The 68,947-nt window shown below is 43.8% G+C and overlaps 2 protein-coding genes across 2 annotated transcripts in view; both read left to right on the top strand.

The window, feature by feature from the left end:
• Positions 1-21,239: 21,239 nt before the first annotated feature.
• On the top strand, positions 21,240-53,186 carry ABHD17C (abhydrolase domain containing 17C, depalmitoylase). The gene is made up of 3 exons (XM_053988771.1): positions 21,240-22,490; positions 46,119-46,298; positions 49,404-53,186. Exons 1-3 carry the CDS (start codon positions 21,958-21,960, stop codon positions 49,621-49,623), a joined length of 933 nt encoding a protein of 310 aa, XP_053844746.1. The 5' UTR covers positions 21,240-21,957; the 3' UTR covers positions 49,624-53,186.
• Positions 53,187-60,912: 7,726 nt separating this feature from the next.
• LOC128813515 (cell surface hyaluronidase-like) overlaps positions 60,913-68,947 on the top strand; it is a 17,953-nt gene continuing 9,918 nt past the window's right edge. Inside the window, 10 exon segments of the mRNA XM_053988710.1 lie at positions 60,913-61,640; positions 61,642-61,971; positions 62,284-62,451; positions 62,771-62,861; positions 62,864-62,960; positions 63,292-63,434; positions 63,436-63,462; positions 64,308-64,339; positions 64,341-64,500; positions 68,744-68,813. Coding sequence (XP_053844685.1) covers positions 60,913-61,640; positions 61,642-61,971; positions 62,284-62,451; positions 62,771-62,861; positions 62,864-62,960; positions 63,292-63,434; positions 63,436-63,462; positions 64,308-64,339; positions 64,341-64,500; positions 68,744-68,813 — 1,846 coding nt within the window.

Raw genomic sequence — 68,947 nt, 5'->3', positions numbered from 1 at the left:
ATATCCAGAAGCCCTGAGAAAGTGCTCTGTACCACATCACCTGTCAGATGTTCTGCTGCTGAGCTGTTCTCACACCCATCCTTCTTTAAAGAGCAGACTAGTTCTCTTCTAAAATGACTCAAGTTGTTGACAAAAGTATCCTGAGGTTGCTGGCAAAAGCCCAGACAGAGTCTGTCAGCATAGCCAGTCCCTGAATTCTGCAAGCAACTTTTTATTACAGGCCCTGAGACACCAAGAAAGGAGAGACCATCTTGATGTAGCACAATAGCTCCTGCATGGTTTGGAACGTTGTTCTGCTGGAGAATCTCCAATATCCCATCAAATAAAACCTTTTTTAACAGCAGTCAAACACAAACACAGCAGTTACCAGACGTGACCAGTGGGGAGAAGTAAACAAGGAGGATCTTTAATGTGTAAGATCACAATTTAGCTAGCAGCTAAAATATTTTCCTATAGGATTAATTCCATGATCATCACCCAGAACTATGGATTGGTGTGCATGCAGTTTGTAGAACAGATGTGAAGGCTACACTGTAACCTTGATGCTGTGGCAAAAGTATCCTGGATTGAAGGAATCTAAGAAGGAAGGCTGGAAGTTCAGTGGTGTCACAGTGTAGGCCCTAGTTCAATATCATTGAACTATCAATTATATCAATTTAGGTTTTATTTGATTTTTAACCACCTGAGCTAGAACTAGAGCCAGTACTATTCCATGGTACTTAAAATCCTATTGTTGTGCAAACTCCTGTTCAGATGTAATATTTGATAGGCTCATCAGCTTTTTGGAGATTGATGGTTTTTAGCCATTAATATTCCTGAGCTAAAAGTTAGCACTGCTGTTTGTTGACTTTTTCACTTCACTAAGGATCTGCAAAGCTCTGGGGATCTCTCCAAGAAGGTTGTGCTCATTGCTGGGAAGAGCACTGCTCATGGATGAGTGCTCATGGATGATCTCAGTTTGGATCAGGACAGCCTGCACAGGACCATGTCAGGTGCATCATTTCTGATTCAGGGACTGCCTAAGCCAAACCCACCAGAGGTGAAGATGCAGAAGCATCTCCAACCAATCCCTCCAGAGTCTTTATTTGTGTGTTTCTGGCCCTGGGTGCCACGTCAGGGCTCTGATCCTCTCCCACCCCAGGACTAATACGTGCATCTTCAGCATCACACTCTGATGAGGAGGTGTCATTTTGGGATGCTGACATGCTCTGGGGTTAGATGGCTCTGTGCACCAAACCAAACCACTGGTGACCTAAAATTACAACGTGGGAGTTCCTGACTGCTAGGCCCGTGCTCATTCCAGTAGACCACACTGCCTCCTGAGAAAATATGTTTTAATGGTATCTGGCCAGCTGTGTAAACATGTCAAGAGACAACCATGTAAAACTGAACTGCTCCCATTAGGCAAGTTATAGTCTATTTTATTTGTAAGCACAAATCCTTAATCCCTCCTCTAGGATGATATTTTCACAAACAAAAAGTAAGGAAGTGAAAAACAAAAGCATTACAAAAAATGTTGATGTCTGGGGCTATGGGTGACATGACCAAGTTCATTTTCCCTGGAACAGTGAGCCTCTTCCTCTCTACCAGACTCTGCTTTCCAGCCTGGTTCCTGATTTGAGAGCTGGTTTTGGGGACAGATGGGTTGGTGTCCATACAGCAGGTAGGAAGGGCACCTCTTTTCACCTTACGAGATTTCCTCAGCTGATGGCCACTCACCCCTGCTTAAGAATATATTGCTGTAAGAATCAAAGCTATCAGTTAATGAGTCTGAGCACCCTCAATGCTGAGTGTTGTTTTCTCATTCTGCCTGTATTATGACAAGACAAAACTTTGCCTGGTGTAGGACACGGCCAGACACCCAACAAATGATCTTTATTCTTTTATTGAAATGCCTCTTTTCTGTCTGTGCATTGCAGGGTGCAGAAGAACAAGGGATGTATTTACCACTAATGTGACCCATCCGCCCAAATGCAGTTGTAGCAGCATCCAATACAATGAATTTTTGCTGGGTTTTGTTAGAAAAAACAGGATGGGTTGCCACTCACTACCACTCTGAGGATAAAAAGGGTAAAAAGGTTTGGGTAAGTAAAGTGCCTCAGAACCTGAATGAGCTGATTCCTCTGACAAAATGTTTCAGTTTGTAGTGGGACTCACATCTTAAGAGGAATGCCACTGCTGTACTCACTCCCTTATTCACTGTTAAGGGCCCTTCTCTTGGCTGTGTAGGTGGCACCAGCATCCCAGGACTCAAATCACTTCCCTTTGCTCCAGCATGTGGGCACAGCTGCGCCAAAAAAATAGTGACATTTCTCACTTCAGACAGTTTGGTTCTGGTTCTTGTGTTAATGCAGTTGCTAAGTGACAGCATTTCCCTGATCCCACGGCTCCACACTCTGCTCTACAGCACGGGAATGCTTTCGCTGCAGGAGCAGGCTCTGGCTCTCAGCTTTGCTCTTCACATATGTATCACGTTGTTTCTGCAGTGTTTATCAGTAGTACTTTCTCTGTTCCTCTCCAGCAGTTACATGCAGAGCCAAGTTCCCCAGGGAGGTGGACTCATGCAGGGCTGGAGATCCAACGCTGCTCCTCTGCTGCTGACTGCACGGTGACAACAGGAAAGAGAAACATTCATCTGCTGTGTCACCTGCAGCAAACTTGTCTGACAGTCTTCAAGGTCCATGGAGGTTTTCTGGGGCTGGAGTCTGAATGACAGCAGTAAGTAATGAGCCAAGCACTGCAAAAAGTACAGCTCAGCTCAGGCTGGGGCTCTGAGCATTGATAAGGAATTATTTTATTCTTTCTTCAGTGGGACCATGTTGGAGCCTGCAATCCCCACTCATGCTATCATGTTGGGCAGTGGATAGTAGATATCAAAAGGCACTCTGTCACAGTGAAAAAAATCACAGATGATTCAGAAATTCCAGGTGTTCTAATGAAGCAGGAATGCCTGGTACAGGCAGGAAGAAAGTTTGAGTGTTCGATGTTAAAGAAAACGCCCGGGTTGGCAATGCTGAGAGCGGATATTTCTCACAGAGCAAATCATGGGTAGGGAGTTCTCATGACTTTTTCTTATCAGGGTTTCCTGCTGGGACCATTGCTTCCACGATTTCCCCCTTCTTCCTTGCCCTTCCCTTTCCCATCCCCAGCCCTCTCTGGGCTGGATTTCTCTACAGGGGATGACCCCACCCAGTGGGTGAGAAAATGCCTCTGTGGATGTGTTGAGTATGGTACCTGCCCTATGTACAGAGATTTGGAGCTGACAGCGATAGCAATGAGGTGGATTGACCTCTTACCTGTCCTCAGTGCACCAGCAGAGTGTTCTGCTCCCTGGGTGGGCAGCTCTGGGTCTCTCACACACCAGGAGTGAGGATGAGCTGTGCACGGGAGTGGAGCCCCACATGGAGCGAGTGGGCTGGGGAGTCCTGGCAGGCTCACCAGGAGATGCTTCAGCAGCCCTGTCCTGAGCAGGCAGCTGTTGGCAGCTGTGTGAGGCTGCAGGTGGGTACCTCAGACCTGACTTTCTCACACGGGGCTCCTCCACTCTCCCTGATGCTGAGGCTGGAGGAAGAGATGCCTTGTAAGCTGTCCGAGGTGATGGACTGGCTCTGAATTCTGCTGACGAGGACGGTGGTGGAGGAGTTTTGTAGAGGCCTCAGCTCAGGGCGGGATTTTAGCAGGTGTTGAGGTCTCCCTGAGGCCAGTTTCCAGCAGGCTGAAAGCAGCCTTTCAGCATTACCGGTGATGACATTGGATGAGAAAACATTTTTCTTTAAACAGTAGTTTCTTCAAAGCAAGATGTGAAAAGCAAAACATCCTTTTCAAACTAGAATTTGCTTCCTAGAGTAGAGCACCAAAACAAATGAAATCCAGGTGCCTTGGCCTATCCCAGAAATGGGAAAGGGAGGAAAAACCAACCTCAGCAGCATAAAAATCTACAGTTAAAGGAATCTGCTCCAGCACCCAGTGTGTCCCAAGCAATAGAAAAGCCCAGGAAGGACATGTGTTTGTGACATGAAAACATGGTGTGTACAACAGGGCAGTGGAGCTGCTGCTACAAATTGAAACAGCTTCCAGGGGCTGAACTTCTTCCAGGATTTGCCAGAAGGGGAGGGAGGATGCTGAAAGCTGCTTCAGGGCACTCAGGTGCACTAAGCAAAGCCCTGATGAGCCCAGAGCCTGGCCTAAAGGCCAACTGTTGCAAGAGTCAAGTGGTGTTCTGAGTCCTTCCTGGATGGGGACAGCAACTGGGAGCTGAGCTGTGACAAGCTGTGTTACACAACCATCAAACCAGTTTGGCCACCCATTGCCCCCCAGTTTCATCTTGTGGTGTCAGTGTGTAAGGCAGCACCGGGCTGGCTACACTCCCATGCTGTGTTCATCCTGTCCTTCCGCGTCATCATTTTGCAGGAAAAACATTGGGAGTTGAGTGCTTGCTGATGGAATTACATGAGCATGGCAGAAATGAGTCTGACACGCTTTCTGACAGACCAAGGTCACCATAAAAATGTGTGCACAGGCGGGAATATATATCTAAAGTAGGTGTGTGCACATATATAAATGTGTCCACATATGTTTGTGTGTATATGGACACTTGAGCTCCACTTGAGCTGGAAAATACCTAAAAGGGCTATGAATAACTGCTCTGATGGGCAAGAGAAGAAAATGCCCCCTTTCCCTGGGCTCCCACAGCCATCCTAGCTCTGCCAAAGACAATGGCAGGAAGCCAAGGGGAAAGAAAGAGATTGGGGGAGCAGAACCAGGCTGGGCGTCCTGTGTTTCACACTGGAAGTACGGAAACTCAGAGGCTTAAGTCTTTTTTCATTAACCTTTCATCTGGACCAAAAGTGCTTGTACAAGCCTTGCTCACTAGCTGTGCCCCTAGGCTTACTTACAGGACTGTGGATTTTATTCAGTCCTGCTGACTTTTCTGGGTGGAGATGAAACACTGATTTCCTTTCAGGAAAGCTCATCTCTTCCTGGGAATGGTTAAATAGTGCTGACTGCACGTATACCTCCTGGGAAGAATATGGGAGGAACAAACCCAGCCAGCTCCAGGTTTTGCAAGTGGTGCAGACAGTGGAGAATAATCTTTACTAATGAGGGACTGATAAGCACTTTGTTACATTTATTAATTAAGATGCATGTACTTGACTGATCCCAAGGTCAGGTATTTCTGCCCTGGTGTCCTTGTTCAGTCCAGATAAGGATGCCAGATCCAGGCAGTCACAGGTCTGTGTGTGTGCAGGATCTGGCTCACACTGATGCTGCCTGCAGGGATGGAAGGCAGCATTTGGTTTGGGGAGAGCCTCTGCACACCCCTGTGCACACCCCTCTGCACATCCCTCTGCACATCCCTCTGCACATCCCTCTGCCTGTCCCAGCCAACTCCTCACTGCACCGTCCTGGGCTCAGCTGCCAGGTTTTGATTAATGATTGATCCAACACCACACGGGTCATCCAGTTCCTGCTGACTCCTGATGGCACACAGTGCAGCAGACACATGTGTGTTATTAACACTGCAAGTCCAGCAGAGCAAACAGCTCTTCATCATATATGCTTTCGCCAAGATATTAAAGCACAGTTTCCACTTCCTGGCAATTAACTTCATCTTTACCATTCAAGAACAAGAAGCACTCTGTTCCAGATAGGCAGGTCTGCACTTTTTGGAAGCTTCTTATTCCAAGCTGAAAACCCCAGAAAATTACTTTGATGAAACAAATTTTCTGTCATTTAAACACAAGAAGAAAAAACATAAAAGGTGGTGCTGCTCAGCTGACTGGGCACAGGGTTGTGTTTCAGATGACCTGGTACAGCGCTTGGCTGTGCTGTGGACCTGCCTGCTGTGACCTTGAGTTAAGGTCCTTGTCTCTCTCCCAGCTCTGGTGTTTGTCTCACATTGTGGGAATTACAAAAGGTGGTGGGGTTAAGAGTGAAACCATCCATCAAATGAGGAGCTACTGGGGAGGAAAAGGAGGCCTGAAAGTTACTGCATTTCCTTCAGCTTTGCTGCTGTCCTTCCAGATACTCAGTAGCGTCCTCCAGGTTGGGGATGGGTACATTGGGCTTGGAATAGGCTGGGCAGGTTCCAAAGATCACTAGTGGTCCTGGCTGTAAAGGAAGAACCAAGCCCCTAGCTGCAGGTCTGTTGGTAGGGCAGGTCTGATATATTCACATAGGTGAGTTCAACTGCAAAGGCTTTGCAACCAGGTCTGTTTTCAATCTGGTGGCTGTGCCCAGAATAACAGGAGCAGGATGTCAGTGGGAGCCTCCAGAGCCACTGCAGTACAAATACTGATCAGTGCCTAATAGATAATGTTTCCTGTCTCCAGCTTTTAAGACAGCCTCATGGGCCAAGGCACTGGAAATCTTCCTCTTTGTTTTACTGTTTGCGGTCTCCAGTTCAGGCAGGTATAACAGGGAAGTGCCTGTTCACTGCTCCATCAGCTCTGGATGTTCTCCAGATGCCATTGGGGAGATCTGCTGGCTCCTGGGAAAGAAAATATGCTTACAAAGGCCCACTGGAGTGATTACTAGCTGTCCCACACCTTGGGAAGCCAGTGCTATCTGTGGCTCTGCCCTGATGAAACTAGGTACTGGCTGGATAACAGCCAGGGGCCTGGGCCAAATGGCCGGGCAGAGCACGGCAAGGGAGCCAGGAGGAAGGAAATGAAGTCAGCCCTGTGATCCTCAGCAGATGCATACTCACACTTTGCTACCAGCTCATTACCCCTGACCATTACCCTGATGTGCTGCCCTGATCTGCAGCTACAGCTGCTGGGGGAGCTGCCAGACTTGGCATGGACCCAGCCTGTTCCCAGAGGTCTCTTTTGGGCCAGGGCAGCCCCTTCCCAAGAGACTCATATGGAGCAGTGGTGGCTACATGAGTTACACACAATTATCCCTGCACAGCCAGCCACAGCACAGTGTGGGAGCATAGTGATCCACAGGGACTGGTGTGATCCTACCCAGGCTTGTGTGGGGCTGATGGATGGCCAAGGCTGAAAATGGGTGGATAGTGATCACAGAAAATATTTGCATTGTTCATGAGGCTGTGAAAATCATGGGGCTTAAAGGAGGATATATCCATGGAGTACAACCAGCAAGTAGTTGTTTAAGACAGCCTGCTGCTGGGACAGGCAAATCATGGCCTCAGGACAAACTGGGAAGAAGATCCTGTTCCCAGTAGTCTGCTGGCAGCAGCCCTGACTCTGTCCTGAACTCCTGCAGGACTGAGATGACTGTGGTTCCAGTGCCAGAGGAAGGAGGAGGTGAGCTTGGAAGGGCAGCTCCACAGGAGCTTCTGACAGCAGGAGATGAGGTGAAAGAGTAGGAGCCTGGCCTTTTAATGACTCAGTAGCACCAATTTGTTTGAAGAAGTAGCAGTTGGAAGGACAGGGACAGAGCAGATACAGCTGTGGGGTAGAAGGCCAAAGAAGAAACAGGCAAGACAAGGGAAGAGCACAGCTAGGAGACACATTCAGCCAAGCCAGCTGCTCATATCGTGTTTTGGGGTTTCTTAATTGATTTTTACACTAACAGACAAGCAGATTTTTTTGGATGTTTCTCTAGAACTGAGTCATTTCCTGGGGTGGGGGGGGGGGTGGGAAAAAAGTAGTGTTTTTCTCAAATTTATAACAGAGTTTTAGCGTTTGGATTAAGGATTCTTTCTTTGTTTGGTTTTTCTCTTTCTTTCACTGAAACAGTTACATTTTAAAAAGCATGAAAACAAGGTCAGTGGTTGACAACCCCTAAATTTGTGCCAGAGTTGCTCTTTGGTCAGATTGTCCATACCAGGTAGCCCAAAGCAATGTATGGGGTGGAGGGTGAGACTGGCCAAAGCGACCCAGCTCCAGACTGTCTTGTCATCGTGTTCACCCGCAGAGGTTGATGCTTTTTCCAGCTCCTGCACACGTCACTGGTATTGGTGCCTGTCTGCTCCTCAGCACAGTGACCTTTCTTCTGGTTTACACATCAAAATGGACTGTTTTGGCAGCAGTTTCCAGTTCAGTGTGAGCCACATGCACTATAGTGAACGTAGGGCAAAGCTGCCTAAAGCCGCCAGAGCTTATGCGTTGACCTGGGGAAGCCTAGTGTGAAACACTGGTGAGTCTGGATCTTTTTTGGCCAGAAAGCTGTAAATACAATGGGTTAGTTAAATCTTAAATGGACATCTGCAGTCAAGGTTATTTGATAGAGTTTAGAGCCTAATTAAAATATAAGAGGCAAAGGGGCTTGCCAGCCTCAGAGCAGGTTTATTTTTTTTTAAATAAACAGGAGTTAACCACCTTAAAGGAGAAGTCACACCATCCAAGAAGCTCCAAGCGCCAACTTTACTCTGTCCTGTCTTGCCTGTGGACTGGGGACAGGAAAACACTGGCTAAGGTGAAACGAACAGCAAAAACTTCCATTGGCATCAGTGGGTCCTGGACTCATGGCATTTTTTGTTTGTTTGGTAAGCATGTCCTATAGTAGTTGGTTTCTGGAATGCTGTGTGCATGGTCTCTCAATGGAGAAGGAGGCAAACATGCCCTTTCAGAGTTATTGCCTCTAAGTCACACAGCTGGCTGCAGAGGGACTGGTACTCTTGGTGTAATTAATCTGGAAATCAAACAGAGTTGCTGCAGTTAGCTCAGATCCAGAGAGGTTTATCTCACTGCTGGTTATCCTCCCTAAATTGTGTGCAATGAAGCTGGAACTGGAAGAAAGGTGTGCTCGTTGGATACAGCAGGAAACCACAGAAGATATGTTGAACCATGCACCAACTTGATCCAACTCTACCCTCAGTTTCTCATGTCTTTCTTTCATGGTGGCAATGCTTGCTAGGACCCTTAGCACCACATGATGTGCAGTAACACGTGGAATTACAGACGAGCCTGGAGCACTGACTCAACACATGGTCAACAGCAGACAATTGTAAAATACAGCCTGGCCCTTGAAAACAGCTTGATTTCTTATCCTCAACAGATTATATTAACCCATTCTTATCTAAACTGGTGAGGAGCAGTGATTTAACATTTTAAAACAAAAGGAAGCTAGAAAACACTGATGACTAATTTCCTCCAAACAACGTCATGTGGGTCATCTTCCTCCGTGTTGTTTGTTTTGCTGATTAGCCTTTAGGTAGATATTCATATATCAACTATTATTTTCCACTGTGAATTGTGGTTTTCTGCCCAGCAGCAAGTCCAGTTTCCAGGGTAATTGGGAAGCCAAGTCCTTTCTAACTACGCAAAAGATGAACTGTGTTTCCTGCAACTTTAATGTGTCTAATGTTAGTGGTTGAGTAATAGCCGGACACAACAGTGTCTTCTGTAAGGAAATATGCCAAAAGCTGCTGCTTAGAAGTGAATAAAACTTTTTTAACTTTTTTTTTCTTTTTTGAAAAAAAGTGTTTTGAATTATTTGAAGCTGCAAAAACAGCCCTTTTCAGTCAAAGCTTATCCTTCACAACAACAGGATGCATTGCTCTATTTAAGCAAGTAATAATATTGATTTTAGTCACTGGACATGCGTCGCTTCCTGTTGGGAGGATTGCGCAGAAAACTAATTTATTGTGTATCAGATCACTAATTCATTGTATTTGGAGAATTTATATACAGAGTTGTTTTCGAATACCATCTGTGTGTAAGAAAATATATCTTTGGAATAAGCTACTGTGATCTGTCTATTGGCTGTACAACGTAAAACAAAATGAAGGTAAGCGGTCTCTGAAGGTCTGTGTTGCTCTGTTAGCATTAGCAAAACCATGAGTATTTGGGGTCTCAATGCTTCTGATTTACAGCCAGAAAAATTCAGTCACTAACTGCTCATTCTGGTTGTACAAGACCTTTCACCTCAAAACTCCCAGTTGCTTAGAAGGCAATTACTGGGAGCAATGGCAAAATTTTGCCCAAGGACTTCTTCATTGCCCCCTGCTAATGATCTGCTGGGATTCTGCCTCTCCCAGAACATAAGCATAGCAGAGTAATTCTGATGTCTGTCATTGCTCCCTTACTTATATTAACAGTGTATTTCATGGCTAACTTCCCATCTTGCAGAGTTGGTTTCTCCACATTAAGCTGTACTAATGAACTGAGAACAAAATCTGAGCTCTCACTCTTCCAGGGGAAAAAGCCCAAACTCAGCTGAAATTAATGGAGTTGGTCTGCTTTGACCTGGCATAAGGAGGATCCTCATCTGCCTTCAGGTAAATGCCCTGGGGCTTTTCTTTCAGCCAGGCAAGGCTGCTGACACTGTCCTGGAAGCAATTAACATTTCAATCATCTTTGGGTTTCAGCAGTGCAGTTCCTGTCAGGGTGCTGAAGAAGGGACTGACAGGCAGTGCCCCCATGCTCCGACCTGAGAGGCTGTAATGAGATCCCAGCATTTCCCTGACAGTAGAGGACAGGCTGCATCTCTGCCCTGCACAGTCGGTGGGATTCTGGGGAAGGAAATGCATATCAAAGCTGGTGACAACTCTTCTGTGTGCATACATAAATCAAGGTTTTGCTGTGCTTTTAAAGAATTATTTTTTAATCTATCTGTATGTCAGTAGAGGATTTTCAATCAGAAAACTATCAACATCTGCAGATCCAGGCTTTCCTACATCATTTGAAGTCAGACTGAACATCTGTCAGCCCAGCCAATTGTTTTACCATTTTCCTGCTGAGCGATTTGCTTCTGGAAAGTGGAAGGGGGTGTTGAGCCCCCATCTCACCCCAAGAGCCCAGCTACCTTGTCAGTGTAAACTGGGATCCTCCTTTCAGTGCAGTGGGGTTAGAAATAAAATCCTGATCAGAATGGACCATGCTCTCCCCAGTGCCAACAGCCAAGGGGAAACTGGGTCACACTAAAGAATGCGCAGATGGGGACAAAAGAAGATCCAGGGAACCTTGTCATTGAACTTCACCTTTATCCTCTGGCCACATGAATTGTGGTCCCTGAACACTTCAGCTCAGGCTGTGTTTAGCTCCTTTATCACTTTATCCCTTTTCCATCCTGTTTGTTCCTTTGGCCAGTTCTTTCACTGTGGCTAATTGACCTGGTTTCACTGATTTCTGTGAAGACTGGCCAAGCCTCCCAAGCTGGAGAAGTGGGTCACCATCCATCATGTACACTGAGGCTTCAGCAAGAGGTTACCTCAACTCTCTCTTAATAGAGGAGCCTTTTTGATGACATGTGAAGCTGCATTTTCACCCCAATTTCACCAGACTTATGATTGGTTTCTGTAGGAGGAACACCTGGGAGGTGCTGTGAGGGAAAGGAGGGTCTGGTGCCTTAACATCTGTGCGAATCATGCTTATGTTGGTTCAGATAAATTTAACTTGGGACTCTGTTTGAGAAACTGTTTGAGAAAAATCAGATAGAAAAAAACCCAACAGACTGTAATTCCCCAATGAGAAGTTTATTGCCAAATGGATGCACTGCATCAAGCATTATAAGAAACAAATGTATCCAAGAGGGAGAAGTAATCCTTCTGTTAGAAATTACTGCAAACAAAACTGCAAATGTTGCCATCACTGTTGAAATTTGAACTGTGAGAGTGGAATTCCATACCTCAAAAAATTGCATTTTGGCCAAAGTGGGAGGCAGAAAGCTTTCTCTTAAAAAAAACCAAAAATTACAGAAGCCAGAGGATCTACCCTTTAAACACCCTTTCTTTTTAAATCAGACTACAGTTATGCTTAGACTAGTATTTACTAGGAGAAGTGTTCAATTCTAAAAGAACACAGTCCAGAAAAGCAGGAAGGTTACTTAGCGGGATGTGGACAATTTTATTCATGTCAATGGAAACTGAACTGTTTCAAGTTAAGCACCAGATTAAGTACTTAATCAGAGCTAAAATTCATCCAATTTCTGTAAGAAAAAAAAAATCCCATTTTAGTGCAACTAAAGTGCTGCATTGGATTAGTTTCCCTTTTGAAATAGAGACAGTTATTGCAATTTGTGAACACAGACACCTCCCTAGCTGAATCACCAAAATGCCTGGAAATGAACAGCATTCAGGTTGCATTATTTGCTGTAAAATGAAAGAACCTGACTTCACCCAAGTACTCCGTTATCTTAGTGTAATGCTACTCCCTGGAGTACAGTTCCAAGCGCTTTTCTTAGTATTGTGTGAATGACTCAGACAAAAGGTTTTTTTCCTCTGTTCTCCCTGAGTGACCAATGTGCAGGAAGAGGAAAATGCTGCGTTTCACGAGGGACGCTTTCCTGTATCTTACTGAACTTGTCAGACCTTCCTCCTCAGCTTTCCAGCTCTGCAGTGTTTGTCCTGACAGCCAAGAAGGGCCTTGGTCAAACTAAAAAGAGATTGTTGGACCAGCAGATACACAGTGCAATGAGCCAGTGTTGGACCACCTCATGACAGTTCCTTCCCTGCAGAAATCACTTCAGAGCCCACACGAGGCTGGTCTAGGATGAAGCTCTGTCATCAGTGCAGTCACTGAAAGCCTTGCTGATGTGAACCAGGCTGAGAGCTCTGGGAAAGAAGAGTTCATCTCTTGATAACCAGTGCACAAAGATCTGTCAGCCTGGTCACAGCTCTGGAGGGTTGCGAGGCATCATCTCTTATGGCATTTGTGGAATCCAGGCTTTATTACCTGCTGACAAACATGAGCACCAAACTCCCTTTTGATACTGGACAAAGTGAAAGCAGTGAGATATTCCTGTGTCTTGGGAGAATAAGGATAGGATGGTGCTCATCAAATTGTGACTGTCACAGAATTGTTCTAATTACACCATCAATCCATATAGGATTAATACATGAAAGCCCAGGCAGGGAAGCATATGCTTTGGGGGTTTTATCTTCAGCACAAGCTTCTAATCATTCCTCAGGAAATTACCATGTATTTTATCATTGCCTTGGTGTTAATTCTTAAAACCCAAATACTTCAACCAAAAGGAACTGACCATCTACCTTTTTTTCTTTCTTATAAATGTAGTTGTTGTTTCCTCATTAACTATTTAGCATCCTGGCAGGTTCATGCAATAAGCTGAGCTTGGCAGAACCACCAGGGTTGTAGCCCTGAAGGAAAAAGTGGTAGCTCTCCATATCTGATACGTTTTGTTTAGCAGAGATTTAAAAGCAGCAGTAACAGAACCATAATAAGATATATTTGGCAAGAAGATACAAAATAATGATTAAGCTGGTTTACATCTGTTTCCTTTTTCATTCATTTTTCCTTCTCTAATTACTTACTTAACATCAATCTGCTATCGCAGTAGCTTGGATTGTTCTCATTTTAGGTCTAGCCTCCACGTCACTGGCAGTGGATTTCATTGCTGCTGCTTCACCACTAAGTAATGAATCTCTTTGTACTTACATACCCGGACTCCTGCAGTCAAAGTGATTAGCAGTACATCTCTTTAAACACCCCTGTCAGACAAAAGTATGAAGAACAAGGAGGCTTGTTCTGTATTGCCAGCATTCACATGTGTACAGGCTGATAATCACATATAACACAGTATGAGATTTTGGAAGATGGGGGACAAATCTGTGGAAAGCTTTATATACATCAGAAAAAAATATCTTTTGAGTAAGCACATATGCCCTGAAGTACCCCATATATATCAGCAGATGTTGCATCACAGTTTCAGCAAAAAAAGAGAAAACAGTTTGTGGCAGCACAACAGTTATTTTTTCATCAGATGGTAAATAGTTTTTATGGTTTGTTTTTTATTTTCAGGTACTGTGAGTCAAAAAGAAAATAAGTGTTTGTTCTCTTTGGAGAAATGTGAGATTTGCTCCTGCCTGTCATGGTTCAAAGCTCAGGAGCAGAGGGCTGGCTCATGGGATATGGGTTGGGCTAAGGCTGGCACTTTGCCCCACAGCAGTTGCAATGTAAGGGGCTCCCAGGGAAACCTTCTCAGTCATCCTGGCTGGCCAACAGCCATAGCAGCATTTGTTCTCTATAGACAAGAAGGGGTCTGAAAATAAGAATACTAAGTGCTTCCTAAAAAGGCTGGGCTGACCTGACCAAGGCTCTGTGCTCAGTGCTGTTTGTTTGCAGCTCTGCAGGTGCCAAGTGTGTTGATTTTGTTAGAAGTGGGTAACTGCAACGTGATAAGGACAACTGCCATGGTCTGTGTGTTGGTAGGAATAATCAATTGCAAAGAAATGGAAGAAAGAGCCAACAGAGCAAGCAGGAGTTAGCTGGAAAGGTATGGGAGAGAGAACTGCAGGCTCAATGGGAACCAGCAGTGTCATGCAGCTCTTACTTAGAAAAAAAAGAAAAAAAAAAGGAAAAAAAAAGGCAAACATCATACTGAAGTAGATCAGTAAAAGTGCAGTCTACAAGCTATGAGCTCATCCTACTATTCTACTCACCATGAGTAAGGCCACAGTTGGGTACCATATCCAGCCTGCAGCATTTGAGAATAGTTGTGGGTCAGCTTGAGAGAGATTAAGAACAAGAATGACTCTGAAATTGAAGAATGAAAAAGTAGTATACTTTACTGTATGCAATAATCTGAAGCAATTACAGAATAGAGGCAATGATAAATATGTAAATAACTGCAGTAAAGAGGAAAAGAAATCATTCTTAAGGTTGATTGTGGGAATGTTGGATGTAATTGTACTGCTTTTTTAGACATTAGGGACCAAACATAGAAGACTTCTCTAGGAAATTTCCCCTAGACAATGAACATCAGGATCTGACCTTTTGAAACCGCAGTGACTAAAAGGCAATGTGGAGGAATTGAGTTTGCCCACAAAATGACTCTGAGACAGCACAGAGGACTCTCAGCTCACTGTCTCCCCTTCTTCTCAGAATTTGTCCTTGAGCTAAAAGGAAAAATATTTGGTTTTAAATAATGGTAACAGTTGTAGGCAGTTGGTGAGGACTGAAGCCAGAATGTGTCATTTCTGCTGCCTCCTACCACTCTTTTCACAGAGAGGAGCATCTCTGCTCATCTGTCTCTAACCCTGCTTCTTCCACCGGCTCCACGTGCCCAATCCACTCAGCCAGTGCTGCATGTGGAGTGTACGCTGGTTTACTGCAGCAGTTTTGGTCACTTCACCTCTTCCCTACAGGTCACTGTGACAGGATATCTGCTCAAAGTTTTCTCTATTTGCTTTCAGAACATCGGGGTGGAGAATTCCAGATGAGTGTCACAAAGTCAAAGATCACGCTTGGGACAGGCAGCAGTTCTTGATGCTTTGCTGTTGTTGCCATAGAAGGCAGAAAGTGCCACCAGCATCTAGTGACTGGTAAAGTAACCCCCAGCAGCACCACCAAAGAGGGAATACATTTCACAGGTTTTTTTCTGTTTTCTGCTTCCTCATGCACTGGTAAAAGCATGTTAACAGAACAACAGGCTTTATCCAGGATTTCTAGGGAGAATAGGGGAGTTAAGAGCTTAAAGAGAAGGAAGGGAGGAATAGGTAAGGCTTGAGAGTTGGGCTGTCTGGTTTTCAGTCTCAAATGCATGTTCCAGGTGAAAACATGTGACCTACTTTTCAAATTTACATCTCTCAGGAAGTCGAGGAATGGTCTCAGACTAATGGTGTTTTTGCTTTGTATGATTTCAGAAAACCAAATTTAAGTTATGTCAAAAAGAAAAAAAATTGATAGATCTCTGCAGATTTTAAATAATCACCATTGGCCCTTCTGTTCTTGGGATTTTTAAAAATTAAATTCTAGCTGATTATCTTGGGTTTATTCCAGCTGAAGAATATGGTTCAGGCTTGGATATGAAGATTGACATGCAGTTGGAAGAGTCCACATGCTTCAAGAAAGCATTGCTAATTTCTGACGCACAGTAGCATGCAGAAGCCAAAATATGTTTTTCTGTTTCAATTACATGACCAGTACTCATGAATGGGAGCCTGAACTCCATCTCCACTGACCTTGAAAATACCTTGGAGGTTTATGATGAAATGAAGCATATGTTTTCTGATGATTTCTGGAAAGTGGGGAAACACAAACACCAATTGGTCTAGTTTTAAATTTTTTTCAGGGAACAGTGTGATACACCATCTGAGCTCCCACATTATTGCAGGAGAATTTGGCAGTTTTTCACTTCAGTTCCTGTAACATACATGGGATTTGGCAGTTGTATGCAAATGCTCAGATCAGGATTTCATATGTGACAGCCTCAGCCCTGAATAACTGGACACGGGTAAACCATGTGAACAGCCATTCTGGCTCTTGCTGATAAATCAGATCATCTTAATAACTGAATTATTGTAGTGAATGAAATGTATGTCTATGCCTCAGTCACATTAATGACTCTGTAATGCTGTAGACATACACAAATTGACTTTTAATTGATAGCTTGATTATGGGTCTGGCCACAGTGCATCTGAGCTCTGCCTCTGTCCAGATTTTGTTGAGCAGTAACGCCTCAATGCCCAGATTCAGATCTGAATGAAGGCACCACTTATAGGTACACGTAGACGTCCTAAGGAGCCTTTGGAATGCACTTGTTACACCCACTCTAAATGCATGGGTGGGAGTGGAGTGTGGATCAGCTGCTCTCTGAAAGTCACCATGACAGCTGGAGCCCAGCTGGAGGGGCTGGGTGAGCATTCTGGATATATCAGCAAACTAAAAATTCTCACCATGACATAGGCTGGAAAAATGGTGGACAAGGACAAACATGCAAAGAGAAATACATCTCTGTGAAAGTGCTCAGTGGGAGCTAGTTTGTATTTCAACCCAAATATTAGGCGATTGCAAGGTAGGTGGATAAAGTGGGTTTGATGTGGTTTCGCACAATTAGTATTCTTTTCCCCCCCCTGCTCTCAGTTTTCTATTGTCTTTGTCTCTCATGAACTGTCTTCATATCCATGTCTTACTGTTTTTCACACTTCTTTTCCCTAAGGCTTTCACTATGCAGATTTATAACCCCTTTAATTTCCGAGGATACTGCTTACATACAGAGGGTGAAAATCAGCCTTTTCCTGCTACATTATGTGGCCACCCTCCCTGCCACTCCTGAATGACTCCAGACTGCTATTCCCTTGAGGACTAAACTAGATTGGGATTTATTAAACCCTTAGTTTCTGTTTGAATGATATATGGCCTCAGGCAGTAGGCACTAAGGTGAATGCACACTGTTTCTTTGTAAAGACACAGTAAACCACTACAGAGTGCACTGCCCCAGGCATTCCTAAACTATCTTGTCCTGTGTCAGCAAGATGCCTTAAAGAACTCTCTATAGAGCTTTCATTGCTCCATTCTCCCTCTGCTCCCACCCTGTGCATTTCAATACAGCATGGAAAAGATTTCATCCTTAATTGAAATTCCTTTCATCAGCCTAGATATAGCCTGAACAAAGATACTGACATGAAAAAGCAGTCAAGAACATATCTTTAAAATGTCAATTTGCCAGTGACAGGCATAAAGTGCAGTCACTGCAAATCAAGACTCTAAACCCTCATTGTGTATTATCACATAGCTGCCACTTCTCCCTTCCCCCACCATCCCTCCTATAAGTTTTGATGCTTGTACATCTTTGTTTTCCTTTCCACATTCTTCTCATACTGTATTCACAGCAAATCTGAGGATAGCTGAGTGTTGACTAAAACCCTGCAGACCTAGAAGAAAGCTATTTTAAACCCTGAAGAGTGTCATTTGTCTTAGACTCATATTTCTGAAGAAATTGATCATTCAAGCTCCATGAGTTTTCTATTTTAACCTTTTTTTTTTATTCATTCTGGTAAAGCAATTGATACATTTTTGTCCATATAGACCTGTAAATTTAATGCTACATGGGTTTATGTGGCAGAAAATTGCTAGTCTCGCTCAGGTGCAGAAAAAGAAATAAGTAATCCAAGTTCTTTCTGCTGGCACAATGTAGGGAAGGATACACCCAACAGAAAAAACATAAGTATGGACCATCTACCAAAGGCTGTATTTAGCTTGCTTACCCTGGGCGATTAATTTAGGCTTTATATCTTCAAGTTTTGGCTATGCAGAGACCAGAGCCTGGAGAAAAGGAGGCTCTGAAGAGACCTTATTGTTCTCTACAGCTATCTGACAGGAGGTTGTAGCTGGGTGGGAGTTGGCCTCCTCTTTCAACTAACAAGTGATAGGATGAGGAAATGGCCTCAAGTTGCACCAGGAGAGGCTCAAATTGGATATTGGAAAAACTTCTTTGCTGGGGTTGGGTTGTCAAGCACTGGGACAGACTGCCCAGGGGAGTGGTTGAGTCACCATCCTTGCAGGTATTTAGTAGATGTGTAGAGGTGGCATTAAGGGACATGTTTTAGGGATGGACTTGGCAGTCCTGGGTTAATGGTTGGACTCCGTGATCTAAAAGGTCTTTTCCAGCATAAATGACTCTGATTCTATGATTCTCTCACTAGCACCAGAGTGGTATGTCTCCAGTAAGTTCTTGATGCCACCCTCTGTTGCCTATTCATTCTTTTCCAGACACACCAGCTCCCACTACATTTGGTTCTCTTGTGTTTGGGATGGTCTTGCATTCCCAAAGCAAATTAATTTTTCTATTTAAAATACTTCCTTCAAGCACACCTTTCTCCAGAAACTGCAAAGAACTTGACAGTGACATGGCTGATGAGCACACAGCCATGCATGCTCATTAATAGTGCCTCATTATTTGCCCTGACCTGAGTTTGGTAGATTTCAGTGTGATCTCGTCTTGTGTTTCAGCTGACAGAGCAATTGCTTGTCAGCTACTGCTTTAACATATCCTAGAAGAGGCCTGGGATACACAGTTACTAAATTACATGAGCAGTAATTTGTCCAGGAAATAGGAAAAAATGCTTTGAGGAACTTCCTAGTCTGAGTCTGGTGTTTTGTAACCAGTCCTGAAGCAGACAATAGTTGCAGGTGTGCAGGTATGAGGAGTGTTTATCCAGCTGTAACAGCCTTACAGCAGGAAGTCAGGCATAGTTAATGTTTAGGATACATAATCTTCACAGAGCTGCTCCCAGGTGTCTTCTTTGGCTTCAGTCTCACTGTCTTCTGGCCTGTTCTTTTGTCTATCCAGTGTTCAGGAAAAGGAAGTGTGGCGGGAAGTGCTCTGCCCTTGCAACAGGCATGGTGAGCATCCAGGACATGGAAATAATCAAGACATAACCAACTACAGTGTGTTCTGTTTATTGTATTTGCCTTTTTGGTAGCTATTTGAAGATCTTCCCTGCTCACCTGAGGCATCTTTCTTGGTCCATCAAAAATTACTTAAAGGCTGATAGTAAATGTGGTTTGCACAGCCCTATTAGCTCAAGGAGCAAATTCAAAACACTTCCCCTTTGATTCAAAGAGGACTCTTTAATTCTTTAATTTCACTACTGCAAGCATGAACTAAGGAAGGGCCAGGGTGGCACTGTCCTTTTAATTGCCTATTCTTTGGAGTAGCAATCTAATGTTACAATATAACAACTGCTGCTGTCTGGCTCTGGGCGAGTCATACAGCCTTTGAAAAGGTTCTGAGGAACGTTAGTTTCAGTTGGTGCTGATGTCCAGATTCCAGCTCTTATCTTAGTTTCAGTGTGTGTGCAGGGAGAGGGACACATAGCGGCAGCACTAGACAGGCTCTTCGCAGCTCTCCTCAGCCAAATCACTTCTCAGGGTATACTCAGGCTTTTCTCAGGGCTGTATCAGTCTTCCCACAGATTATCAATAATGTCTCTTGTAATAGGTGAGGTGGAGCTTGAGGGCGTTTGTCATCCTCAAGGAATTTCACAGGGTCCCTCATTTATCTATTCTGTTGTCTTATCACAGTCTGTGGAGTTGGAGTCCCTTTCATCATTTCCTGACCCATACAAGGTGCCTTGGCTGTCTCTGCCACCCAAAGGAACCCAGCATCAAGTAGGTGGGGCACATTTCATTACTCTGCCTGATATCTGGACCCTGTCACCCTCCAAGTGGGACATGCCTGGGACACGTGTAATTAACTGGGTATTCTCTGTCCTCTGGAGGAACATCCTCTCTCTCCATGCCAGAGGCCACAAGTTCAAGCTGGATGGAGATAACACATTTCTCCCTTTCATTTTCTCAGCATAGACACAATTATTGCCAGCTGATTTTAGCATTTCTAAAATTCCCATTGTTAACAAAACTAAAGACTGCTGTGGATGGGGGCTGAGCTCATTTTTGACGTTCCAGTTCCAAAGACAAAGGACTATCACACATGACCAACTTTTTGTACACGGGTTTTGAACTGAGTTTTCTTGGAGGTGGCAAGTGTTACTCAACAAAAACGAAAGGAAAGGGCATCTCAGGTTTGTAACTTATGAAATTACCCCAGTTCCCAGTTTTTGAAACTTTGTTCCTCATAGGTGTAGCACTTAGGTAATGGCCAAACAATAGGAGAGCAAGACAAAGGAGTGAACGTGCTCACCATGTCTCAAGTCAGGACACTGGTTGGAAGTGTAAGAATTGCAGGGTAAGTGCAGTTGCACAGGTGTAATTTTCCTTATATTTTCACTTTGGCTATGTGACTTTTTTTTTTTCCAGCAAGCATGCAATGCTGGTTAACTAAGGGCTATAGTTATACCCTGTGTTACCAACAGAATGTTACACATAACCAGCATTTGCCCACAATCTTTGTGCTCTGCTCTCAGGGTCGAAGCATACACTGGAGATGCAGTACCACTTATGCATGGGGTCTGCCATATGCTTTAAGCAATTGGCTAATTTATTCAATGAATTATTTGGGATACGGATCATTACCCTCATTTCCTAAGGAAATGAGGCTTCTGCAACTGCACCATTTTAAGTTTTCTGAAGTATCTCTCGAAACTGTCGGCAACTCCAGAGATCCTCCGGAGCTTTTGAGCCTGGGACGCACAGCTCGCTCGGCAGCCGGGCAGCGGAGCGCCGGGCACTGCGGAGTAGTAGCTCCCTTGGCACTGCTGCACAACTTGGGTGACTCGAAGAGCGATGCTCAGGGCCACGGGGAGCCCCTCACCCGGCCCGCCGCGCCCCGCTCCGAGGGCTGGCAGTGCCCCAGGTGTGAGCCTCAGGGTGACCGAGCCGGGGGTCCCCTCACAGAGCCCTCCGAGGGCGCGAAATGGCCCCCGCGCGCGCCGCCCCTCGCCCCCCGCGCACGCGCGAGGGTGGGCGGCGGGCGGAGGGGTTGGGGGGGGTCCCTTAAAGGGCCCGGCGGCGGCTCCCGCGTCCCGGCCGGCGCTGCGGGACCCGCTCCCGCACCCCCCGCACCTCCCGGCGCCCCGCCCAGGCGGCGCCGCTGCGGGCGCGGCCCGGCACAGCCCCGCACCCGCCCCGGCACCTGCGGCGGCGCCGCTCCGCGCCCGTAACCCGGAAGCGCTGCGGCGGCGCGGAGGGGGAGCCGGGACATGGCCGCTGCCCGCTCCTGCCTGCGCGCCGCAGCCGGCATGGCCCTGCCCGCGGCCGCGCGCGGCTGAGCCTCGACCTTGCCTTCCCCTTCGACCCTCCTCATCCTGCTCCTCGTGCTCCTCTTCCCTCTCATCTTCCTCCTCCTGCGGACGCTGCCGGGGCCGGGCCGGGGGCGGTGGCGCTGCGGGGGCCCCTCGCTGCCTTGCGGGGCGTCCCGGGGGCCGGGCGGAGCGGGTGGAGCCGCGCGTGGTGCGGTGTGTGCGGGAAGGTGCTTCCCTGGCTCCTGCATGTTCCCTGCGGGGGGCCGGCGCCGGGGCTGGAGAGCCGCACTGAGCCGTGGCATCGGGGAATTCATTTTGTAAATGTGTACGTGTGGCTCATGTGCGGTGAGGGGGGTCTAGGGTCGTGTTTTAGAGAGTTGCATTTGCTGTAGCGTTAGTTGTGGCGGGGGGGTTGAGGGCTGGTTGTAGCCCATCTGTATTTCGTGGGGTTGTGTTTTTGGTTTGTATAAGCAGTTTCTAGGCTTTGAAGAGCTGCATTGCTGTTGCCGAACTGTAGTTCTTCCAAGGTTGCCATTGTTTGCGTTCTGGGAGGGCAGCTGGTGGCCTCGCAGGAAGGCGGCAGGTCGCGTCGGAGGAGGGCTCTGGGTCGGTTCCGTGTGACTTCTTTCCAGGGGAGGTTTAGCTTTTCTCCGGCGTCTCTGATGCCAGAACAAGGCCCCAGAATGAACGGTTTCTCTCTGGGCGAGCTGTGCTGGCTGTTCTGCTGCCCGCCCTGCCCCAGCCGCATCGCTGCCAAGCTGGCCTTCCTGCCCCCGGAGCCCACCTACACCGTGCTGCAGCCCGAGCAGCAGCAGGAGCCCGGGGCGGCGGCCGGGGCGGGCACCCCCACGGGATCGGGCACCTGCAGCCTGCACCTGAGCGAGCGGGCCGACTGGCAGTATTCCCAGCGGGAACTGGATGCCGTGGAAGTGTTCTTCTCCCGCACGGCCCGAGATAACAGGCTGGGCTGCATGTTCGTTCGCTGTGCCCCCACTGGCCGGTACACGCTGCTCTTCTCGCACGGTAATGCTGTGGACCTGGGCCAGATGTGCAGCTTCTACATTGGCCTCGGCTCCCGCATCAACTGCAACGTCTTCTCCTACGACTACTCTGGCTACGGGGTGAGCACCGGCAAGCCCTCTGAGAAAAACCTGTATGCAGACATTGATGCAGCCTGGCAGGCCCTCAGGACAAGGTAAATGGATACTGGGGACAAGGTATTTCTGTATCTCCCTTTAATCCTAATAAGTCTGCACGGTTAACCTTGCTGGTGGAAGGGAAGGGTTTGTAAATGGTTTCAGTTACTTTGGTGGCCTCACCAGATGTTCCATGAACAGCTACAGCGTGATTTACTGGATGGCTTCATTTGCTAAAATGATGGGCAAACCTTCATCCTTTGGCTTCTAGGTTTAGAGGATTATTCAGTTGTAATTTGTGTTAGCCATTGGTTCACCACTGAAAGTCTCCATCTTGAGTAGGACATATTGATTGCCATTGGAGCTTGCAGAGTGCAATAAACCTGTTGTTCGAGACTTGCCTGCCACTGTCTACACTTAGAGGTAACCCAGGTGAGCCAAAGCTCTGACTGAATTTGGCAGTAGCCTTGGCTAGGGCTTACCAGGAAACTGCTGGTGTTGTGTGACATGTTTGGGGTTTCGTGCAAGCTCCTGCATCATAGATGTCTTTCTCTTTTGGCCTCCAAACAACTGTTATCCAACACTTATGGTAGTGGGCTGGAAGGAAAAAGTGTTGACATCTGGAAGTAGAGCTGGGGTTTCTGCCAGGAAATGCCAAAGTATGTGGCATCCAAAGGGGTGGAGCAACAGTGAGAAGGCTCTGGCAGGAGGCAGCATGGTGAGTGGAAACAGTGAGCCCTTGGCTTCTAGAAAATCCTGAGCAGAGCTGCTGGTTCTGGCTCCTTGCTACAACTGATGGCCGTCCCTGGGCCTCTCACTTCTGTCCACAGAAACCATGAGCTCCTTTTGCTGTTGCATAAGTGGTTCTTAAAGTATGACCTCACAGAACATGTCCTGAAAGAAAGAGCTTTAAAAAGCTTAAATTATAGTAGGCCAAGAGAAAAGAGTGATGAACGTTTTTAGTTCTTGGCTCTGGCATTCATAGACAAACTTGGCTTGCATGAAATGCGTATTTAATGTCTATCTTGGGGATACGTGCCAGCTTCAGAAATAGTGACAGGAGTTGTTACTAATTTAGATAATTGGCTTTGCAAGAATCCAGGGATTGGTTAGTTGTGGAGTCCAAATGCCTTTTGACATTGCTCTGCCTAAGTGAAGCGAAGAGCGGGGGGAGAAAGGTGTAGGGAGAAGTCACCCTTCCAGAGCATGTGTTCTGTCTGCTTGGTGAGCAAACTGGATTCTGGGCTTGTTTTCCAGGACTTTAAAAAATATTTGTTTCTTGAATATAAATAATATGGTCTTATGTAAAGAAGTGATTTTGCTATGGTGTATGCATAATAAATTATTACGTGCCACTACAACACGTTTGGGTGATGTAAATATGATTCAAGGGAGGAAAAGTGCTACATCTAAACCAAGCCTAGGGAATGTTTGTCCTTCAGTTGCTGTGTTTTCTCTCTTTCACTTGATGTTTAGTTGATGATATTTTTTCATTTAAACCTTCTCAAGCTCTGAAAATGTGCTTTCACATCTGCCTGGAGATGCTTCTTCTATGCTGACAGGCTTTAGTATATGTTTATGTTCTACATAGGCCCAGAAACAAGGGGTTCCTTCACTTAAATATTTTAAGAAACCTGACCCAGTAGGTGATGCCACCACATGCTCAACTTGCTCTGAGAGGATCAGGCTTCTTCAATAAGTGTGTGACTGGACAAGTTTGTAGTTTTCCATTAGGGTCCCTTCAGTGGTTTATACAAGATCTAGACTCTGCTTTCCACTTTAGATTGAGGGGTTAAAATTTCCCAGCTCTTACTTTGCCATGTTTGTTAATTCCACATTTTAGTGTACCTTGAGGGTACAGTTAGAGTAGTTAGCATTGGTTAGGTTTTTAGGAACCAAAAGGCATTGGAATTGGGTGCCCAGGAAAGCGGTGGCATCACCACCCTTGGAACAGTTCAAAGGGCATGTGAATGTGGCACTTGGGGATGTGGTTTAGTGGGGAACGTGGTGGTGCTGGGTTAATGGTTGGACTCAATGCTCTTTGAAGTCTTTTCCAATGTTAACAATTTTGTGATTTTGTGATTACGGTATTTTAGGTGGCCAGTAAAGAAGTTGGTCGCTGTAAAGTGTAAGCTTCAATAGAAAGTTAATCAATTCTATTAACAGATGACTGTGTTTGTAACAGGTATGAGCTGAAACCTTAGCCTTTCTGGTGATGAATTCTCCAAGTAACAGTGTGAACTTTACAAGACTGATCATTTTGCTAGTCCTCAATCCAAGTGGCTCACAATTAGTGAAATATTCTGCAGCAGAAATACAAGTATGCTTCTTGAGGTAAAATGTCATGTTATAGCATTCCTGCTGCAGCAGTTCCTCGGTAGCTCCAGGAGATTGTGTATGCTTTCATTCTTAATGCAAATTCCTGGCGTTTGGCCTCCAGTCATATGGTAGTGAACTGCAATGCAAAGTTAAAAGTGAAGTCTTAAAATAGAGGTTCACTGTGCCATCAAAAGCATTTAGTCATCTGTGCTAAGTTCCGTGGGAAGCTGTTGCTCTTCTGAATCCACCAGACATTCCACCTGGCAGCAGAAAGGAATTATTAAAATGTTGGAAGTCTGAGACTCTTCCTTTTAAATTGTGCCTCTGAAGTCTCACTGATACTTAGCAATCATTAATTTACCTGCATGTTTTGCAAGTTGCCTTGAGGAAAGTGGGAATTAACCCTGTGCTTGGAGAAAGCTGTCAAATTTTAGAAATGATGGTGAGCTGGCAGTGATGCCTTAAGTTTTAGCTTTCATATTTTTCACATTCTGTGCTGCTTTAGTGTGTAACTCTGAGCTTCATATTAAGTATTAGCAAGCTCTCTTCACAGGATAGGTAGACAAAACAATCCTTTTCCAACTTGAGACCAAGTACAGCTCTTACAAATTCCAGGCCCAGAAAGTTCAAACAATGTTAAATTGAAGAGAGAAAAACATTGAGGATGGAACTTCATAACCTGGGGCTATAATTGGACAATTAACTCCAATGTGCAGACGGACCAAAACTTATAAATGTGTGAGACCTCGTGACCAGTTGTTCATTTTGTGACCATTTTGCGTTCATCTTGGGTGTAACCCTGGCCAGCTCTTGTACTGCCCAAGGTGTATCCATTAAGGACTTTTAATAAATACCTACTTTATCCTTTTGCTCTGTCTAGCCTCTCTTCTAGGTCAGCCTTTCAAGGCATCAGTTCATTTTGCCATCGTGGTTGTAGATTGTGACTGTATTCTTTCAAGGTCCTGAAGCAAGGATCTTTCTATCACATACACATTTAGGAGTCAAACCTTGCATAACATATGATTATAAAACTATCTAAAAACAGTGTATGAAAAAACAAAATCATCCAATTCTTTTGTTCAGTTTCAATTATCAATCCGTCTTTGCAAAATCAATCTCAACCATTCTCCATTCTTTTAGTCTTTGTAAAGGAAACTTATTTTCCTTAAAGGAATTTAGTATTTTTTCTCATGAATAAACTGTATCTTAAAGGGTAATTTTACTAATTACTAATTTTGAATTCTGTCTCTCAGCCTAGTAAATATGTTGACATACAGTTTTGTTCCCTTAGAATGAATTTTTATAGATTTTTCTTCAGAGGCTGTAGTTGTAGCATTGGTTGTTTTCATTCCACTATCAACTATTGATCAGAGGTTAATTTGTTCTTTTATATCTATTTTTTTCTACTTGATTAACAAATTTCCCTCTGGTATCTTAATGTTTCTCAGAAAGAATTTTCTGTCTTATTGCTACAGATATTTTTTGAAAGTGTTTTATTTTAGGCAGGTTGGGCTGATTTTGTTCCGTTTGTTTCAAAATCAGAACCAAATTGAAGAGAATGTGTATCAGACTGTCTTCTCTCATTGTCCATGTGGTTTTAAGTTGCTGCTTTTTGTTCAGATGTGCATCTTATCCTAATATCTGATTGTCTTAATGCAACATCTGTGCAAAATGACTTGATTGTCCTCCTTTTCCCTGCCTTTCCTGAATCCCACATGGGAAGGTTGAACTTTCTAACACTTTTACATTAAGACAATGTACAGTACTTAAAAACAGGATGCACATCTAGGGCTTGGGTTCAGTGCTCAAGCACAAAACCATGGCTGCTTTGTTGATCACATGCTATTTATATTAAAATCAATTTCTATGTTCTCTAAAAATTTGGAGAAGGTTGGTGAAGTAGTTTAAAATTCCAGTCAAAAGAAAGAAGGCACTGCTGTAGTAAAGTATCAAAGAGCAGAACCTGGATTCTGAAAGGAGGTGAAGAAAATGTAGTTACTAAATAGCTTAGAATAGCCGTTCTTGTTGCATTTAACAAGATACAGCTTAATTTGTTTTTCATGGTGCACAATATAAACTACTATTTTTTAAGCTTTTAATAAATGATAGATGTTATTGTAATGTTTAAATCCTTAATTCTCAAAAAGGTGCATTTGAATTTGTCTTTCAATCCATAGCAGAGCATTGGTTCACTTTTCATTTTCCTTATGCTTCTTGGTCAGTATGGTATGATGGAAAGAATTAAATTGTGATATGGTGTAGTAAAATCAACAGGTCTTTGATCACTGGGTAGCAGATAGAATGTTTGAATTGTTTTTTAAGCTGTTTTGCCAAATTTAATGTTAAGAAAATGCACACCAAACTTTTAATTTTGCAGGAATTTTATTATTTGTGGTGCTGGTTATTAGGAGATTATTGCTGTTTCCTGTGTGGGAGCTGGTGCAGAAGTCTTGCATTGAGTAAAATCAGGAACACACCTAATTGGATTAGGCCAGAATGATAACTAATCTTCTGAGGTTGTGTCAGTTTAGTTTGTCTCCATTCTGATGTGATGAGGTGCTTACAGCTTTCCAGGTGAATAACAGCTTCAGGGTTTTTTTGCCTTGCCTAATCAAAATAGTCAATTTCTACTTTAATTTTCTTAGCAACAGAATTTTGTTTCACTAGCACCATATTTTGTGCATGATCTAAGCCAAGTTCTTTAGATTTGTTGCTTAAAGGTTTTTATCAAAAGTTACCAACTGAATCCTGACATGTCAAAAGGCAGTGCTTGGCACAGTCACAATTAATAGTCCTGGAGTAACAGGGTTTCCTTTCTTCATGGAGCATCACCTGGTAGATTGTTCAGTCATACCAGCTTTTCAATAATGTTACAGTGTCTCCAAAGGATTGTTTAAAGCTACTATCCTCTAAAACTTAACTTACTCCACCTGCCATGCTCTACCTGCCTTCAAGAAAGGCTGCATATAACTTTGAGCAAAAATAGATGCACACACAATCCTCTGCTGTTGTTGTCTATGCAATGAGCAAAGATTAATTCAGATGATGAGCGTTCCTGGGACAAATACCAACAACTGTTCAGAACAGGTGCTCTGATGTTCAAAGTTATTCAAAATGTTTACTGAGCTTTGGTGTTGTATTACGTCTTTTAGTCACTGAAGTAAAAGTAGTTTTGTTAAATATTTCCCTGTTTCTGTCAGGACTACAAGATCAAAGCTTGTTTAAAAAGAAAAAAAAAAAAAAGGAAACTTTTTGCTGTCAAGAATGTTTTGCAACTGGTGTTATTTGGGAAGAAAAATAAGCTGCCAAAGAGCCTTTGGCTAACAGTACATGCTCTCCTGAGTGTGGATAGTCCTGAAATTCAACTGCCTGAACTGGAGATATTGGTTTACACTGATGCATAAAGGTTGTGGGACCTGGTTCTCAGCATCATCAGAGCATTGAACATAAAAGATTCTTAGAGGAACATATTGTTAAACCCTCCATGCTGCAGTAACTGTCTGCTTTTTAGCACTAAATTACATGAAGTGCAGAGGAAAGGCAGCTTTTTCTCTCTAGATACAGATTATTGCCTTTGGAGGCTGAGCTGATGGTTGCTCAGCTGTTTGACCTGTGAATGTTGATGGTAGCTCTGAGGTTTGTTCAGTTTGCTCTTGACAGGGGAGTTTGAGCTGGACTCTGTAAACCTCAATGGCTTTGCTCTGAAGCCAGGGTGAGTCTCCAGTCCATGACAACCTCAAAAAAAAAAAAAAAAAAACCCTCCAAAATTCACCCTTTACTCTCTGTTACTCTGCTGCTTAGAAACATTCCAGAGTGCTGGGCTAAGTTTACACTAGTTCATTACTCATGAACATAAGTAAAAGGAGCAAAAGAAAAAAAAAGTAGCAGTGCTGTCCAGGACTGTAGATAGCTGTGGGAATAGATAGGTGGAAACCATTTCAGGGTATGCAAGTGGTTATCTGCTAGCAACTGGCTTTGAGGGAAAAACTGGCAGTCAGCAAATGGATATTTCTGTTTCCATACTGAATGAAGAAAACAGATCCTTTTCAGTTTTCTAGGGTTTTTCGGTCCTGTGGTGTTTCCTCATGTGGAGGTAGACTAGTACAAGGGCAGTGCCAAGTATTGGCTGTTTGGAGTCTCACTGCTGGGACAGAATTTCCTATTTCCTTTTAGTTTGATGTGCCAATGTGATGATACTAACTTTTCATCCCTGCCCCAGACCCACTTTTAAGTTCCATAGTTGTATTCTCTGTTGGTTTTAAGGCCAACGGTCTCAAGATTATGCAGGACTAGTAAAGAAAATGAACAAATAACATAGGGGTTTGGTTTTTTCCCAAAGCTGATAATAAATTTAATGAATAATTAAGAATCCTTTCTGCCTTCCTTCGCAAATGTAAATTAATTACAAGGCTGCATTGGAAGCAGTTGAAATGAGTCATAAAACAAGGTGCAGATGTGTTGTACCTAACATGCTTGTGTATATACAGGCTTGCTTCTGCCAAGTAGCCCCTAAGAAGATCAGAAATCTTTTCTTGTGGATTAGGAGGATAGCTTCAGTTGCCACTGAACTTGAGAGGAATTAAAGGCACCTGTGTACAAGATGAGGAAGTGAATCTAGGAAAAGAAAATCTTTTTACAATTTTTGAATGCTAAGGCTCTTAGGTGTCTGAAATGAAGCGATTAAGAATTGGGTTTTGTCTGACTCTTAAAGCTTGGGCTTATATGGCCTAAAATATAAAACCAAACCAATAGACAGTATCTCCTGTGTCAGTTGGTGGTGGATAATTGAGGTTGCTGCAGATGAGCACTGGTGCAGTTGCAGTGACCCATTTGCTGCTGCTTCATCTTAGATGAATGACTTACACTGGTCTTGCATGCTCAGCCTGACATCTGATGATGAAGCTCAATTTCATTCCTGACTAAAACTGAGTGTTTTGTTGGCAGTGTTTTTTTTCAGTGTGTCATGTTTTGGGAGCAATGGGAAATGTGGGATTGTAAACCCAGGAAGTGCTGTATGAACACAGTGGAATAAAGATGCTTTTAACAGAAGGCTAAGAATGTAGAATGGGATGGATGAATAGTGTGCAGTGTCAGCTTAAGGACAGAGGAACATCTTTGCATTCTTTATTCCAAGGGCTAATTTGAGAAAAATGGGTTACTGTTATTTGCACATTAAGCTCTGCTGCCCACAAACAATCACAAAAGGTGCAGGCATAGGTCAGTTGTGTAATGACAGAGTTATACTGGCATTATCTGTATCCATATCTTTATATTTTTAACCACGATGTTAGCTTTACAGAACAAAGGTTCTCCTGTTAGAATTAAACATTGTGGTTGGATTTACTGACTATGAGACCAAATAATACAAAGGCAGAAAATTGGGTTAAACAGCAGGATCTGGCACAGTGCCCACTCACCTTCCCAGCCTTGGTTTCACATCTCTTGATAAGCATATGCATGTCTTTGGGAAAATCCCTGTAATCATGAAATAAATCTGTATCCTCTCAACTTTCAAAAAGGGGAATTCCGTGTAGGTTAACAAATGAAGAATGATGTTGATGTGGAAGTTGAGGTTTTAAGTTAGTATACTTGCCTCAAAGTCTAGAGGGAAAAATTTAAATGAGAGGTAATCTTAAAGTATTGCCTCTGGTTTTTATTTTGTATTGCAAATTTGTTAGAAGAACTTCACGTATGTTTTTCTGGTAGTAATATTATTTATTGGTACAGTCTCTTGAAGTTCTTTCTAGGTGTACCTTCAAGATGAAAATTCTATTTTCAGTTGTCACGTTAGACAGTTTGAGCTATGTTTTTAGGAAGATTAGTTTTACTGTACCTTATTTAAAAAGCCTCCTTACATATAGAAATGTTACTTTAAGAACTTTGACTCATGGGAGCCTTATTTATCAGCCAAGGCATGCTGCTAACTGAGCTGCATAGCTCAGTGTCTCTGGCAAGTGATCCTTCTCAAGGCATGCAGTGCCAGCTAGAAGCTCTGAGATACTCTTTTTTGTTATTTTTTTACAGGATACTGCCACATTTCTTAAGATCCCAGTATGTTAGACCAGTTAATTTTAACTTTGTGCTATGGCATGGCCATTTCTTTCTGTGTGCAGTAGAACAACTGTGGAGTAGTGGATAATGGGAGCCAACAAATCTGAAAGGTCTGAGGCCAACCTCAGCACATTTCTCAGGAAAGCTCCCTTTAGTAGTATGACTTGAAATATTTATCCTTTAATAAGGTTGTTTACAATGGGTTTTGCTCAGATTAGAGAATCTTTCTAAACATTCCTACTAACTTCTAGTTAGCTTTGCTATGAATGTCTTACAGAGCTGGAAAAATGGTGTTCAACATCAGGAAAGAAGCAAAACCAGCTTTTTTTTTTTTTTTTTTTCCAATGTGCAGATAAACTAAGATTAGATTATTCAATGCATCTTAAGAGTTCTTTATAATAAATTAAACAAGATACTTTGTCTATTACAGTATATATTGCAAACCTTAATAATATGCAACATATAAAAGCCAACAATAAAAAGTGAATTTTTGTTGAGCACTTTATAAACAAAATGGTATATAAAACCATTTATACTTTAAAGGAAAATTGAGAAATTGACTTGCTGCCTTAAGCATTGGGCCAGTTTGGGCAGAACTTAATCATTGTCCCAACTCTGTACAGTCTTCCCCAGCATCTGATGAATTTTAGTGGGATTTTGGCTGTAGGACAGCCTGGGGAAAGTGGCATCTTTCAAGAAAATGCTCTTGGTTTTGGAGCATGTTCTCCAGGGCAAATTTACAAAAGTCTTTTCCAGCGTGCTATTTGTTGTTTAGAACTTCATTTCTCACAAAGGTGTTTGTATGTTTTAAGTGTTGTTTTGGATTATTTTTAAAAGAAGTAGCTAATTTAATATAATATTTACTTTGGAGGTGTTCCCTGGACAATTCTTACCTTGAGGCAGCTATTTAAGAGCTAGTCAGTTTCCTCCTTCCACTAAGACTGAAATGTACCTCAAGTTGCATATTTAAGTTGTATTACATGTTTTGTTTGTAGTATATTTTGTTGTAGCTCCCTACTGCAAAGAGCTTGTCTATTTCTGATAAAGAATGGGCTTTAATGTGTGTTAATGTTACAGAAAAAGTTACTGTTTCAATCTGGGTATGAGAATCTCATCAAGTTTAACCAACTGTAGAAGTACCAGAGTTGTGGCAAGAGGTGGGGTAATGTTTCAGCTACGCTTTTGCTATTTTTATGCGTAGGGTTTATGAACGTGTAACCTTTGCTCACACTGGTTAATAAATACACTGGGAGTTAGCCGTGTGTTGCAGGCAGCACTTTCTGATGCAAGAAGCAGCACCCTTTCAGCAGTCACTACAGCAGTTTAAGATATCAAGTGGGGTTTCAAACTTAAGCCTGTCCAGTGTGCCTAAAAGGTTTTGACTTGCTCTGTCTCTGCCAGCTTCCAGCCTTCTGTTTCTCTGATAGCAAAACCGTCTGCCCTCTCCCCTGAACTCTTGCTAATTATTCATGTAATGTGATGTTCACTTCTAAAGACTGCTGTGCATAGGCCCAGTACAATTAGTTCTTTATTCTCTCTTTGAAATTTGTACTAAAATCAATCAGAAAATGCAGAAATGACTCTGTAAAGGAATACAAGGCACAAAGTTGGCTTTTAGAAAAAGAAATTGTTCCAATTTGTATTTACATTAATAAAAAATGAAGGTGATGGAACATACTTGAAGATAATTTGGACCTGAATTTTTGATAGATCTTGAAAGATAATATTGTCATAAATCCTGAATGTTCATAGAGTTTTGTAGAGAGCGAGTGGATTGTAAAGTCTCCTTGATTTATTGAGTTCTTTTCTATCCTGAGATGAAGGAATCTGGTGCCAGATATCCCACCCTTCCAAACTGGTTGTCCTTCAGTCAAAGCTCATCTAAGATCTGTAGTTCATTTTGTGTAGAGCATTGAGCAACACTATTGACACAAATAGGATCTGGCACCTTCCAATTATTTCAGGAAATTACTCTTTCCATCCAAAAATCCACTTTAGTATTCATAATAAAGAACATAAACCCTCTGTATCTTGGATATTTCTTACCTGGATGTTGTTCTAAATTTGTTGCATTTTATCAGCAGAAGAAATTGCTCTAAAGATCATTTTTCTCTTTAGTTGACTTTCATAATAATTTTATATTTTTCTTTTTTTAGTATATTAATTTGTGTGTTAGTTTGAAATAAAAGTAGCAGTGTTAGCTTAAAATTAGCTCATTTAATTATTGGAATTTTGAGGGGCAGAGGAGAATTTAGCAGGCATCATTTGTTGTGAGTTACTCTGTGTTTCATCTTTCCAATATTCCTGGTGTTTCTGGGCCATATGAACTATGTTCTTTCCTGTTCTTCACTGTAGAACTGGCCAGACTCCTTAATTTTTTTTTTTTTTTTAAATTCTCATTTCATATTTCTCTTTTGCCTCTCTCTTGGAAGCTTTATGGTATGAGGGGAAAGGGATACACTATATCTGTTGGAACTGTAAAATGGAACTGTACAGAGCTAAATAGGAAAAATGTGTTTTGGGGGAGTGAAGAGTAGTAGCTTGTAACTGAAAGTGTCCATGTTGTGAAATGGTGAACTGCAGAAAACCTGCATGGCCAAATGCCAACTTGAGTAGTAACGCAGACATTAATACACTTCTTTTCCAAGCACTGTGCTGTTATCTTTTATTTCAAAAATAGAAACTCCAGCAGCACAAGACTTCTTTGTGCTGTGTTGGTTTATTGGGAGGCAGTGAAGTGCCGGTGTGGCATGGACAGGAATTGCTGACATTTTTTCCTGCATAACCAGTTGTTCTGTGGTGATCCTGCATGCAGTCAAGCAGGATGCCTACATGCTTTACAAGGACTGCATCAGAGACAGAGTCAAATAGGGGCATGAATAACATCCAGAAGCTGCTTTTCTTCTCATTTTTATTCTTTTAAATTTCAAAGATGCAGCTGCAGATCAGTTTCCACCTTTAGCATCAGCTGAAATAATGACCTTAAGTGATTACATTAACAGTTGCCCTTGATCCACTTCCCTTGTGGCATAGCTGTTAATTGCTTGGTAAGCATCCTTTTTTGACTGGAAAAAGTTGACTAGCAAGAAATCTATCACTAAAAAACTACAAAAGCAATTTGCCCTGTTAACTAGGTGTGTTGGCAGATAATGAAATCTCCCAAGTGTGCTGTTTGGTCATTCTTAAAGCCTCTGGATTTGCACAATCTGGGCAAAATGTCTTTTACTCCATAGACTCTGATGATCCAAGATAAGACAGCTGGATAAGCTGAACAAGTACATATCACCGGGTTTCAGGACTGAATTTTCTCATCTGAGTTTCAGAAAGTTAGTACTTTTCTAGATGTACAGACATATTTTGCCATTTTTTAGAATAACATTTTTTGCATTAAGACAGGTTAAGTTTACTGATGCGTAATGTTTTTACATATCATTAAATGTAGATATATGTTTCTGTAAAAAATTACTTTTTTTGTGCTATCTTTTCAGTTTCTTAGTGAGCACAAGGAGGTTTTATAAGCACTTCAACCAAACAGAAGTACACAGAAGAAACTGACTGTGCTAAATTTTATTGTACGGGATTCTAAGTAGTATTTACTGTGAGAAAGGAAGAGGGATTTAGCCCCTGGGTTTGTGGTGATAAAGGCTGTGGCTAGGAAATTTGATTTTTAAGCTCTGAACTAGTTATCTGTGGTCTGCTGTTCTAAAACATATGGTACTGTTAATCCTGGTGATTGCTATATGTTTTTTTAATCATCTTAGTTTATATTGACTTTTACTGGGGGTTGAACATTGATTGTGCTAAAAGTTCATTAAAAGAAACATATGCAAGATGGGGATGCTTGGGAAGAAAGGAATAGATGAGTCTGATTTAAAAGTCAAGAGTGCCAATATAAAAACGGCACAGAAAAAACAAGAACACCAAGGTTTTCTTGTCTCTGAAAAGATACTGGAGGAATCTTTTCAGGTAATAAATTGCTTTCATGAAATGACTATCATCTTCTATTTGCCACTTGTCATTCCTGGTGTTTGCTGGAATATTTAATGAATCCACTTGAAAATGGATAATTGAGAGAGACGGGAGAGATGCATCAGGAGAGTTGTGTTTCTCTGTAAGGCTGTGAATTTGGCACTTTTTGAAAGCAGATGTTCAAACATATGCAGATTCACACTCTGACAAAGCTCCGTGTTTTGAGCAAATAAAAAATTGGTATGTGTTTCCTGCACTTACCATGGTGTGGGGGAAAATAGAGGTTACAGTGTCATTTATCCAAGTAGGATTTTTTTGCTATTTATGATTCACGAGACATGTCATTGCAGAGGAAGAACCTATTGTTTTGATTCTTAAATCAAAAGAAAATACTGTCTTTCTTCAAGTCTGTGGAAATGGTTAGAGTAGCAGAGAAACACAAAATGTTTCCAGGGAATTGAAGGAGGACTATCCAAGCAGGATGTCTGGCCTCCTGGATAACAAAAACCATGGCACTTCTGTACTGGGCTTCTCTACTGAGCCCTTCAGAGTTTGAGACACTGCATTTCTTCGAGAGGAGCTCATTCTTACCTAATAACTTGGTTCTTCTGCAGTGCTTGAGCATATTAGAGTAAGTCCATAAAGGAGAGAGAAATCCTGCTGCCAGCTGAGTCATCTTCCTACAATGCTGGCTGCTAAAAGACTCATGTTCTGGGGACACATGCCTTCATCTGCTGTTGATTCTTTTTAGGAACATTGGACCAGTTTGCTGTCATGGATCACTTTTGTATCAGGACCTCTCTGCCATTCTTGTTCTCCATCCTGCCTTTCTGCTCCCTTGTCTCTTTTCTCTTGGAGACTCAGATCACTGCCTGAGCTACACTAATGCTTCTGCATGGAAGAAATGCTGCATCCAGTTTGTCTGCTTGCATTCCTGCAAGGCCTTATCCATTCCAGCTCCTGTGTAATCCTCTTGGACTCCAGCTCTGGTGCTCTGTGGGAGACAGCATTCAGATTTGCAGGGGTCTTTGAAGAACAGTGTGAAAATGTCAGCTGTAATAGGATTTTGGATATGAGCACCTGCTGTTTGTGTAGACAGTTCAATTTTTTCTTTGTTCTCCTCTGTCAGCACTATGGAGGTAACTCTTGGATTTTTTTTTTTTTTACCAGCTTGTGTTTTAGATACAGCTACAGTTGTCTACAAGTGATGTAAGGAAAATGCTGTATCAGTGCCACATATTTCACATTTAATGGCTTGTCAGCTATATCAAATAATCATAGCAAAACCCGAGTAATTTAATGTTGCTAATATTTGAGAATGTGAAGATCTTAGTAAAACCTGTAGATTAAATAGGTTTTACTTAGAGACTGAAATGTAAACAGAATTACAATAAACAGATAAAAGAGCATCCAAAAGGAAGGCAAGAATGGAAAAAAGCACAAACAACAGACAAACCACAAAACAGAAGCCCCCTACATGAAAGAAAATATTTTGAATTCAAAGAGTGGTGGGATTTATTATCTGAGCAGTTCAAGGGCCAAGTTCTATAGGTATCAGTTTTTGAGTGCTCTGCTTTTAATTTTTTTCACCTAATCTTCCAAATATTAGTCTTCAAAGTATTAATTCCAGTGTGAGAAAACCATTTAATGCTGCTTTAGCATCCAAACAACTAAATTGCCTTCAGCCAAATTTACAGATATACTTCTAGTTTAAGATCCTTAGGTCAGGAATATCCTTTTTTATGAAGTTACAGTGTGTGTGACTAACCAGCTGTGCAAACCTTCTGGTGAGACATTTTTGGTGAGCTTTGCAGTTTGATCCATTACAGTCTAGGTTTAGTCTTGTTTCCTTTTGTGCTTATACAGTGATAGCTATGTTCAGATACTACAGCCTGATGCATTGAAAAGAAACTTGACTGGAGCCATTTCTTTTTGTCTTGCCTGTCCTGGTGTGTGCACTGGAGCAGTTGTTCCCTGCTTTGTGGGCAGCTGGGCTGTAGCTGCTGGAAGGGGAGAAATATCAGAGATGGGTGGAACAGGCAGCAGGTCTGGTCAACAGCCACTGTGCTCCTCCCAGGAATAATCCCAGCTCATGAGTCAGAGGCTTAAGCCTTGCCTAGGTGCAGCTCATGGCAATTAGTGCCACAGCAGGGTGGCCTCACCTCAGCCTGGTGCTTCAGGTGCGTAGGGTTAAGGGAAATACATCAGGGAGTTGGTGTTGGATGCAAAGAGTCCTGGCAAGAGCAGTGCTCGAGACAGGTGTCAGAGGGGCTTCAATAAACAGAGAGAAATACCAGAAGAAGAAGACAGTGCTCCTGAACAGAAATGCTTTGAGAACTGTGGAAGAGCTGTAAGATTGTTTCCTCCAGGCTTGTAAAACCTGAGTTTCCCAGTGCTGAGCCAAGGCTGGTGAGGAGGGTTATGTGATGGGCTTGGGAGGTGAGACAAAATGCATTGGTTTACTGTGAAATTTCAGCCTCAGGAATAAAGCAAGGCTCTCTGGTCTGGAAGTAGCTGAAATCAAAGAAACAGCTATGAAAGCACAAAGCTTGTGCAAATGCATAACCAGTATTAGTATTTGCACTCAGGTTTGCTTAGTGTCTCCTAGGGAATCAGTTTCTGTGTTAGTTGACACATACTTCTTTTAACTGAAGTATTTACATTTAAAGATAATGTGTTAATGTACGTGGATATCATAAAATCTTTCTTGCTTTTTGTAAAAACCCTAACTAGGTACACAATTATAGGGAGTAGTTTTCCTTATTTTTCAGGTTTTGTGTGTAGGATGCCCAAAAGTGCAGCCTTTTTGCAACCATCTAAAAAGATGGTTGAAGTTTTAATGTCACATCAAGTGTTGTAAGGAGTAGTCATCTATCTTAGCTCTGCTGTATTAGAGCATAGGGTATGTGTGCAGTTGCAGTAAAAACACTCCAGCTGGAGAGAGATGAGATGGAAACTGAGGGTGAAGATAATGGATTCCTTCGGAAGATACTATAGACTGAGCTGCTCTGTGAAAATAGCTGATTTCTTTCTGCTGTCTCAGTTTATTTAAATGTACCTCAGAGAATGATTGTATAAGTTTTGTACGCTGCTTGCAGTAAAGAGTATATACTAGAAGTAGCTGACTGAGTATTTGTGAATTATTTATGCTGTGGTCATAAAGATAGTGCTCAGTAGCTAGCAAAAGTTTTCAGTCTTCTGTATTCCAGGTTTATTTGCTACAGAGCATCTTAATTAAATGCAAAATAATTAATTAAAGTTAAGTCCAGTGCTCTATTTTTGAAATAACGGAAGTACAAAATTCATATTATATGCCATTTACCTATTGTGTCGTGGGACTAAATGGTGTGAATCAAGATTGGTCTAAGAAAGCACTTTGGAAGAAACAGGAAACTATGATGAGTAGAGAGCTCCCATATTTGTTCAAATTCAAAACTATAATCTTGTGCCAGTGCTGTCTGCAGAACTACAGTTGATTTTTAAGGGTGCTAAAGCAAAGTAAACGGGGGGCAGTGGGAATTACGTTTGAATATATCCACTTGTTTAGGTTTTATTTCCATTAGCTTCTTGTATTTCAACTTACAGTGGGTTTGATTTGTATTTGTCCCTGTGATTAGAGAAATAAATCAACCTCCAACATTTGGAAGTGGTTATTTAGGAACGAATTTAGGCAGGTGCTCACTCCCTCTCATTGCATGAGTGTGCACTGAGTTTGGAGTGTTATTCTCCTTTTGTCATAAAGCAGTAGAATGGTGAGGGTAGGAGTTCAAAGGTGCCTGAGCCACATCATTGCTCGTTTTTCTTGTATGTTTTACAAGAGTCCTTTTTGCTTGTCAGTGGCCTTCTTGCTTTCACTCAGTATGAAAGAATTGATGTTTGTAGGGGCTAAGTTATTCTATTACATCAGCATGCCTGTGGCACAAGTTCCTGCTTAAATTTCAGTGCACATCTAATGAAAACTCTATTTCCTGCTTCCCTGCTATCTAGGTAAATGAAAAACTAAACAACCAACCAAAAAAAGCAAAAACAAAAACCCAACAAACCCCCAGTGAGGCAGAAGCAACTGTTCCAAATGTGTTTGTTGTTTATACATAAAATTGCTAGTTCATGTGGTAGACAAATGAGCAATCTATCATAAACCAAACACCAAAATCAGTATCCTGGGTTATTGTGGTGGAGAAAAGTTACATTATAAATACAGTTGAGTCCTCAGTACAAGAGAAAACAAAGGAGGGTTTACTTTTTAGTTCCTTAAAAACATAAATAGATCTGCAAACACAGATTGCCTATTTTTTGCTTGGGGGAAAAGGAACTTCCTGGTAATGGTGAAGCTGGGAGGGAAAAAGGAGAGGTGTAGATTTACTGTTCAAGAGCAATTGACTTGCTCTGAGTCCTGAGCAGTTTTACTTTAGTCAGAGAGGGTGTTTCCCACTTTGAAACATGACAACTTCAGGAGCCTATGTTTGAGGCAGATGAACAAAAGGTGTACTTAAGGCTGTATTTCAAAAATGAACAATTTTTAGACAAACTAGTATCATTTGGATTTTTAAAAAGTCATCCAGCTGTCACCCTGAAGCCACTCAGTGCAGATTAGCATAATTCAGTTGATTTAAAATGTAATCTCATTACAGTTTGTACTAGAGAATGCCGTGAAATACCATTTACTTTTACCTACCCTGGCTGTTCAGGGAAAACTTGCAGTGGCTTCACTACTCAGCAGTGTGTAGATCCCTGCTTTTGTCATGGATGCTGGAGCTCTGCAGTGATACTCAATATCCTTGTCAGGACTTGGTTGAACTGTGAGCACAGTTCTCAGTGTTTGATAACAGATCACTGATTGTCACAGGACGGTAATCAAGAACCAGTTGCAGTGATTTCATGCTTTGGTATAATTAAGTTACTGCAGGGCAAATGGTCATGCTCAGAAGTGCCTAGAAGTTGCTTCTACTTGATCCATTTATTATTGATATGAAAAGAGGAGCTGGTACATCACTTGATTAGTGCTGCAGTCACAGAGTCCAGCAAGCCTGTAGGAGTGTGATATTTGCTAATAATTTCCAAAATTGCCTGTAAGAGGGCATTTTCAATAGTCCTAGGTTCATTCTGTAATTCCACTATCAGCTTCTATTGGTTGGCACTGGGGTTTCTCCATGGCATAATCAAATGACTCTGGTGTGGTAGTAAGAGTAATTGTGATATAAAACTGTGGTGGAGTCCTTGATTAAATTTATCTGTCAGCCATTTAAATTATTTTGAGAGTGAACACATTTGTGGAATTACTTGTCTGTTCCTGTGACAGTGTGCTGGGACATAAGCCAGAAAAATTGGTCTCTCTCTTTTGCAGCTTCATAAGCCAGATTACAACCTGGTTTTGGCTCTTAGCTCCATGAAAACATGAAGTGAAATAGAGTGTGGTATACCATAACTTGAATTGCCATAGTACTTGTAGGCCTGGAGAGGAAGAAGGTAGAGAAGGAGGAAAACTCATGATTTAAAGAGTCTGTGTCAGTAAAACTGTGAAGAATTTTAGACCTATGTTTGTGTGAATTCAAGGAAACTGGAGAAACTGGCACAGGGACGTTTTTTGTGTGCCAGGGTTTCCTGTGAATCTCGAAATCTGATTTTTCTCATTTGACGGTTGTTACGGTTAACTCAAAAAATCCTTAATCTAATGCCTTCCTCTCAATTTCATGTTGGCATTTAGACTGAAAATCTGCTGTAATTTCTCTGATATTTTGGCTGACATGCTGGAGTGGTACTTGCTGAAGCACAATGCAAAATGCAGTGTTTTTTTCCTTATATTGTAAATTTCTTGCAATAATCATTATTGACTAAGTTGCTAGTGTTGATTTATTTGAATGTGAAAGTCACACAACATAAAATCATACTCAATATATGCAATCTGCTGTGTGACTTATTTAATTGAGGATTTTTGGTTTTCTTTCTACCCCCAAAATTTGATTTTTATATTCCTACAGGATTAAATAGCCATTTATTTCTGAAAATATACATGGATATCTTATGGAAATGTATAGTGATGCTAGAAAATACCTATCTGTGCTTCTTAACAAGAGATCTAAATTTCTCTGGATTATTAAACTTAGAGATAATGCATTTTGAAAAGGCGATAAATAGTATTTTGTGACAAATGGGTTTGTGCAAACAGAAAGAACCAGATTGGAAAAGGTTCAGTACGTGTGTGTTCTAGTAAAGGTGACTTCTAGAAGTCACTATTTCCTCCAAACTGGGGTGTGATTTGTGTTATTCCTGATGTATGCTGGATTTTCTTTGTATCTTGAAACTGATTTATTTAATTGGTGTTTGCTGGAGAAGGGAGTGCCCAGTTTCAGACTCAGTCCCCTTGTGAGAATGCAGGAGCTGGTTACCTCATTTTCCTGGCCTTGTAAATTTATGTATTTTATGTGTTGTAAGGAAGAACTCGCCCATCAGTCCCTGCCTTAGTTTAGCAGCAGTTAAACACTAAGTCTCAACAGCATTGTGGAGTGGGTTTGTGCCATCAAAGTGCTCTGCATAGACAATTTCTGAAAACTAATTTATTGCTGTTGCTGTATACAGGCTGCTCTCTATGCTTTCCTGGTCAAGTAATGGGACAGCAAATATCAAACTGAAAATGCAAGGTGACTTCATGGATTCAGTAAGCCTGGCAAAAGGACTGGCCTTGTTAATGAATATCTATTTGGCACTTTTGAAGACTGGCAGCTTTGGCTGTGAACATTGCAGGGCTTCAGCTGTGACATGTCTGGAGTCCCCACAGCAGCATTCCACTGGCGCTCTCCAGTGAGCAAGGAGAGAGCAAAAATAGCAATGGTAAACTTTCCAGCTCTATGGCTCAAAGCTGGAGCCCTGGGGGGAGCAGGGATTCAGTATCTTAGGCTCATAATTAAAGATGCTTTGAGATAATACATGGTTTGCACATAGTGCTGTCATCCAGAAAGTCTGAGCTACTTTGCATGGCAGTTGATGCCATCATCGCTGTTGTATGAGGAAACTGAGAAGGGACATGGCCCCAGCCACAGCCATACAGCCAAGCAGGGCAGCTAGAAGTAGTGTCTCATCCTCCTTTGCTGTGCTCTCTGTCAGCAGTATTCCCAGTCTCCTGTATCCCACTGATCTACTAGCATGACTGAGGTCTCTTATTACTCTGGAATAAGTAGAAGAGTCTGGGGTGTGGATTCTTAATAACCAGCTTTTGTTCACATAGTTCATGCTAGCATGGGGAGACCAGAACTGCTGGTAAACCTCATTTATATTTACTGAGGCAGTAACGCAGGGAAAAAAAAAAATCCCCAAACTACTGTTATTATAAACTGTGGGATCTTCTGGGGCCTTAGCTAGACCTGGCCTGAAGCTCTAGGTATGGGGAGCTTACTGCTTGTGAAGGTCGCTGGGAGCTTTTCTGCACACACAAATGGAATGTGTAAGCCACACCGTGTACTTGTGGTTTACTGAGACTGGAGCTTTGAGCTTTGCCACCTGTGCTTGTGGGTAAGAGGGAGAAGAAATGCTTGCATCATTTATACAGCAGTAGCTGCAGTTCTCAGTCATGGAGTTCCCTTTGGGAAAAAATGTACGCCTGCCCTTTTTTCTTCTTTTATTTCCCCCTTTGTCAAAGCAGGGTTTTGCATATGCCCATGGTAACTGAGTTGTTTCCTGCTTTGGCTTTGCTGAAGGCTGGTTTCCACATTGCTGTGTTGCTCTGCTTGCTTAGAACTCTCTGATGGGGCTCCACAGGAGAAGTGCCCAAGCATATCCAGAAATTTTCCTTGGCTCTCCTGCTCCATCAGCTGGAGCTGTTTCCACAGAGACCAAAGCTTGTGTATTTCAAGGAAGTTATTTTTAGGGGCTGCTGTTTAGCTGGTGGAAAGACTTTCTTCCTTAATAGGAGAGCAGACTGTAACAGGATTCCTCTTTTTCCAGAGTGTCTTTTGCCTTTTTCTACCATATTCTTTCCCTTTTTCTGTGTCACCCAGTTTCCCTTTCATTGCTGCCTTCTTACCCATGTCTGTTCTTCCCCTCTTCTCTTTCACTTTCTGTATCACTGCTCCTGTTGTGCAAGGATCTAACACAAGGAAGTTTGCAGAGAGTGAGGAAGAGACCCAGCCCCTGCTTTAAGAACGTTGTGTTTCAAAGATAAAGCCCCCAGGTGGGTTTGTACCTGGGCTGAGCGGTGCTTACTGAGTCACCACTGGGCAGTGTTTGTGAGAGCACGGAGGATCACGGAGCCAAGCCCAGGCCCTCAGCTCGGAGGACCTTGCACAGCTCAATTATTCATGGCCTTGGCTCATGAGTTGTCCTGTGTCCTTTGGCCTCAGGATAAATAAATATTACATGTAGCTGTTTCTGCTGATGTTTGCGGTAAGCTCTATGTCTCGCTTGCTGAGTGATGATCTAATGATAAAGGGCTTAAAAAGATAAATCTGTTACAGTAACTCTTCTGTCTTGAAAAGGGGACCTGTCCCTAAATAAAACAGCCCCAGAGATTCTTTTAGTTGTCAGTCAGTAGGAATATAAAGCACAAAAGATATTTGCTCTAATGATAGGCTAAGAGTGCACTGACTCAGTGCCCTAATACACTTTTACAATTATTCATTTTGTCCAGATTGTCACATTTCCTTTCTGTGGAGTTGGATACTGAATAGTTGTAGTGATGAAGGGCTACTTTAAATTTAGACCTATCCCTGGGCTTTTTTAATGATGCTATAGACTGTATCTGACTTTACCTGGCATATTATGAAGCAGATTTTTCTCTAGAATACCTATTGCCACAACAGCAAGTTTCTCCCCTTACAATATGAGATGTTTTAAGAAACAAAATAACATCAAAATGAGTGAGTCTAAAGCTGATCAGTGTTGGAGAAAATTGACATGCTAAGGCAATTGGATGTGTCGAATTCTCTTGCCACCCTATGCAATCCTGTTATCCTGTGATTCTCATTCAAACATCTGTTTCCACATTCTGCTTATATTTATATATAACCTTTTAGAAAGGAAACTTCACATTTATCATGATACTGCAGTTCAGGATGGCATTGCAAAACCTACCAGCATTAATATCATTCCATGCCCGCTGAAACACCATGTAGGAGATCATGCTCCAGTCCTGTTTTCTTGTATATCCCTGATGCTGATGCATTTCTGCCTGTCTTTAATATAATGCAACAGCTGGCAGATGGGCTGGATGGATGTGGTGCCTTTGGGGTGCATGCCTCCAGCCCTCCCCACCCAGCAGCTGGAACAAAGTCTGTGATGACAAAACTTTGTTCCAAGGTCCTGTTAACCGAGTCAGCCAGGTCCTGCTGTGTGCTGGACCATATGTAACACTAAGGGAGAAAAAAAATCAGCTAAAAAAGCTGCACAACATCTCTTTAAAAACATCAGCCTGTGGCTGTGGTGACAGACTGCCAGCATCAGCTGCTGCTTGGTTACCAAGAGGATAAAATTTTACTCCTGAGAGATATTTTTATACAGTTGCTTATTCATATAACAGTAGATGCCAAAAGCACCCTTATGCTCAGCAGTATAAAAATATTAAGAAAATTTTGGTTTCACAGAGGCTACAATCCAGTCTAGTTATACTTCATCATGAAACAAGGCAATCCTGACAGCTTGTAATTGGACGATTAGTACTGGATTAGTCTTAATTTTAATTATTAATTGATCTTTCTTCTGCTGTCATTTTAATTTTCTCTTTTGGCACATACCAAATCATTTAGCTGCTTGAAAGTCGAGTCTTCTCCAGGCCTGCTGCACACCTTGCAAGAAGCTTTGTAAGGAAATTGAAACCTTCCAGGTGTAAATGGGGTATAGCCTGAACTGCAGGGTTTGCTTTTCATTGTCAGCAGTGACCACTGTCACCAGTGACTACAGGACTGTAGATGGTGTAGACTGTCAAAAAGACATGTTTTACATAAATTATTTTCTATGAGAAATGTGTTCTCTTCTGTATTTGATTTTACAGCTTGCAATGGGAAGTAGAGTTGACAGAGAAATCTTCTGGGTAAATACTTTATAACTGAGTAACAGCTTTGATTTGCAGCTTTCCTAACAAGTTCTGATAGCCAAATATTCTTCACTTCCATTATCCACTGTCACCTCCTTCTGTGCCCCTTCCAAATTCCTTTCTATTTTGCATACATTAAATGAAAACTGAATTAGTCTTATTCTCAGCTTTTTTTGCAGTGTGAAGCAGCACACAGGTTGGGACAGTTTCATAGACTGGATGGGAATATTGGGGAGCTATCTAGGACTCGCTATGAACCCTGCATCTTATGGAAAGATGTATTTTTATAGTTACAAAATAAACTTGACCCTGATGCCAAGAAGGGCTGATCTGGAACAGAGACTAGACAGGGCTAAATGGACAAAATATGTATTTATTGAAAGGCCTTAGAAGGATACACCTTGGGCAGCACAAGAGCCTGGCCAGGGCTACACCCAGGTTGAATCCAAGATGGATCCTGGTCATGAGTTTTTACACTTTTATAAGTTTTGGTTCATCTACATAGTGGGTTCAATTGTCCAGTTACAGCTCCTGGTCATGAAGTCTCAACTCCCTGGCTTGTCCCCTTCTCTTTGCATTTTTATGCTTTTTGGGTAACAGTTGTCCTTGGTTCTCTAGCTGGGAAGGGATTGTTTTTTCTAACTACCCTGTGAAGAGAACTTACTAACACCTAATACGAAGTTTCAGAGTTGCATATCAGGCAGCAGAGAATCTGAAAAATAAAAAGCTAAAACCAAAGGCATCAACCCATTTTAAACTGGTGAAGAAAAATGAAGAATATTTTATAATGATCAGTAACTGGAAAAATGAACAGACCTGTTGTCTTTACTATCACTAACAAGGCAGTTTTATCTTATTCCAACTGCATGGAATTAAAGGTGGGCAGAGGAGTAACTGTCTTGTTTAATGGTGGAAGGGCTGTTAGCCTCTAGGACATCCAGTTGAAATTCCTGAGAGTGCCTCTCGAAAGGGGGGAAGTAGCATTTATAATCTGCTGTGCTGTGGAGTGAAAGACAAGAGCTGTTCCTGAAAAAGGTAAAGATTAATGACCAAATTACCATTCCTTCTTTGAGGATAGCTCTCATAAGCCTGTATAATATTTGAGTTGTTTACTTTGCTGGGCTGTTTTAAAACTTAAACTCGTAAGTTTGTTTCTCCTAGGAACAGATTTTAAAGACCCACAAAGGATAAGGAGGGATGCTTTGGTTTTTGTCCCCCTCTACTTTTGTTGGTTTGGTTTGGTTTCTGCATCTGTGATGTGAAAATGATGTGAAATGTGTTTTGTTTTGGCTTTTTTGTTCTAAAGGGATCTTTCTTTTCTCTGCAGGTATGGTGTCAGTCCTGAGAACATTATCCTGTATGGTCAGAGCATTGGTACTGTCCCTACAGTGGACCTGGCATCTCGGTACGAGTGTGCAGCTGTGATCCTCCATTCTCCCCTGATGTCTGGGTTACGGGTGGCTTTTCCTGACACCAGGAAAACCTATTGCTTTGATGCTTTCCCGAGGTATGTAAGGGGTTCTGTTCTCACCATCTCTATAGGTGTTTAGAAGGGACTGGTGGTGTAAGTAGATATTGAGACTTGTATTTGTTCCTCCCTGGAGGAGGGGATCTCGTAGGATCCTGATTTTGTGACCAAAACAAAGTCCCTGTCCCATTTTTTAGAAGATATTAAGCTTGTTTTAAGAAGCTCTAGAAAACAATATACAACTGGTTTTAAGATAAAACATTTGCTTTTATAGTCTAGTTTTCACAGGAAAAACAATTGCAACAGACCTGGAGTACCCAACTACTTGGGAATAGTAGAGGTCGTGGGAACAGCAGATATTCTTAGGAATCTTTTAGAACTTCTCAATTGTTCCAGTTTAAGTTATGGAAGGATATAAAGAGGGGAAGGCAGTCTCTCTATAGCAGGGCAGAGGGAAGCACAGGTAAAAAGGTCCATTTAAGGGAGAAGATAAAACAGACACTCACTGAAGTCTTGGTCAAAACTCGGCTTTACTTCAGAAAGTCATGCTTGTGATAAGTATAGTAAGGAATATTCATTGCATTTTTTACTTTTGTTTTATTTTTGCTTACAACAGATGAAAATTAGCAGCTGTGGGAGGCCGTAAAAATCCATATGCCAGAACAGCTAGAAGGAATGGTGATGAAGTAATAGTGGCTCTCACAGTCCCCATGTTTAGAATCCTTTCAAACATATTATTAGTTAATTAATTAACTTGTTGGAGGTGCAGACTGAATTTGAAGCTCTTACACTCCAGCTCATTCATCATCCTCAAACCTGAAATCCAATATTTACAAATGCTTCTGCAAGAGAGGAAAAAACAAAGCCTTAAACATAGCTCTGATTACAGAAGTAAAAGTGATTAGCTGTTACCAGCCAAATCAAATAACAATTTTAAAAAGAAGAGTGGGAAGGGAACAGTGACAGCAGATGTGCTGTAGCACTTGAGTATTTTGTTCTTGCCCTACTGAGCTGTTCATTGCTGTCAGTCTGACTTCCCTGGTACTGGGAGCAGTGAAAATAAACAGCAGTGCTCTTTATGAATATGTGCAGCTCAACTGTCTGTCTTCTCAGTGGGAAACAAAATAGTTCTGTGTGCACCTACAGTGAGTTGCTATTATGTGCATTTTATGTTGGGACTCCATGAGAATTTGGTTTCTGTAGATTTTTCTAGCTGCAGAGCTGTGTGGCTGAGAATACTAAGTAAGGCTAATGTGCAGTTTAAATACTGCTTTATGAGTTGCTGACTTGGCAATGGGACACCTTCCAATTTTCTGCAAAATATAAATATTATCTGGCTTAATGGTCTGTGAATATATGTGAAAAAAAATTGTTTCATTATATGAATACTGAAGTGAAAGGGGTTTCCTACAATAAATGAGAACTTAGTGTCTAGCACAAAAATTACACATAAACATCTCTGTAGCTGTATGTAGTTGATAGATCTATTACACCAAACCTCTCATGGGCTTAAAACTTCAGTTTATACAGCATATTGATTGTAAAGTATTTACATTTGGCTATGATACTAATTTTGGGATGAAAATTATGGGGAAAAACAAAATCTGCATTATTCTGATGCCTGTTTTATGTTGGGATTTTTTTTTATTCAGCATAGTTGCACACATGTCAAGTTCCACACAGGAAAAGTGAAATAAACCTGCATTTTAATTTTCAATAGTACCTTAAATGGCATGAAACCCAGGGTTTTTTTGAGAGCTATAGAGACAGAGACAGAAATGTGTTTACACTCAGCTGTTCACTGGAGTGTCAATGGCAGTTCTCTAGAATGCTAAATGTTGAGGTTTGTGTGAGACTTAGCACTTCCGTTTACATCTTTTTAGTTAACTTTAAATTTTCATAAAAGTTTTTTGAACCTGTTTTTAAGTCAGGGTATGCTGGCATCTGTATTTTTTAAAATAATTTTAAGCAGTCTTGATCATTTTGTAAAAACAATGGTCATGCCAAAATTGCATGCATTCTCATTCTTCAGTAGCAGGAAAATCCAAACACCTTTTATTAGCTACCATAAAGAAATAGATTTGTCCTCTCATAAAATTGAGTAGTACCAGCACTCATTTCTCCACATTCCTCCATTTGCTGATGGAAGTGGAGCAGGTAGGAAGCTGAGAGTTCATTAGCACGTGGTGTCTCTACACAGATTTGGAATCATTGGTAATTACCAGCATGAAATGGCTGGCTGGAAATAAAAGCTGGGGCCTGCATGAGGAGAGTCAGAGAAAGCTGCTGTTCACTGCTTGCAAGTTCATGTGCTACCAGGATGCTTCATAATTGGGGTTTTCTGGCCTGACCTCTTCAGTGGGAAGGTGCTTTTGTCACTCTTCTCTTCCCTCAGAACCCATTTTCCTGTGACAGGTAGTCTCAAGCTATATTGGTCTGCTAAAGGTAGCTGGACAAAAGGAAAAATATTACTCTAAAGCCACTTGGCAGTCACAGCTGGCAAAGAGGCTGGTTACTTGAAGGAAAATCCTATGTGATTTCTCTGTTTTGCAGTTAAATATCCCTGTGTAATGCTCTTCTCCCACAGTTTTCTATTTCATTGTTTGAACTTAAACAATCAATAGAATAGATTGTTTTCCTTTAGCTGAATCTGCCTGGCTTCAAAGATAGGTTCAAGCTCCATGAGCCAAAGATTTTTTTTTTTGTTAATGAAATCTTATGACTGGAATGCCATTAATTAGTTCCTAATCTCTTAAATTGGAAGGTGATAATGTGTCATGTGAGAAGAGTCTGTGCTTGCAGAATGTCCCATGGAATCTTACTTGCCTCACAGTGCTTTGTGTGATAGATACAGTAGCTCTTTTGGTGGGGGATTTTTGGGTGCCAAACTTTATGTGCATGCTGCCCACTCAGACTTCTTGTTGTTAGCACTGGTGGGATGGTGGTGATGGCAGTGCAAGCTCCTTTTTCAACACATGTGTTTTGGGAATTAGCCTTGTCCCATTTCACTTGTGCACAATTCCAGTGGGCTGCAGCCATTTAAGAACATGCCGTGGTAACTGGGTTGTGTGTCAACAGTTGAGCTTGAGTGATGTGAAACTGAAAGCCCCAGACTGAGCTATGTCTTTCTTTTCCTTCCCCCAGCATTGACAAGATCTCTAAAGTGACCTCTCCTGTGCTGGTCATCCACGGTACCGAAGACGAGGTGATCGATTTCTCCCATGGCCTGGCCATGTACGAGCGATGTCCACGAGCAGTAGAGCCCCTCTGGGTGGAAGGGGCTGGGCATAATGACATAGAGCTTTATGCACAGTACTTAGAGAGACTAAAACAGTTCATATCTCATGAACTTCCCAACTCCTGAAGAAGCGTACCTGATTTTACCTCAGTTACTGTGAACGGAAGAAATTACCTGGTTTTGCACATGCTTTAACTGGATAGCTGTAATAGCTTTATACTATGAAGAAATACCCTGTCTTGAGGGTGTTCTAATCAAACATCTGATGAAATTTGTCTTTTCTATCTGGAAATGATTCTACTAATGCACACAAATATGGTCAACTACTGTAATTCCAACAATTTTTAGCTTCATTGCCCTGAAGGAAGTGGGAATCCTAGCTGCTTATGGGGACACTTTTTACCTAGTGCTGTATTAATTGAAGATCAGTTTTCTCTGTCTCACTTCAGATCATTTATAATTCTGTCCTACAACGACTTTTTCCCCATTGTGTTCTTGGAGTGGAGAACACAACTGTTACGAGCTACAGCTTGTTCTGAACAATCATGGGTTCAATCTAAGGGAGTACTTTCTCTGTGAAGTTTCTAGCTGTGGTATTGTAACTGGAAAGTTATTGTGATGAAGTTCCCCTTCCTCCCTTCTAGTGTTCTTTTGTTAACTTACTGATCTTCCCAAGTAAATTATTTAAATATACTTTTACCTGAAAATAAACAAACTACTATATGGGGCTAAACTCTGTAACGACCTCTCTATTAGTTGTATAAAAATAACTGGAATATTCTTAAAGGATCTAGGGACAAAACTGCTTTTGTTTAAAAATAAATGTGTAAATTTACTACTAGAAAACTCATTTTAATATTCAGATTGTCTGAATAATAGCCATAACAGACATTTCCTTCTGTAAAGCATTCCTGTAGACTTTTTAAAAGTACTGTACATATTTGAATTTACATTGTGCATAGATTCTTAATTGGTAGTTTTAATTTAAGTCTAGTTACAATAAACTGCAAAATTCTGGTTTGTATATGATTGAATACATTTTGTTAAAATATGTTTTTATCCCTATATTATTTTGCTATTAAAGTTTTATAAAGTTTCCAGGACAAAAAAAAAAAAAAATAGAATTTACACATTTATGTTTTGATGAATTATGTAACTAAATTTTCATTAAGCTGATCTTTTTAGTTTAGAAGTAATTTGATTCTTTGACACTGGAATCGCACAGATTATGCATCAGAAATGCAAAACACTTAAAAATTGTTACACTGCTAGGGTAGGTCTAATTTTTCCAAATTTAAAGGCCTTAAATGTACTGTAAGCCTCAGATTGTTGTATAAATTGATTGCGATTGATTGCAGTTTGTGTCCTGTTGCTAGAGAGCAACACAGTGATTGTAATGGAATAAAGGATGCATGGATTAGAGCTTGCTCAAGTTTGGAATCTTATTTGGTGCAGAATTTTTGTACGTGAGGAAAGTGTAAAAGCATTACTTGATAGAGTAAGCTGGGTATGTAAATGAAATGTGCAAGAGGTTACATTTAAATGGTGTTCAGCTGGTTCTATGTAATGAAAAATCATGATTCATTGCCTGGAAGAAATATTTGAACATAGTTGTTATGAATTCCTCTAACAGGCCTGCAGTTAATTTTCAGTGCTGCAAGTGTGCATTGTCTTTGATTATTGCCTTGGCCCTATTACTGCAGAAGGGGAAAAACTTGTATTTTCACTTCCAGTGAAATGAGGACATGCATCCTGGTCTGCATCACTTGGATCCTTAGACTCTGGATCTGAGCATCAGTGTTGTCTAGTTGTGACTTTTAACTGTCCCAAGCAGCAGGGCCCCCAGCAGTTCTTTTGGTGACTTTGCCAGCCAAAATTGTCAGGTTTTGCCTGATCACCACCTCAAGCTCAGAACTTCCCTCCTGTATTTTAAATAAATATTCAGATACTTGTCTGATTTTATATATATTTGTTGTACCTTCATAAATCCACCGTGATTTTCTTCCATTCCTACATGTGTTCTTCCTGGGACTGTAGCCCTGTGGAAACCAAGCTGCTGTGTGTGGTACAGTTATTCAAGGTAGTGTTGAAAGGGTCAGCCTGTCCCTGTAGCAACTTGGGGATTTTTACCTAATTAGCTCTGGTTTTTGCTGTCCACATTGAACTTTGTGTTGCTCTGAAACCTCAGCCTGCAATGTTTCTTCTCCTCATGACCCTCTGTAGCTGCCCTTTAACAAACTGATATTTCTAACCTTTTCCCTGTAAATTGATTTTTTGATCATTACTTTTCCAACTCCTGAAGTAATTTCGTGACTTGTCTTTGCATTTGCTTTGTTTTTTGCCAGTATTCCTCTGTTAATGAGAACCCTGAATATGAATTCAACATGGTTATTTATGTCCCATGGTCTCTGCAGTTGCAGGAACAGTTCATGATGTCCTGACTGAACATGGATTTCCACTTGTACTATCTTTTATTTGCCTGAATTCCTGCTTAACTAATTCTCAGAGGGGCCTCAGTCTTCTGGCATCTGCATTGTCTGGTTTGGTTTGTGAAGTTCATCTGCATTAAACTAACACAGATGTTTTGTTCTTAATTAAAACGTTAATGACCTATCATTGATCCACTGGTATGGATCTTCCCTCTCTTTTAATTCGGTAATTTGTTTACCTGTTTGTTCCCTTAAATAATTTTCCTTGTAGCCCTATTCTCATCCAATAATTCTTAAATTGGTTCTGATTTTTTTATAATTTTCTGATGTATGCTCTGCACAAAATAGATGCTAATAGTGATCTGCTTTGTATTATAAACTAGTACCAAAGTTTCAAGCATTTCAAAACACTGCTGGTCAACTTTAGAACTATTAGTTGAAAAAATGTGGCAAAGTCATGAAGATGCAGTTTCATCCATGACAGTGAATTTCAAGTCCTCATTATTTTAAATATAAAATGTTTTTAAAAATTTAAAAAATATTTTCATTTTTAAATTATAAGAAAGGGGATGATGTGAGGTTATGAAAAACAAATTTTGGGCTTAAAAATAGTCTGTTCCAGCAAACTGCTAACATGCTGTAATTTAAATGTATAATGTGGGCCTTTACAAGAACTTGTTATGCATATTTTAGAGCTATCAAGGTGTCACTGTAAAAACGGCTCTGTGTGCCTGGATAAATTATACAACGGGTCTCCCAAAGGTGTGAGCAATCACTAACATGTTGTTGTTGATGGGGATGCTCTGTCCATTTTTCCTGTGTGACTGACTATTTTTGTTCATGTAGTGCAGCCACAGGTGATGTACAGCTTGTTTGCAGAAAGGTAAGATGTGGTACATCTGTTTACTATCAGTAGTTGTCTCGTGTTTGTACTTTGGAAAAGCCAGAGGAGAATTTTTGTTACAGCTTCAAAGGTGTGGTTTTCCAAGGAGTCTGATATGTATCCTTTTAAAGTTTATGTAACTGTTACAAATTTAACTTGTGCTCACACGGAGGCCTGGTACTTGTGTCGCCTCTGCTGCGGTTTTGTTCCTGGTTCTTCCATGTCACTCCTGTAACTTGTGCCAGCTTTGCTCGGGGTGCTGACACTGGAACTCTAAATACCAAACCTGTATTTATGCTTAGCATTGTACACATCTATGAACTCTGTATTGCATTTGCTTTTTCTAAATGGTGCTAAACATAGAAGCAGAGACCCAATGTACTTGTTTCCTCTGGTTATTCGTTCAGCCGGAAAACTTGATTGTTCTCACTCGGAAAGAGCTTTCTTCCCCAGGTCTATTCCTGTGAAAGCAAACTAATGATCTCAGTTAAGCCCATTTAACTCATTTCTGTATGTCCTTCTATGTGGAACTCTCCAAACATATTAGCTCTGAAATTTAGCTCCAATGCAGTCGTTTGTACTTCAGCACTGGGTAAGGGTGGGGTGGCTCTTTGATGGTGGGCACTCCGCTGTTGGGAATGAGGTCAGGCACAGAAACTCCCTGCTGGGTCTGTGTTGCTTTCCAAGTCCAGTGGTAATACTGAGGTCAGATGGGTGTGAATTTCAAAGCAGGAGGTTGTACTTGGGTCTCGTAGCTTTGGTACAACAGTAAAAAGCAGGAGCTGTCCTTGCGGCAGGAGAGTGAGCCCTTGCTCCTTTGACTCTGCCGTTTTGCAGATGAGTTTCTGCAGTAATCAAGTTAATTTTGCAGAAGGTGTACGGGTAACATGCCTGCTGTCTTAAAAAAAGAAACTCCAAGAAGACCCCTACACCATTAGTAGGTCAATTATAAATTACCTTCTGGTTCCTGTAAGGGTAAAGGTGCTTTGGTCCGGGTTGCCCGGGGGCCGGGAGCACATCACGTCGCGTTCTGGAGTAAAACCGTGTGCTGCCTGTCCCTGCGGGCTGCGCTCGCCCGCCGTGGGACCGGGCTGCGCTTCTCGCTCCAGAGGCCGGAGCGTCCCCGCTGTCCCGGGCCGTGCCCCCAGCCCTGGTTGTGTCCTGGGGGATCCCCCCGGCCCCGCACCCAGCGGCGCTGGGGCTGCGCTGCGCTCGGCGGGGCTGCCCCGGGGCCCCAGCGGTGGCGCGGGGCGGGGAGGGGCTCGGCGGGGCCGCCCCGCTGCTGCTCCTGCGGATGGTGGCGGTGGCGATGGCGCTGCTGGGCGGCCGGGGCTGCCGGGCAGCGGAGGGCGAAGGCGCTGCCCCAGCCCCGGCGGGCCGAGCCCCTCGGGGCGTGCCCGGGGCCCGGAGCGGCTCCCGCAGCCCCGGCGGGCGGGGGCCCTGCTGCCAGCCCGGGCTGTCCCGGGAGAGGAGGAGGCGCGGAGCCGCTGGATCTGAGCCTTGCTTTATCAGGAGAAGCAGCGGAAGGAGCACACGCCTCTGGATTACACTTGGATTTCAAGACAAATACAGGTGGCTTGGTTTGCTGTGCCTCTGGAGGTGACTGCATGCAGTGGGTCTTTCGTTTATTTTCTGCTTTTGTTTCTAGGCCTTATTAGTTTAAGAGCTGCTTTAAACTAAGAAGACATCGATCCATAGTTTTGCTTATCCTGAATGACGTTTTTCATAGCAGTTTTTTCTTGGAACTTGCAGACCTGCTAAAAGATTTAACATCACTTACATTCCAAGTGACTCCTCTGTAGCAGTGCCATTAAAAATGCTTTGGATCTGCCCTTTGGATCTTTTTTGGACCAGGACCAGTGGGATGGCAGCAGTGCCTAACATCCTCCTCTGCATGGACCATCTGTAAAATATAACTGCTAGGACTCAGCTAAGTAATACACTGTTATATTCCAGGGATGAGTTACAGCCATGAATGTGCATTTTGATACATGAAATTCCAACATATTAATAGAATGCTTAAATAATAAAATTACAATAGGCAAGCAATCCCCTGGACCCTAAGTCACACCTACCTGAAGTTGATAACTTTAATCTTGAATCAAATCAATAACAATCCTAAAGCTTCTCAAACATGCTGATCTGGGATGCCCCTTTAGGAAATAGAAAAACAGTCTAAAAATTTTGTTCTCTGCTTAGAAATGAAAGGGAAGGCTTCAGGCACATTCCAGGGCTCCCAGGACGTGACCTCCAGCCTTCAGCAGTATGCTGTTACATTAAAACATTCACCATTTCAAACAGTCTTGGCAGTACGCCGCTGAGTTTTGGGTTCCTTGTCCCTTTTAATTATCAGAGCTTTCTTTTGTGTTTATCGTGAAGTTCCAGCCTACTTATGTTGCATGTAATTGCTTTATTGATCCATTCCCAGAGTGTAAATTGAACCTTTGGGCTCAGCCTGGAGGAGGGAGAGCTAGATAGGGGCACTGCTTTGGAAGAAAATTTAAGCTCCATAGAGTCCCAGTTGTCCCTTACAGCACCTTTTTATCAACAGGATGAAGTTGCTGTGGCCTTTGAGCAGCCATAGCTTCACCTGGGTACACCAGAGTAATGGCTTTAATCAGCAGAGACAAGGAGCAGACAGAAAGCAAAACAGAGCCTTTAAACCAAACTTCTATCTGTTGGAAAAATAGAATCTGTGCTGGACCCTGGGACTAGACCAAAAGTACAAATGGCTCAGTAGGAATGTAAAAGTTTCCTTCCTTAATCAAGTATAAAAAAGTCTTTAACAAGAATAACAACTTGAACAACTTTTTAAAATGCTTTTTTAAAAAATTAATGTGGAATAGTAAATTTTCTTTTGGTGATTGGGTTGTTTGTTTTTTGGGAGGGGGAAATTGTGCAATCTTTGAGTGCTTGTATAAATAATGAAGATAGTTTTCCTGAGCATTAAAGAGTACTTTAAATGAAAAGTTATATATAACCATTATTATGTTTTATTACCTAAAATCTATTTATCATACATCTCTTGATTTCACCTGTTGAAATACTCAGTGTTTGTCAAAGTGGTGCAGTGATCTGTAGCCAGGGCTGCAGCAGAACATCCATAAATGTACTTATGTACACATATCTTTTGAGGAAAAAAACTCTCTGGGATTCTTTGCTGTTTATGTGTAATAGGTTCACTGTATTTATAATTCTTTCAGAACATAGCCCAAATCCCAGAAGTTCTCTGTGGGACATGGATTATGAAAGACTGTTGCACAGTAAGGAAACCCTGCCTGGGACTGTGGGCTCTTACAAACCCTCCAGCCTGTTCAGAAGCAGCTCTCTCTTGAGTTATTACAGGAGAAGTTTGCTAAATCAGACCGTGGGCCAGAAGCCACAAGAAAAGCACTTGTCCTGTGAAGTATTCCTTAAACCCTTCAGATATACTTTAATGGATACCTTTGGACCTAGCTTGGCCTGGAATCTCTCTTGGTTTTGCAGCTGTAATCAATGCCAACCTGCTCAAAATTCACATCAGTGTCCTCAAGGTGATCCAGCACAAGGTGAAGCCATTCTTGCTTCCAGCTCCTCGGGAATATGGGAGTGTTGTCTCAAGGCCAGTAGTCTGAGGCCTTCTCTCTGCTCCACAAGCAAATGATTAAACCAAGAAAAATGCCAATAAAGCCCAAAGAGGAACTGGTAGGTACACAAGGAGGAGATGTGGTTTGGTATCTCAATCACTTTCTGGTGCTGGCTGACCTGGCGGGGCAGGTGAGGGGTGAGCACTCCCAGCTGCAGCCTGGTATGGGTGGGTCCTGTGCTGTGCCAGGAACTGCACTCAGCGCTCAGGCTGAGAGACAGCTGGGCTTGGGCAGGATCGATAGAGGATGGGTAGGTTCTCTGGAGGATGGGCAGGATCAGTGGAGGATGGGCAGGATCAGTGGAGAATGGCCAGGACCAGTGAAGGATGGGCAGGACCGCTGCAGGACGGGCAGGACCAGTGAAGGACGGGCAGGACCAGTGAAGGACGGGCAGGACTGCTGCAGGACGGGCAGGACCAGTGAAGGACGGGCAGGACCAGTGAAGGACGGGCAGGACCAGTGAAGGATGGGCAGGATCAGTGAAGGACGGGCAGGACCAGTGAAGGATGGGCAGGACCAGTGAAGGACGGGCAGGACCAGTGAAGGACGGGCAGGACCAGTGAAGGATGGGCAGGACCAGTGAAGGACGGGCAGGACCAGTGAAGGATGGGCAGGACCAGTGAAGGACGGGCAGGACCAGTGAAGGACGGGCAGGACCAGTGAAGGATGGGCAGGACCAGTGAAGGACGGGCAGGACCAGTGAAGGACGGGCAGGACCAGTGAAGGATGGGCAGGACCAGTGAAGGACGGGCAGGACCAGTGAAGGATGGGCAGGACCAGTGAAGGACGGGCAGGACCAGTGAAGGATGGGCAGGACCAGTGAAGGACGGGCAGGACCAGTGAAGGACGGGCAGGACCAGTGAAGGATGGGCAGGACCAGTGAAGGACGGGCAGGGTCGCTCCGGCCGCGCGGGCTCTGGCCGGGCCGCGGGGCAGCGGCTGGGCAAGGGCGCCGCCTCCCGGCCGCCCGCGGCTCTGCAGGGACGGTCGGCCCCCGTGTCTCCATCGTGTCCCCCCGTGTCCCCCCCATGTGTCCCCGCCGTGTGTCCCCCCCGTGTCTCCATCGTGTCCCACCGTGTCCCCCTATGTGTCCCCGCCGTGTGGTCCCCCCGTGTTTCCATCGTGTCCGCACCGTGTGCTTCCCCCTTGCTCCTCCCGTGTGTCCCCCGTGCCCCCCCGTGTCTGTGTCCTGGGGGGTTCCGGGCTCGCACACTGGAGTCTGAGCTGGCGCTGGCCCTGCGGCGAGCCCTCCTCTGCCGGAGTTGTCCCGCGGCGCCTCCATACTCCGTGGGAACGGGGCGCTGTTCAGGGGATGCTGCCTCCGTTCCTCCTTCCTTTCTCGAGGGAAACAGGAAACCGCCCAGCGAGGGAGTGTGCCCGGGAAAAAAATCACAGAGGACCCTCCCTGCACTCGTGTGCCAGAGCTGAGTCCCTGGACAGGGATGTCGGTGCCCTGCGAGTCAATTCCCGCAGCTTGGTTCTCTGCCCTGGCCTTAACCATGACAATCTCAGCCATCGATATCTGGTGCTGAACGCTCCAGCTGTGTTTGTAGGCAAAGCATCACAATCACTTCAACGTGCCAAGACACGGGACGGCCAAGGTTGTCTTGTCCCTGGCAGCCCATTACAGAAAATGACCCAATTTTGTTTGTTAGGGGGGTAAACTGCAGTTTATAACCCACAGTAGCACTCGGAGGAGGGCTCGGGTTGGTTATTTTTGTGAGGAAGAGTTACACCAGGCGTATGTTGGAGGCAGTGAGCGTTTGTCATGATTTCTCATTTGCAGGTGTGAGGTTGTTCGGGAGTGCTGTCACGCTGTGGATGCACCCTGTAGCAGAGGGCTGTGGTGTAAACTTCATCCCGGTGCTGCTGCAAAACAGAAATCAGCTCGGAAAAGTGAAATCTAAAGAGTGAAAAGGAAAGAGTTTAGCTGCTCAGGCACCGCTCTGCAGACAGTAATGGGGGCTTCTATGTTTACTTTAAAAATAGGCAGCAACTTTTAGAAAACAGGGTGATATGTTCAGTCCCTTTTAGTCTGCTATTTTCTTCCTCAGGCCAGTGAAAACTTAATATGGGGTGAAATGGCCTTGAATTCTTTCACGTGAGAGCAGTTCTCTCAAAAAAAAAAAAAAAAAAAAAAAAAAAAAAAGTCAAATTAGTCTATTTCTGGCTACAAAAGAGAAAATGCCTTTAATGGATTTAAACAGTACTCACACCGTCAAGATTTTAGTTGCCCTTTCAGGAAAAGTCCCAGGTAAGCAGGAGTGATTTTGGCTTTGCTGATTGTTCTGCAAGGCCTGCACAAAGCTTAGCACTAATCAAAGTGCTTAACATTTACCTCTACTATGTTAGATTAATTTTTGATGCCTTTTATTTAGATTGCAAGTTCATGAAATTTTTGCATGAAGTAAATATTTTAAATAATGGTGTATGAGATTTCTAGGATCCTGGCGGATGTAAAAGGCTCAGGTCCTCTTATAATTTTGCACTTCTAGCAACATTCAGTTCAGAAAAATTAGTGTGTTTTAAGACAAAATACTCTTATTTGTCTTGCCTTGCCTGAAACATCCACCAGTAGATAATTTTTCTTAAAAAACTGAGTGAAGCCTCCTATACTTCTGGTAACAACTCTGTGTTCCCATGACCTGCATTCATATGTGTCATATTCAGATAAGGAGGAGGCACAACGCTGACTAATGCTGCTTTTTTGGAAGGAAAATGACAAAAGCTATTTGAGACAGGAATAGAAGTGCCAGCACTAAATGACAGATGAACAGCTGGTAGCAAAGGTGGCAGGTCTAGCATTTCCCTCTATTTATGGAGTATTGAAACAAGGGAGTGTTATCTGGATTTGTTTTCCTGGGCTGGATGCTTATCTTCAGATTCAGTAATTCTCTGGGTCCCAGGACCGGGCATAAGAGAGTGGATGGGTTTTGTTTGGCACAAGTGAATGTTGCTCCCTCACCAGAGCTGCTGCCTGGAGCACGGGGCACGGGGCTGTGCCCCTCACCCACCCCCTCTGCTTCCAGTCTGTTCCCATATTTTGTCTGACAGCATTTGCTCCTTATTAACATGACTATAGCGTCTTTGTGCCCTCTGTCAGAAGAAATCCTGCACCAGAATAAATTTCAGAGGTGACAGATTGGAACAGTTTGACCAGATGATGGCACACAAATGTCTCTACGGCTCTACACCTCTTTGGCTTTGGCCCTGGGCAGCAGTAGTGGCTGGAACCATTGCCTACCCACTTCTGACTTGTCCTCTCGGGATGCTGGGCTCTCGAGTGGAGATGAGGGATTACGACCCTGGGGGAGAGAGGCTGTGGCTGCAGTAAAGCAGATACCTGGATTTATGTGTCATCCAGAAGGTCAGTTGTGCTGTATTTCAGAGTCTATGAAAAAACGTGATGTTGGAGTTCATGGAAAACAAACCAGTGTGTGATAGTCAGTGCCAGGTGTGATAGGTGTGATGGTGTGACAAGTGCCATGGCCACTGAGACTGGAACCTTCCAAGCCAGGCAGGCAGTCCCAGCACATGGGGGTTTTTGTGTCTGTGTCTTGCCCGAGCAGTTTCTCTCCCTCTTCCTCTCACTGCAGACTCTGATCGGGGGTGAAGTGGCAAATACCTCTCTGCTCACCCGCTGTCAGGGGAGCTTTTGCAGCTGCTGGGTTACAGTGTCGTCCATAGATCTGCCAGACACGGGACAGTACAGCGTGAAAGCCCCCCACGGGAAGGTGCTAGAGGGGTCAGCTGCCTCCCAGGAAGGGCCACGGCATGCCAAGCCCCGGTTTAGGACTTCAAGAGCTGGGGACTGGGGTGCCTCAGCCCTCTGCCCTTGCAGAGACGGCTGGCACCAAGCCGCATCCTTTGCATAGGGGTGTTGAGCCCCGCCAGGGGCTCAGCGGGTCTGCACAGACCCGCGGGGATCCCGGCAAGGAGCCCGCTGCCCCCGGAGCTCGGCAAGACCTTTCCGTGCGGGCAGCGGGGCATCAGGGCGCCGGTCGTAGATATACGTCCAGGCTGGAGGGAACGTCCCCGGCTGGGAGGAGCCAGCGGCTGAGCCGCTGTAAACAGTGCGGGCACCGCCAGCGGTTGGGAGATGGATATAAAAAGGGAGGCGGAGGGGAGGCAGCCGGAGCGGCGGAGCGGGAGCTGCCTGCGCCTGCCTGCCCCTGCCCTGCCTGCCCCGCCCGGTGCGGCAGCTCCGAGAGGCTGCGGGCAGAGTCCGCGGTCGGCGCTGTCGGGACAGGTAAGTGTCTGCAGCGAAGTTTGGAACCCGCCGGTGCCGCTCGTCGAGCGGCCGCTGGGTTCGCGCCGCGCCGGCTCCCTCTGGCCGTGCCGCTGCTGCGGTGCTCGCCGCCTCCCGGGCTGTGTGCAGAGGGAACGGGGCTTCTGCTTTCGCCGTTGCGACGTTAAGTGAAGGGGGAAAAGGAGGAAAAAAAACACAACAACGAAACCAAAACACATCCAAAGCAAAATGTGCCTTTTGGCGGCTCCGTGCAAAGTCGCGGCGCACGTGTTGCGGCCGGGGGCGGCCCCGGGCTGCGGGACCGCCCGGGACGCGCCGGCCGCGGGGAGCCCCGGGGAGCCGCGGCTCCTCCTGCCCTTCGCGCCGGACCCGGACCTGGTCCCGGTGCCGGTGCCGCCGTGTGACGCGTCGTGGAGCAGCCATCGGCCGCAGCATCAGGTCGGTACCGCGCCCCCCGCGCCCCCTCGCCTCGCCGATCCCGCCGCCGCTGCCGCCGCCCGTTTCTTGCAGGACCCGGCGCGGATGCCGCCCCGCACCTCGCCCCGTGGCGACCCAGCTCCGACACCTGCCGGGCTGGCCCGTGGGCCGGCCGTGCGCCTCGAGGGCTCCGCCGCGGAGGTAAGCGGGGCGCCGCCCGCCCCGGAGCCCGGGTGCTGCGGGGATGTCCCGGCCGTGCCTGCCGGCACCTCCCGGCCCGGCGGTGCGCGCCGCCAGCCCCTCCGCTCCCCTCGCCACCCAGGGCAGCTGGTGTTCGCCGACCGCCCCCGCGGGCCGCCCGTCACCCTGCGGGCCCGCTACATCCTCATGCACGACGGCGGGGAGCTGCACATCGGCTCGGAGCTCTGCCCCTACGGCTCGCGGGCCACCGGCTCGCTGTACGGGCGAGCCGCCGAGGGGGCGGCCACGGAGAGCTGCGGGCAGAAGTTCGTGGGCGTGGGTCGCGGCGGCATTCCAGAGCCGGCGCCGCCGCTCCCGGGCCCTCCTGGACATGACGCTGCATCCCGGCCGGCTCCGCCACGGCCCCGACTCCTCCGAGAGGCGCTGGGGCAGCCGCGGGCTCAGCCTGCGCCTCCTGGACGGCGGCACGGCGCGGCTGCTGGCGGGGGCGCTTCCACAGCCACCTGCGGCCGGGCTCAGCGCCCTCCTGGCCCGGCAGCCCCCGGTAGCCCCCGGCAGGGTGGTGGCGGCCGCCCTGGGGGACTCGGCCGCCCGCAGCCTCACGCCGGAGACGCGGCTGCTGCTGCGGGACCGCCTGGGCAGCAGCTTCATCGTCCGCCTGCGCTACAGGTGAGGCGGGGGCGGCAGCGGCGCGGGCGGGAGCGGAGCCACCATGGACAGCTCCGCGCCGCCGGGGGCTCGGCCCGAGCGAGCGGCGGAGCGGGGCTCGGCCCGGCCCCGGGCGGGGGGATGCGGTGGGTACCCGGGAGCATGCGGTGTGTACCGGGGGCATGCGGTGGGTACCCGGGAGGAATATGCACCGGGCCACCGCTGCCAGAGGGAGGGGAGCTGTGCCATGCTGCGCGCTCCCTCCTGCCCAAGTTCTCTGCAGGGTGGAGGGCTCAGAATATCACCGGTTTGCTCCTTCCCTGTCTCCTTCAGGCAGTCCTGGGCGCTGGTGGGGATTCTCGGAGGGGATCAGCTTTCCAGAGCAGAAGATAAGCAGGAGTGTAACGGGAGTGGAACAACGGGGTTAGCCATAGCCCAAAGAGATTTCCTCACATATGATGGCACCTGTTTTACTGTTACTTCTTCCAATGGATGGATGGATAAAAGGTTCAGTCTTCCCTGAGAATTGCTTCTGTTGATTTGCTCTGCTTTTCCTGTGTGGCTGCCATGAATCTGAACAGTGCAATGATAATCATACCATAGTCTTTGGCTTCTGTGGATGTTGACCAAGCTAACAGAAGTACTCTCTCAAAGTAATGTTTTAGCTTTCTACAAAGAGATGGCACTAACATGTTTAATAGTTAGAGCACTTTTATCATGCAAAGGGTTATCTAGATCAAAATTAAATCAGTGTGCTCTTCATCTAATTGCATGATTCTGCCACGTGCAGCTGTAAAAATAATTGATTGCTTCATTTCTCAGGTGTGTCTCATAGTGGATTTAAAGTGGAAGTGTCCAGAGGAATAATTCTTCATCTGGTGGATGGGGTTACAAGTTGGTTACTTGGTGACCTGGTATCGTCACTGCCAGTACAGATTATTTTATGCATCGGCCTGAAGAGTTTAGTCTTTTTCCTTGTCCAAAGAAAAACAGTCAAGTGAAAATTGATGGTATGAAATATTTTTATCAGGGTACTCATTTGTGGTAAATATTTACATTGTCTTGTCTTTTACATTCTACATTTACTTGTCTTTTAAAGTAGATTTTGTCCTATAAACACAAGGGCACATATGAGAGCTGAAGGCCCTAATTTTACTTTGGAGCTTGAAAGTTTTACCAGAGGCAGCAGTTCTTTGTAGCAGCCTCTGGGATGAGATACTAAAAACTGACATGTCCCCAGACTTGGTGATTGTTTAAATGCAAGGTGTGCACTTGCTTGGAACAATTCAGTAATAAAGACGCTGTGTTCATCCTGAATAATAAGTTTTCTGGTTTCCACAGGCAGCTCACTCTGTCTTCACATTGGAGAAGTCATAGGTGGTGTTGATATGAGGGCAGAGGTTGGTTTTCTGACCACAAATATACTTATTCAAGGAGAAATGGAAGAGTCCTGCTATGGACAATATCAATGCCAGTTTTTCTCTTTTTGATACATTCGGAGGGCACATTAAAGTGAGTAATTTTTAATACATTTGATTGTAGGTGGTTTCAGATAGTTCCTTTCCTGGTTTGTAAACAAGCAATATAAAGCATCAAATTACCATTTTGTGTATGGGAAAAAGTATATTTGTCTATGAAAAAGGGGGAAATTTGCTAGCCTGTCTTGCAAAACAAGACCTGCAACGAGACATTTTCTTCCCTATATCTGCAAAAACCTGCCCTTTTAGGGGATTCCCTTTGAGGGGACTCTTTGGCAGCATTGCTGTCAGTAGGGCCCATGCAAAGTTACTTCATGAGATGTCACTGAAGGAATTGTGGTTCCTGCAGAGCAAACCTGCTGCCTCCTGGCTCAGAGAAGTGCTGGGTCTCTTTCACCCTGTTGTGCTTTGCCTCCTCTCGGTTGTCTCACGTGTTTTGGGGGCAGCCTTGCTGCTGCAGGGGCTTTGTGTAAAGTTGCCCCTGTGCCAGGCAGTGGAAACTGAGGAGCTGTGCAGATCTGGGCTGAAATCACTCACAGTAGAAGCTGCCAGGAAATAGAGCCTGGTGGCAAATGCTCCCCCTTTCTGCAGTTGGCAGGAGCACCGTGTCTGTCACTGCTATTGCTAAACACTGCACATGCTGCTTGGCAGCTGCTCCTTGGCAGCCCCGTGCCCGTAGGTGTGCAGCTGCTGGCACATGGCTCTGCAGGTCCTGAGCTGCTGTGGGTGGAAACAGGGAGCTCACACTTCCTCCCGGGACCATGTTTCACTCTGCAAAAATATTGCCTAATGAGAGAGAAAAAAAGCCCAAACCTGTTTTTCTTTTTGTGTGTGTTTCTATTGTAACGCCTTACCTGGATCTTACATTTGTCTCAACAGATCCTAAGGAATTTTAGCTCTGTTCATCTCAGGAGTGGAACTAAAAAACATGGGGCAAGAGATCCTGGGCAGTTACCCTGTGCATTTTCCCCTGGCTGAGGATGTGGATGAGAGAGGGGGATATGAGCATCCAATGCACCTCAATAACCTGGCAATCACCACTGCTGCTCGGGGTGGAACTCACGGCCTTCTGGTAGGACACAGATTTTATTAGTAACAAGTTCAGTTCTTTGCATAGCCAGGACTGAATAGCAAGAGCCATCTGTGATGCAAAGAGGTATCAGAATATTGAAATAAGGCATCTTTTTCCCAAGAAAAGTCCCGACTTCGCCTTTGCTTGAGTTAGGGCTTTCCTCTGCTAGTGCAGCTGTTTGAAATAAATGTCAGGTTCTCAGCCCAGCCTAATTAATATTATCAGATCAGATATAGTGTGATTAGATGCAGGGAAATCTTTGCCATGGTAATTCTGGACAGTTTGTGATAAAGGGAACTTTCATTTAAAATTAAAGCAGTGAAGTATAAATGGAGCTGACTGAAGCTCCATTTAATTTACAATGAGATAAAAAAGACAGGGCTTGTTCAAGTCAGGGTAACATGAAATATATCCCAAAATGGTCATGTGACAAAGGGAATAAAATATGAGCAGAACAGACCCAAATGGTCACTTCAGTGCCAGGAAAGTCCTGAGGAACTTGGCTTTGACCTAGATACTCACAAGGGCATTCTGAACTTAGGAAAAAAAGGTCACAACAAAAGCCATACGTGTCCCAGCTGGAAAAGAGAGATTCCTGCTCCAGTCCCAACGTGTTCAGTTGCTGTGTGCTCTGCAGGACCCTGAGTGATATTTTGGTGTCTGTGAGCATTTCCTCATTCAGTGGGTGGGTGCTCAGGCTGACACTCCCTGTGACCTCCTGTGTTTTTCCTGACAACTTTTTCTCAGTCCTGTAAGGACTGAAAAAGTAGTGTAAGACACAAAATAGAGATGTGCTCCATGTGTGAAAGGGCCCCCTGAAAGAATGTATTCATGAAAATGCAATACAGGTCCTGTACAACACAGGAGCACTATTCATGTATCCTAAACTTGATTTATATTGTTCAGATCACTCACAATTTTTGATTGCCTTTCATATTTGTGATTTTCTCTGTAGAGCCTAATTCTGTGTACAGAGTCAGGAGGCTTATGCAGTATGTGTGGATGTAGTTTAGCTTTCTTTCTTCCCCTTGGGTATTAAACCTCTGGAACTGAAGTATTGTGTCTGGGATGAAATAAAAAGCCTTATGCTAATAATGGTCCTTAGAAGAATGGTGTATGGTCTTGCTCTTTATCAGAAGAGAGTAAGTACTCAAGGGTTTATCTACATGTGTGGGGTGCAACAGAGCAATCAATAATCCAAGTGAGATCCAGCCCTGGTCATGTGACCCTGAGGGCTTTGAGTACTTGAATCAGTGAGAAGATTTTATAGCAAAGATTAAATATGGGATTCTTTGAAAGACTCATGTAGCTTTGATCCATAGTCATTAAAATGAAGAGTAGTTAAAATGTAATAAACAGCCTTGCTTTAAAAGAATTTAAAATAATTTGCTGTTCCAGAGAAGAGCATGTGTATCAGAGCAAGGCAGTTAAATAACACAGACAGGCACCTGCTTCAGCATCAGATCATGAAATTCCAGCCCAGAGGCAGAGTAAACCAGAGTGAAAACCTCCTCTCTGCCAGGAGAGGTATTAGAGGATGTAATTTTAGATGTACATTGCCAGAGTGGTTTGTGCTCCACTGTGTGTGGGTCATGCAGAGCTGTCTGCACTCCCCTTCTCCATCTGCTGCTCTGTGCCAGGCTTGTGCTGCTTTGCAAGCCAGCAGCAGCTTGGGTTCCTCGGGAGGCTGGGAGCAGGCTGGGATGTGCCCAGTGCTGGACACATGTCAGGCGTGTGCAGACTGTCATGGCTAACGTTGCAGGGCATAAAGGTCACGAATATTGTGTTGCTGAACTATTTATAATTCAGTGTTTAGAGGTGTCTTAATCATCTGGTGCTGGTCACAGCAGCAAGGCTGCAGCTTGTGCTGGGGACAGTGTTTCATGCTGGCACATACAGTAAAATGCTACTGTGACAGTGCTGCAGGTGGGTGCCTTTCCAGGCTTGGGTTTTCTATCAGTGATATGCTGGAATCGATCAGTTATTGGGGTTTTGTTCTGATGGCATGGACCCTTATCTCTGAGTGCAAATGTAAGTGATCTTTAATCACATTGGTCCTGGTCACGAGAGTGATCACACAAGAGTTTCGTGTGTGTAACTTTTCAGGGCTGCCATACAAGCCTGCAGCTGAGACTTATCATATTAATTGAAGTTAAAATCTGGTTTTGGATACAAGTCTGGCTTTTCATGCAGCCCTCTGAAGCACAAGTAGCCAAACTGCAGCTAAATGCAGAAGAATGAAACTCTACAATTGAAATGCTGTTTAAAACAATGAGCAGTTTGTTGCTGCACTTTTCTGTCCAAAGCTGGTCTTCCATGGCCTCCTCAGCACAGCTTCTGCCCATCATCTGGGAGGGTGCAAGTAGCCAGGCTTACTGACCTTAGCAGGCTGGCAGGCACACTTGCATTTTTGTCTAAATCCATTTCCTATTTGTGTTTCCAAGACTCAGCTGGCCGGGAGGGATGTGACAGCTCAGTGGAACTGACTGCTCAGTGTCAGTTCTCTGTTACCCTCCCCGTGGCTCACTCCAAGGTGCTGTACCCATGTGCAGGGTCCAGTGGATTTCCAGCACTCAGTCAGGGGGAACTGGGTACCTGTGTACCTCATTTTTTTGTGCCTCATTTTAAACTCTCTTTTGGACACCTCATTGAGGCAGAAGCAAGAGCAGCAGATGACAAGTTTGAGGGGTGGCTGCCAGGAAAACAATGAAATCCAGCAGAGCTATACCTATGGGGACCATACTGTTTGTGACTCCAGATGTTATGTACAGTTGCAGCCCATCAAGGGGAAATTACAGGATATGATTCCACGAAATGGATTTATTTCAAGTATCCCTCTGTATACAAAAATAACCAAGAAGGTTAATATTAGTTAATCTTGCAGTCTTGCACAGACATAACTGACGTCAACAGGAATTTTGTATGCCTGAAGAGGGAATATAAATGCTGACAGGGATCATTTGAGTACAAAGTTAAGTTTTCTGTAAGATTTAGTAACAAATAGCTGGTATTTTAACTAGCCTGATTTAGTATTTACATTTAAAAGAAGGATTTCTGAATTTATCTTCATAAGACTGTACATCAAAGGAAGCTTGTGCTAAGCCCTTTTGGTCAAATTAGGGCTTAATGCAATATCCCTGAGCATGTCAATTAATATTAAGTAGATTGAAATAGTAAAATACCATCTCTACTCAAGATGGTTATTACAGCAAAGAAGTGGCCCTGCACCTTCTGAGAATGGAGGAGAAAGAATGGGAATCTCGTTAATATAAATTACTTTGCATGGTGCATTTTAAAGAACACCTTATTTAATTTTGGAAATGCTGCAGTCATAAAAACTTTTAGATTAACCTTGCTGACTTGTTGGTTTATCATGCAAGACACACTTATCTTTATGCATCTTTATGTAGATATTTACTCTATGACACTGAATCAAATATTCTCTCTGAGAGTTGAGGGTATTTTTAAATCCAGTATTTTGCAATTTCTCCTTAATTATGCATGTAATCTTCCTCAGAGTAGTTTTAAGATCAGTCCACAGTTATGCACACTGCCTCTAGTTCCAGTCAGCTCCAGGACTGATGGAGGCACCTCTCAGTGTTAGAAGGTTAGCAGTGTTTTTATACATGATCTTTATTACTTACTTGCAAAAGATGTTATCCAGTGAAGTAATACAACAGATGACAATGCTTTTATAGTTATAGCTGGCTTCTGTGTGTACCACTACTGATCTTCCCTCTGAAGAAAAACTCCTTACTGGGGCAAACATCAACATTATATCTCCTTAATCTTCTTCTTAATGGGCCACTTGCAGCTTGCGAGGATATTTGGGTTGTTTTTTTCATGAAGAAGCTTCATAAATTCATAGAGAATCCCTAACTCCTGTCATTGCCCCTAAAGTTTCAAAAAAACAGACCAGAAGTTTCACTTCTGAGACATTTTCCAAAGCTTCTTAACTTAAAAAAAGCCCCAACCCTTGGATTTCCTTCAGCTGCATTGAACAGAGCATGGATTTTGTGTTAACGTTCACATATAATTTACAATAGGTTCAGCATGTGGCTCCATAAATGACCATGTCTGACATTACTAGATGGTTTATTTTCCTTAAAGAGTGTCATTAAAAGGTTGTGTGGAGTTTTAAAGTCAATAGGAAAGTTGTGGCTCAAGTCCAGGGCAGTGCTATGAAAATGTATCCCTTCCTGTTTGGTAACTGCTTAGGATCATTTTGATTTTGATTTTTCAGGGCTGTCAGCACATTCTGGATTGCAAATCCAAACAACAGCTTAATAGAGAATGCAGTGGCTGGTGCTCAGGTAAAACCATTTAATGGCAGAGCTATGCTTTGCCTCCACTTCCCAAATATTCTACACTTATTTACTGATGTCAGGAGCAATAAGTTTTTAGTAAGACACAGAATTTGGATATGTATTTCTGCAACCTTTGTCTC

This window comes from Vidua macroura, chromosome 12, assembly GCF_024509145.1.
Source record: "Vidua macroura isolate BioBank_ID:100142 chromosome 12, ASM2450914v1, whole genome shotgun sequence".
NCBI lineage: Eukaryota > Metazoa > Chordata > Aves > Passeriformes > Viduidae > Vidua > Vidua macroura.
This window is presented reverse-complemented; position numbering and strand designations above follow the sequence as displayed.

Excerpts from the sequence above, each read along its gene's own strand:
- ABHD17C (XM_053988771.1), top strand. The coding sequence starts at position 21,958 with ATGCCAGAACAAGGCCCCAGAATGAACGGTTTCTCTCTGGGCGAGCTG. Across the intron at positions 22,491-46,118 it reads TGGCAGGCCCTCAGGACAAG|GTATGGTGTCAGTCCTGAGA; the intron begins GTAAATGGATAC and ends TTTTCTCTGCAG. Across the intron at positions 46,299-49,403 it reads TGCTTTGATGCTTTCCCGAG|CATTGACAAGATCTCTAAAG; the intron begins GTATGTAAGGGG and ends TCCTTCCCCCAG.